Below are 61,668 nucleotides of genomic sequence, written 5' to 3' on the forward strand. Positions count from 1 at the left end.
TGTCTGGCGGCGTCGGTCCTTGAGAGAGGAATGGGGACGTAGCGGTCTTCTTGGTTACACTTCCGAGCTGCCTTATCTGCCTCATCATCCTTTCTATGTAACCTGGCCTCGATTGCCTCCGTGTTTACAATGGATGCCTATAACGTCGGTGTGATTTCGCAAGCCTCTGTTTCGGGAGATATCGTGGGCGGTCACTGGGTGGACGACACGAAACTTCGGCCACAGCTTAAACATGCAAAAGCGGTTTAGAAGCTGATTAAGATATGTCCGAACGGCTCGAGCACCGTATACGCTGCCTGTTCTAAAATCGGGGCTAAAGATGTATCACAAACTTGAATCAGGATTACTGTGTCTTGCTCTGCGTTCTTTATTTGGCAAATATTTTGAAATCGCAGCTTGTCACGTTTTTGACTCAGTAGAGTTCCTCGGTGCGGTCACTACCTGATTATTTCCTGCCTAATCTCTCGCGCGTGTGCTCGGTCCCGATAGATTTGATCCTGCTGCGCACAAGGCTTGGAACGTAGCTGTTTTGTATTTAGCTCTACAGACACCCATAGCAGTCACCGCGTTAGTGACGGAACTGTTCCGGGCGCAATCGTGGCAGGCGGTGGGCGTTTACTACGCATCTCGCTACCGGTGGGCATTAGTGGCCCCGGTTGGCTCGGTTGTCACGGCACGTTGGCCAATCAGGGCACGCGTTCAGCTTTCAGTCGGACATGCGGCGTTGTCGAAGCCGGTTGTTTCATGGCGCCGGCGGCCGACGACGAGGCTATTGCGTGGATTCGGCGGAATTTGCGCAGTAATCTTGGAAGCGGTTGTTGGCGCCGGCAATCCGACGATGAAGCTGTTGTCTGAAATCTGCGTCGTGTTTACGCCAGTCCGTTGCCATGGGCTCAGTAAAAGCCCGCGCGGAGTGGTGTATAGACGCGTCGTAGTGGTGTGCACCACAACGCAGGCCCACTTCTACAATAGGGATTTGGGCTAACCTGGAGATAAAGGCGGTCTAGGACAGCCACCTTCATCTTTTTTTAACTGTCGTTGCCTTTGAGTACGTTCCCAGTGTGTGCGCCACCAACTTCTCCGCCAACTTTGGTCCAAGTGGGTCTTTTCTATGCAAATGAGGGGGGAGGGTAATTTTACTAGTGCAAATGTGAATACTGCCCACCATTTGCCATAACGACGCGTAAACCCGTAAAAGAATTGAAATAACATGTATATCACAGGTACGCCTGTGAGATACATCTCTTCTTTGTTTGGCAAACAAAGAACCACATCAAATGAACTCGCGCATGAAAGATGTGCAGGAAGAACCTTGCCAAGAACAAGTTAACAAGCGAAAGTACAAAATAAAGATTTATAGTAGCGTTTTTTGAATTATCTCTGGAATAATTATAGAGAAATGTATATTTGGGGAACAGTCACAGTTCTTTTTGGATCCCTCCTTTACTACTCTACCGAGTGCCAAAACCGACTCGTGTTGTTATTTTGGAAGTTCCGTAAGGATGCGTGGTCACCAGTCCCGTACGACAGCGTTGAGCGCAGGACGCTGCGGTTCTAGACGTGCTGCTCCCTCCGCGGAAGGTTAGAAAAACACCCCCATTAGCACAGCATGGAAGTGGCTATACGTCAGGCGGCTTGATTGATAACTGCAGAAGCGTCATTCAACACACACGGAATTATTCTCCACTTCCGGTGGCGTTTCCTCTACTTTCTTTTTAAACAAAAAGGTATTGATCCGTAAATATTTTCACAAACAATTTTCGCTTTTCCTCCCTGTCTGACTGTTGCCTTGGCTTTCTCCTTGAGTAGATCGCTTAATTCCTCATCTCCTTGCGACTCTTGTTTCCAGTTGACAATTTTGCACGAAAAGTGCATATGCTCTATAATTATGGAAAAGCCAGACGAGGTAACGGGTGACAGTCATATTGCTTATTGGTTGAACTGTTATTGCAGAGTCTGATTATGGACGCTCTTTCACTTTATTTTATTTTTAACCTTATCTAACCCATACCGCGCACATATGGTTCCGAGGATCTGCCAGCGTCGGGCGAGCCCTCACTCGAGGAAATAATGAAGCAAAAGCAAAAGTGAGACGAAACTAGCGTTTTCTCCGCCCACAACTCGTCCCACGAGCATACGGACCAGCTGACTACGAACCTAATCCCTTTCCTGCCCCTGGATCAGTCTAAACGAAGAAGGTTGAAATAACGAAGTAACAGCAATGTGCGTGATGGTTGAATAGATGGTGATATAAAAATTGTGTTGGGCATTATACATAAAATAAAATAATATAATTAGAACAATAAACTACGCCCTGCCTGCTGCAATAGATGGTGACAACTGAACTCATCTTGAGTTAATCGCGCGGGCATCGAATCGATGAGAAAACTGGCCTCGACACCCCAAGAGATAACTACGGCCATCCAAAAGGAGTGAAAAAATTAACTACCATTCTACTCTGTGAAGATGGAATGGCAGCGAAAGCTGACGACGGACAGTCTAAGCTCTCAAACAAAAAGCACAGTGTTTCACCTCCACTGCGGGTCGGCCTGAAGATAGTGCAATATCAGGCCGACCCGCGGTGGAGGTGAAGCAGGCGTTAAGCACCTCCCATACGTAGGACGATCCCGAAGACACTATTACAATACCCCCCCCCCCCCCCCCCCGCGGTGGAGGTGAAACATGCAGGCTTTAAGCGCTCCCAATACGTGGGTTCATCCCGAAGGTAGTGCAATGCCGGGCCGACCCGCAGTGGAGGTGAAGCAGGCATTAAGAACTCCCCATACCTGGGTCCATCCCGAAGGTAGTGCAATGCCAGGCCGACCCACGGTGAAGGTGAAGCAGGCATTAAGAACTCCCCATACGTGGGCCCGTCCCGAAGATTCCGGAGGGCGCGTTATAGGTTCCCCAGTCCACAGGGGTATGTGTATTTGATCTTGGACCCTTTCTTCACTATCACCAGGATCGGTCCACATGATGATTTTTTTCTGTTAACGGACGCCGGTAAAAACTACGGAAGTTAGTCATATACTGCTTTCGCTGTAAAAGGAGCAAAATGTTGACTTCCAAGTAGATTGATTTGTCGGCGCTTTAGGAATGTGTGTGAGGAGTGTGAGGGGGGGGGGGGGGCTGGGTACGTGCCTGTGTTGCACATACGAATCACCATGTGACCGAAAGAGCATAAATTAGGGTAACGAAACTTGCAACACGGCACCCTTGATAGCCCATGTGTTGCTTTGAGACAATAAACCAAATCAAATTGAAATCACTGTACGGAGGGTGGATCATGTCACTTAGTATTCCTCTTTATGCGTGCTACTCGAACGCTTTGTGTCACATGTTCCCTCGTGTGCAACATTGCGTTTGTTGTATTCGGTGCATTCGTCAAGGAGCGACGAGCTAAAGCTGCAGTGTCATGTTTACAGTCTCTGGGCGATCCTACTATTTGCCACCCGCCGTGGTTGCTCAGTGGCTATGGTGTTGGGCTGCTGAGCACGAGGTCGCGGGATCGAATCCCGGCCACGGCGGCCGCATTTCGATGGGGGCGAAATGCGAAAGCACCCGTTTGCTTAGATTTAGGTGCACGTTAAAGAACCCCAGGTGGTCAAAATTTCCGGAGTCCTCCACTACGGCGTGCCTCATAATCAGAAAGTGGTTTTGGCACGTAAAACCCCAAATATTATTATTACTATTTGCCTGTAACGTCAACAAAAGAACGATTTTTTTTAATTATGGGGTTTTACGTGCCAAAACCACTTTCTGATTATGAGGCACGCCGTAGTGGAGTATTCCGGAAATTTCGACCAGCTGGGTTCTTTAACGTGCACCTAAATCTAAGTACGCGGGTGTTTTCGCATTTCACCCCCATCTAAATGCGGCCTCCGTGGCAGAACTAATTCTCTGCTACTAGCCCTAGGTTGATTTGGTTTGAACCGGCAAAAAGTAGTTGGGCAACCTTTGTGGCCATAAAGTTAGTAACATGTCAGAACCACCCCTGGTACAAACCTGAACATAGCACAGGGTAGCCAACTTAGACTTTCTATGGCTAAACTTTCTCACTTTCTTTTTCTTCGCTCTCCGCCTAGCTTGTAATGAACAATGACACGAGAAAAAAAAAAAGTGAGCAGACTTGTGGGACCTTGCAGAATCACAACCCAATTTACAGTGATGCTGTTTTTGTTCGAGCAGTAGTAAGAATTTCAGTAGTGTACATCACATACGATAAAACGTTGCACGTATATGACTAGTTTGTTTGAAACTGCGCGCGATATTTTTTGGCAGCACTTGGAAATCAGTCTTATATGCTCTGGAGCGCTTGAATACGTAATTTATTGCACAGACCTTAATTAACCGAAACACCTTAAAATTTTGCCTACTCATAACACATACCGTGCACCTCATTTTCGCTTAGTATAAACTTTGTGTAAGCTGCGGTTCCGTCGCATTACTGGGAAACATAGCGTTAATTGGCTGTATAACGCTTTTGAGCACTTCTTAAAGGGATTTTTGTTTTTTGCTGACAGCATTTAATTCACATACATTCAACATCGCACACGGATTTGCCGTAACTCTTTCTCTCTCTCTCTCTCGCCTCTCTCCTTTTTACTAAATTGGTCTCGGTGGCATTTGTAGTTATTCCAGATTAACGGACTAAATTTTGCGGCGCATGTAAAACACAGCAATAACGCTCCAGAGCGCTTTCACGCATAGTTTATTGCAAAGACTCCAATTAGACTCCATGCTTTGAACTTTACCTACACGTTACGCATAAAGGGCCCCTTAGAGAGAGAGAGAGGCAGAAGAAAGGGGAATGGCAGAGAGGTTAACCAGAGGGGAAGGTATGCTTTGCTACCCTACGCTGGGGAGAGAGAGTAGGAGGAGGTAAGTGACAGGAAAGAAAGTATAGAGAGAGGAACAAAGAGAGCACAGATACACAATCACAGAAGGTCATTGTCACCCCGTACTTTCACTGCACAGCACACTTGTGTGTCGCTCTTCAGCGAACTACTCTAATAGCCCTTTAATTTATCCAGAGTTTGACCCTTTTCGCGGAGCTGTTTGTTCTATACAAACGAGATGGTGCTTTTGGCGGCGTGCCGCACCTGGCCTCAGCGACAGCGCATGAATACGAAACCATCACCGCTTCTACCTTGCTTCTGTGCAATGAGCTGTCGGAAATGCAACTGAGTTTTCGCTAACACCCTGTGCTCCAATCATGCTGGATTGAATCATGTGGATCGAAGACGTGTGCAGTATAGTTGGCTGCAAAAATTATGACTGGCATATTAAGGAATTGAATAAATCTGTGTAGCCAAGTTCGCAGACCGCTGCTGCAAATGTATGTACGCGTATGAACCTTGGGCGCAGCAAGAGCAAATCCATCGTAACTAAACACGCCGGCAAGCGATTAGGCAGAAAATAATCAGATAGAGACCGCACCAATGAACTTTGCTGAGCCAGAAACGTGACAAGCATCTGCTTCAACATATTTGCCAAACAAAGAACGAAGAGCAAGACACACTAATCTTGATTCAATTCATGAGCGGACAGCTTTGATAGCTTGGAATACGTATTTAGCCACACTTTTAGAACAACCACCATGTACGCTGCTCACGCGGTTTGCACATTTAACCTGTTCCGAAACCGCTTTTGCATGGGCATGTCACCACATGATCAAACATGGCAGCGCCCACGGGATCGCCGCGAAAAGGGTAAGTACAGGAGGAAAATCCGATGAGCGGTGCGAACTCCAGGTGTCGCGACGTGTCACATGACGTTGTTCCGCGTGTGCATCAAGGTTTTGCACACGCGGGCGCAGTATTGGCATAAAACACGTTAGTTGTGGAGTATGCTACCGGCTACATTGGTCATGTGCGGTTATTCGATACCTTCGAATATCACAGCAGATCAAATATTCTTGAATATTCGATCGAATACTACGTTGTTCAATATTCCCTTCGGCTCGATTTTCCAAATTTGAATTATTCAAAACGAACGTAATATACGTTTTCTTCCGCATTTAAGCTTCACCCCCAATTACAACACCCGGGAGATAAAAATAAAATAAATTAAGCGTCCATAACTCACGGAGGTAGCTACATGCAACCCCCGATTGCAAAAAGTATATTCGCAGATGCATTGCCCACATCTATATCTTCGGCCAGCCGCTCTGTTGTTTCGACCAATTCGGCGACGCTACATGGTGGAGAGCTGCGTCCTAAAAGTGGCGAATATAACCTCGAGGTGTTCATGGCCCGTGCTGCCGTGAAGCAACAACTCAAGTCGGACCCATTTTAGTGTAATTATCTTTTTGTCAATTTTGCGCTTGAATAAGGAAACGGGCTAAGCTCTCATGCAGACGGAAAACATCAAGCTGAATCTACGCCACACAGCATAAACTCCCGGCATCTAAATATCTTTTTTTCAACCAATGCTACGAGAACGTCGGGACCACGTGGTGGGGACACCACAGAACACCGTTATTGTATCGCTGCCTTTCGTTGGAGCCACAGGGAAAGTTTTGTTATCGAACGATACTAAACGATGGAGCAAATCGCACACGTGCGCACCGGGATGCCCTGATACGCCGTTTGGTCTAATCATCGTAGCTCCAGGGAGCCCCACTACACACCGGCCCTATTTATCATGGATTTGTCGAATTAGCCAAAAGTTCCGTTTTTGCCAGTCGATAAATTAAGTTCAGTTTCGGTTTCGTTAATTGTTACTGTACGCAGGCGGATCGACATCGCGGCAACCTCAGCTTCCACATTGGCCAACATGGCGACCGACTGGGAAGAAGTAAAGCGACTTGCAGCTGATTTTCAGCGAGCCCAGCTGAGCACGAGTGTGCAAAGGTGCCGACTCCAATACAGCGATTCTGAGATCTTGAATATCTTAGTAAAACGCAGTTTCATTGAGTTTTCTTCGTGACACAGCTTCTTGTTCTCTGTTTCGGCAACGCGTGAGTGCCGCGCGACTCGTTCTCGGTTTGCATATCCTCCTTCCTTGCGATGTGGCAACTGCAGCTTCACTGCTACATCTACGCTAATTCTTGGTCGCTGCCTCTGTAGTCTGTTGTACCTGACTGGTGTGTATATCTGGAAATGCAGGCGTGGTTCGCATTCCTAAGGAGCTTCGTTTCGCAGGAACGAAGCAGCAGACATATGGTTCACTGAGCTGATAGCCTAATCGGCGCTGTCAACGCAATATTGACGCAGGCACACGTATGCACCGCCCCACTGCGCTCGCGCCGTTGACTTGTCTGTTCATTCACGCAGGCTGTCAGAGAGGAACTGCATCGAAATAGTGAGGAAACTGATTGAGCTGAAGCTGATTGACGTCGTCTTCACCAACGATGGCAAAGAGTACATCACCCCCAAGCACCTTCAGAAGGAGATTCTCGACGAGCTTACAGTGGCAGGAGGTGAGCGATGCATGAATGATATCCCTCCCACGTGATCGTTCTCGAGTGTGTTTGCTTCAATCGTGATCGAACAGGATGCAATTCGAGTGTTGCTGTACATGGTCATGTTCAGGCACGCTCGACTTCGAATCTGCTCTGCTGCAGTCCCGCTTTGTCACTCATGATCTAAATTTTCCAACGCGACCGAAAGGATGCCGCTGGCACGCTCATTGAAGTAGCAGACGGAAACGAAAAAAAAAAATGATTATCCAAAGCTAACCTAGAAAAATAAGCATCGTCAATGTTTTACATTAATACATTCGCTAATTCGATATACCTCTCACGAATTTGCAATTGCATGCTTGCGATCAGTAGCACAATTTGAATTAGTGAAGCATTCCGCCTACAACTGAATGTTTAAGCTAGGTTTTCGTTGAAAAAAAAAATTATGCGGATCCAATGCACCTCTTTGAATCTATATGAAACAAACCTTTCATGAAGCAGTAATTCAATTGCAATAAGTTTGCCCATTTCATTCCTCTGTTTTTGGTGTAAAGGAAACTGGCATGCGCACGTGTGCTGTAATGCACCCGTTCTTGCAGTGTAACACATGCAGCGATCATCTCAAAAGAGCTAGTTGGTGTTGGCACGATAGAGGTAAACATACAATCATGCTTAGGATCGGGCCACTGTGCTAGAATCCTGCCAGCACATAAATAAATTATTAGAGTACTGTCCTTCCAGTAGGTATGTGTAAAGGTGCATTGATTACATGGTCTTCATGACGTGTGACCAAGAGGTGAAAACCAGGGCAACATTAAAAACAACTGACAGGCTCAGTGCATATGTCCACATTGAGCCAGAGGACAGGGGCAACCAGTCAAATGTACCAGTAGTCTCCTCACATGATGTTCTTGCCAATGTATGAAGCATGGTGTGTGAATTGAAAAAGATGAAATGCAATTTCTGCTATTGGATAGGTTACAGAAGTGTGAAAGGCTCTTTCCAAAGAGAAAGAAATCTCACAAAGGTTGTATCTAAAGTGCAAGAAAAATAGGGGAACCAAAAGGCTTGATGAGCAAACTCCCAGGGCTACTTTTAGTCAGCACCACCCAGGTCCGTGGCGGCAGATGAGGAACATCCATCGCCATGATCGTGAGCAGTGCTGGCTAACACTCCCAGGGCTACTCTTGTATACATACACAAATTCCCAATAAAGTGTATGGGAGGATAGCCACATGCGCTATCTCAACGGTAGAGCCCCGCATGTGTAATGTGGAAAATGTGGGTTCAGCTCCCACCTGTGGCAAGCTATATTTTGGCCTGCTTTCATTTCTTTTTTACTTACCCCTGGCGACATTTCATTTCAAAAGAACAGTTTATTTTCTCTGTGCTTCCTTTGGCCTCATTGTTTGTTGGCCTGCATGTGGTCAAATCTAAAAGACCTGTTGAAATCCACGTTGACCTTTATTACTTTCAGGCACAGTCAAACAGAGATAAAAGTCAAAGCAATGGAAGAAATTGCTGTGTGCATAATGGCATACATGGAGAATTAATGTGGCAACAGGCAGGGTTTATGTAGTTTGCACTTTGGACATAATTTTTCTTCCCAAATTTGATGCACTCATGTTTCTTCTGCAGGCCGTATCAACATGGTTGACCTGGCCCACATTCTCAATGTGGACCTCTGTCACGTTGAGGCAAGGTGTGCCGACCTGGTTCGGACTGAGCACAGCCTTCAGATTGTTCTGGGCCAGCTGATTGACAGGTGAGCCACTACAGTAACAATAGCCGTAGCAACAGATCCCAGCTGTCAAGTCTTGTGGTGCACAATTCCCTAGAGGACACCTGCATAAAGAAGTTTCCACAGCTGCTTTTGAAATGTAAGCACTTCAATATGGCAGTATGCTACAGGTGGTACTGTCACTTAGTGTGGCAATGGAGTGCATTTAGCAAAAAGAACTGTTACGGATTAGTTCAGGGTCCTCATTCCATTCTGCAAATTTTGTTAATGTGGTACTAGTGTTAAATCAAACTAACAGAGTTTAAGGGTGTCCTTCGTGTTCTTAAACAGTTCTCACTATAATGTACCTAAGCCCTGTGCCTACTATTAAATATGCAGTGGAACTGCGAAAATTTCGTTGCTGTGTAAATTATTCTTTAAAAAAGCTAACAAGAATCGTTCACTCTTTCACAAAGTAAACCTGGAGCATACTGGGCATTTTCGTTTTCGCAGTACTTGTTTCTCATCGGCTCAGAAAGCAGTGGAGACACTTTTGTGATTCCTGAGGGCGTTTGGTTTGTGCAAGCGCCTTTGACTTTATTGTACTACCTGTGCATCCTCTCTATACCCCCCTCTCTCTCCCTTCTCCCAACGTAGGGTAGCCAACCGGACTCTTGACTGGTTAACATCCCTGCCATCCTTAGATCCCTCTCGCTCTCTTGTTGGTCTTGTGAGATCCAAATTAAGAACTTTTACATATCTTTACATTGCTTCCACTTAATAGTAAAAAAAAAAAGCAACTACAACTAACTGTTGGTGCATCGGTGCAGAAGGTCAGTGCTATGAGTACCAAATAGTTAAAGAGTCCTAACTTCCAGAGCTTTGCGCAGAACTGAGCTGGATCACCAGCAGTGCTGTGTTCTCTGTGAAAGTAGAGTAAATTTAATTACGAAGCTTCTGTGAAAGTCATCTCCAGAACAGCCTGTAGCTGTCTGATGTTTGCTTACTGATTAAACATGTGATAGTAAACACCTAGCTTCCTCCGTGGCGTAACTGGTAACCGAAAAATTACTGCACTCATCTTCATTTTGTTGACATGCACATTTGCTATGCATGTTCGGAAAGTACAGTAAAGCAAGCCAACTTACCATAGGTAACATGGTAACATAACTTACCATAGGGTTATATGCAACAGCCTCATTGTTGTCTTTTTCTTGCTGCTTTGCTAATCTCATGACTTGTAAATGCAAATAGCATTGCAGTGTCATGGCTTTTGAGTGCCAAGAGGTTATCAGAAAGCCAGAAGGCAAAATTAAAAGAGCAGAAAGCTCCAAATTTAGTTAGGGCATCTTTTCGTGATGGCCTGCTGAAACATGTTTTTCATTAGACCTGGAGATCCCTGAAATGGGGGGCCGTTTAAATAATGGCATTGAATATACACCGGCTTTTGCTTGCCGAAGCGAGATGACATGAAGTAAAAGCCAGTGCCACTATTATTTGGAATGTGCAAGTCGGTCAAGGCTGTAAATTGTTACTGAACAAACACCCGTTGCTTCAAAGGGTGTCACAGTGTTTTCCTCACTAAGCCCTCTTTGCGTGTTATTGCACGATAAATTTACAAAATAGCAAACTTCCGCTTCCCACAAGGCACTTGCTTCGAATTCTACACGTGCTCAGTGTGGCCTTACTATTTCTTTTCCTTGCGTGTTGCAACTTTCAGCTTTATTATCAATTGTCTTCAACTGCTGTGATATCGCAGGTCCTACCTTGACTCGCTCGCCGAAGACATCAATGAGAAGCTTCAGCAAGCAGGCCACATCACCTTTGGGGAGATTACCAAGCAGTACGACTTACCACCAGACTTCCTCGAAAACGTATGTCAATTTTCACCTTGTGTCTTGATTTTGAGTTATACACAGAGTACACACATAGAAGTTGTGGTGCTTTCCTGTGTACTCTGCATTTTGGTCTTTAGCCAACACTCGGTAAATAGTCTGCAGGGCTGAACGATGCTTGAATTGTTACCTACCCTGAATTAAGGCCTTTTAAGAGCTTGGTGTGTTCACTTATTGTTTTGCCATGGTAAAAAAAGTATTGGGTAATTTGGACATTGTTTTTCTCCGCAAAGCCCAGACTAGAAGAGAGAATTTCCAATGACTACTTCGAGCCTTTTCAGAAAATTTGCCTTAGGTACTTAGTCTGCAGCCACGGAAATCTGCACTATATGAAATTTTAACCCTTAAGCAAGTGTAATTTGCAAAATATAGACCAAGAATGTGCGGCATACATGCAATCAAGCCTTTATCTTCCGAACCTTAGTTGTACACAATACTAAATTTTACAAATTTTTTATGCACCCCTAGACCACTTTCATAGCCACGCATTTCTCCCCTCAAAACTACAACGCTACACAAGGAGCATGATTCACTTTTGTACCGTGACACGATACAAACTAAACTTTGTTGTTTTGCACTGACATCTCCTCTTGCGTGGTAACAGAAAGTAATAAAAGGGCTGCTAGGTTAGTGTCCTACACTCTGACATCCACCAGTTGTTGCAGTTATTGCAGAATCCAAAACTAAGTCGTGCGTTCCGCCACCAGAGCAAATGTGGAAGTATAAAAGTGCAGTGCTAAACAAGAAGAATATATTTTTGTGCACGTTAATATGTCCAACCTATCGTTATGATTTAGATGTGGCACACATCTATCCAGAACTTCTAGCACACCCCACCCGATCTGTCTCCATGGGTCTTTTGTCATCTTACTAGTGCACCAGTGTTCTCTGTCTCACTGATATTGTAAGCACTGCAGCTGATTGATTGCAGTTACGGCCACGTTTTGTCGTCGGCCTACTGTGAAATTCATAGCGCAGAAAGGAGAACGCAAGGCAGAGTGTTGTCACCGGGGTCAGCGACACCTGACGTGGTGGCCCACGACGCCGCCCCCCCCCCCCTTCTGTCCTCTCGTTTTAAGCAACAAATCACAATTTTATCCTCGTGGCTTGCTTCGTCATGGAGTTTGTTCTGTAGCTAATGACTAGTTATATTAATTTCTTTTTAGGGCAGAGTAATATACCCACAACTCCCAATTCAGCACATCATCACATCTAATGGCTTTTAGTGCAAAGAAACCCACGACACGAGAGAAGGCACACAGGGCACCGCGCTGTGTCCTGTGCCTTCTCTCGTGTTGTGCGTTTCTTTGTGCTAACAACTATTAACATGCAATACCAACTAGCCCACCAGTCTGTTTTACTGATCACATCTAAAACGCATATTTACTTGTTTATTTTGTAATAACGAGCAGAAAAACAGAATTCTGCCATTTTTTTACATTAAGAAAAGAACACTCCTCAAGAAATAAACAGAGCAAATAGTTTTCGTCAGATCAATGCCAAGATTAACATTCAAAAAACAAATCTGCATATAAAACCCAGGAAATACGATGTTAGAGCATTTAGAAAGACCTGTGGCAATGTGTGTATGTATAGCCACATGTACTGCGCATTGCATACATAGCCTAATATGTATAGACATACAAGAAAATAGATTATCCACATTTTTTAAGTGAAGCTAAAGCAAGCACGTCGGAGGGAGAAAATTTGAAAGTAAGGGAAAATTAAGATGAGCCAGAAAATCTAGTAGGTGAAGAATAATACAGTCCCAGTAGAACATGTGGTATATTAAGGAACCTTTCGTAAAAAAATTAAAGCACAAATTTATGCTAATATCGCACTATTCGCTAGTGTAGTCAGCCTAAATGGGGAAGTATGGTGTATTTCTACAGCAGTTGCAGCAAGCGGGATATATCTGTGAAACATTTTAGGCAACTCTCAGATGCGGCATCTCTTATGCATATTTCATTTTACGTTCACATTCTAAAGCATGCTAAGCCATTAAGCTTTTCTAAGGGCACCCTCCTACAAATTTCCATCATTTTTTTGTTTTTTATAGTTGGCGCATAGTACCACTGTCTCACTCCGCGTTTTTGGCAAATATTCCTTTGCTGTTTCAACGCCCTTTCTCTAGTGATGCCACTGGCAAGACAGTATTTCACAAGGCATTTGTGGGACATTGAAGCTCGTCTCTGTGTCATACGAACACCGACCTTAGCAGAGCTAGAGAGTCTCACATTTGCCAAGGGGCGAACCCAAACACTTCCCGAGTTGGAAGTCAGGTTCTTTGAAAATCATGATGATCATGCACTGCTAGTTTTATAAAAAAACAATACTCTTTTTCCTCCTGCCGTGTCATGCCTTAGTGCTGCAGTTAGAGAACAGAAGAGATCGATTATTTTTCACTGTGTCTCTGAGTAGAAAGCTCGCAAAGCAATTAAATCACATTGCACAACACATTTCACATTGGTCAATAGCCGAGTTTATGCCTGCGTTCCCTCGGGATTACTATTAATGCGACATGAATAAAGCTCAGTGCACCACTCTGGGCAGAATAAAAGTGCTTGTCATTGCCCTTTACAGCAGGCAAGACAGCAGGAACTCTGGGGCAGGGCTCGAGAAATCGAGACGTTGCCTCATATCCACATCTGGCATTGGTGATGATGGTTTCTTACGCTGTTCAGGTGATTCACTCACGGCTGGGAACGGTGATTCGAGGCCAGGCTGATCCACACGACAGCCGGCACATCTTCACCGACGCCTACCTCACCAGGCACAAGTACCGAGTCCGAGGCGCGCTCTCAGCGGCCATCAGGTGAGCACTTCTTGTTGGCCGATCCACGTTATCACCGAAGATATCATGAGGTCGACCCTTAATATAATAACAAACGGATTTAACAATGTGTATAAAAAGGCAAATAAAAAAATATTTCTTGCCAACTTCAGAATGTAATGAATATATGCTTCCGACGAATATCAGATATCATGAAAGTATTTTCGTGTGAAATGCGACTTCAATATAACTATATCCCTCTGTAGTAGGTGTGTCAGGGAAGATTTTCAATGAGCAGATCGTCAAATACAGCAGAGATGACTGAGAGAATATCGTTATTTTTGTCAGTTGCTCGTTCGCACTGACAGGCATGAGGATTCATGTAATACAGTCGAACCGAGTTATAACAATATTCAAACACCTAGAAAATCCCATTATTATGACATATAATTGCTATACTAACTGGATTACAGAAAAAGGCAGAAGGGACAAGCATTCAAACATTTTATTTGAACAGAAAGAACCACAGTCGAACCCACTCACAGCATTAGCCCTTAACAATACTCGAATGTAACAATGAGAATGTAACAATGAGCTGCCCCATCCCAAACTATTGTGTGTGTTCTATGGTAAAATAAACGGCCTACTACAATGCTCCCATGTTGTGTTATTGGTTTTATTAATTAAATCGGGCTGCTGGGTGTCTGCGCTGGAAAGAATAGTAGCACGAAATCCAGGAAAAAGAAAAAAAGAAGTAAAGCCAGTTCCATTCAGTGAAAGCTGCCAAAAAAAAAAAAAAAAAAGCTGGGGCTGGGCATTGCAAGGATTTTGTGTTCTCTTTCCTTCTGGAGCACACATCCCGCAGCTAGATTTAATTGCTACAACCAATAATGCAGTATCGGATTAATGCAGTAAGCTGTTTATTTTACCATAGACCATATATGGAAGTTGACGGTGCATTGGCTGCTCCTTGTTGTATCCAATATATTGTTAAAGCGGTATTGTTATGAGTGAGTTTGACTGTAATACCTAGTACTAACTTGATAGCTTCATTAAGTATAATTATCTAATAAACTTCATTATTACAACAATGGAGTACCTGTGATTATGCCACTAATGCCAGCCAGCTTGCAAAGCATTCGTATTTGCTAGAAATCCTGTGGCTAGCACCAGTTGAGGCAATTGTGTGCCCAGTTAAATGTCTTGCAGCTAATAATAGTTTTCTGCATTACAATTACCTGCTGCAGTTCTTTCTGCAGTAATTTGGAGCCATTCCATTTGCTTTTGTGTGCATGTGTGTGTGTGTGTGCAGGCGGTCAGAACTGGAGGACAACATATTTTTTTAGTAATTACAGTGACCTTGACATAGAAAAAAGTTTTACTGTATTAAAGCATGTTAAAAGGATAAAAATAACAGGACATTAAGCAATTTGGCGTTGAATCAGTGAGTGGTGCCATTCATGGCGAACACTGAAAGTAAATAAATAACCACTGCCTCTTCACGTGATTCAAAATATATGACGTTGTGAGTATTTTATGCTATAGTGATTTGTTCATAATTTGGTCTCCGGCAAACGCTTCACTCATAAGCCGCACAACCCATGCTGGAAGCAAACTTAGGAATTGCATGTGAGTAGTGTAGTCGAATTTCGTTAATTCGAGCATTCGGTTTATTCGAACTGACGCCGTCGTCCCGTCAAATCTGTGCGTATAAGAATGGGCGAAAACGCCCGGTAATTGGAACGTACTGCACTCCGACAATGCTCTCAGCAGCGCGCCAAATCACATGGCGGCGCCTCCGACCAGCATTCCTCTGACCTCTCCATAGAGGAAGAGCTTAGGAGAGACTCTTCAACGTCGCGCGCGAAGAAAAAAGAAAACCGTGGTGGAAATTTGTGTGCAGGCGTGCGCAGGCGCGCATCACCGATTACTTCTGTTAGTGATGGGTTAATGACTTGTCTTAGTGTTGCGGAACCGCCATATACCCCATAGGTTCAATGTAAAAGAACGTCTGAAATTTCGGACGCAAAAACCGCGGTGCGATTTTCCGGACTTTTTGCCATGTCCGCATGTCCGAAACGGCATTAATTGAAGCCACCGCCGCCGCCATTTTGATTATCGCACCGCCTCGAGCCGGCGCTCACGCACGCAGATTCGCTGGCAGCCGTAGCCATACCGCGGCAACGCTAGGCCTAGCTACTTCGACGTTCGATACCAAGCTTCTTGCTGTTCAGTGCCGTGTTTTTCATTGCAACACTTCGCTGCTGTTAGCAATGGCGCTGACTCCGCCTTTGTAATCCTCGCCAATGGCTTCGGAGCGCGGAAAGCATGGCGCGTTGCGTAATGTCGGTTCCTGAAAGTCAACTTTGCTCCAAGCATACCAAAAGTTTGAAGGGGCAATTGTCACGGGACAAGGTGCGTTTTCTTTAATTATACACGCGTGCACCCGCCGTCTCCTATCGCAGTACAAGCACCGATCCGCCGAATAACTGACTGTAATTTGTAAATACGTGTGAATAAATTTTGTGGAACTTCCCACTCATGTCTTTGCTCAGTGCACATGGGCCACTGCAGGTAAGTCCTCCATTCAATTAGCTTCCTTTAATTCAAACTTTTTTTATTTCGAACAGATTTTCGGGCCCCCTTCGAGTTCGGATTATCGAGATTCGACTATACAATGAATTGTGCCTCTTCGCAGCTCAGGGCCATTGTTTTGCCCTGCTTGCAGTAGATGCCACAATACGCACTGTGAGCTATATAAGTTTATTATGCCAGTCTGCTATGAAGCTATTATACTTTACAGTAAACTTCCATTAATTTGACTCAGGTTAATTTTATATTTTTGTTAATTCGATCCCAACTGAATGTTCCGGCCAAGGCCCATACATTTCTATGGGCTCATACTTTTGTTATTTCAATTCTAAAATTGGCCTTGGTTGAATGATTAAAACTTACCAGTCGGCATGCACGGGCCTGACCCCTATGGTGACCCGAACATTGACCCCTTTAGTGGCAGCATGTCTCGCTGGATCGTTGGGAACAGTGAATGCATTGAACGCATGTCATCTCCTGTAGAAAAAAAACTCTTTTCGGCCTGCCCTAGGAAGATTTTCCAAGTAATAACGGTAACTCGCACTGTTGGATTATGGCACTTACCAGATTCTAACTCTCTGCTTTCTTTTCTTTCTTTTTTTACCCAAGAAAATCGGCCCAGAATTGCCTGCGCGATGCAATAAAATGCAAAACTGCGATCAGAACATTTGTACGCTTTGTTGCATAACACGGCTGTATTGCGGCGAAGCTGAGTTAAAAAAAAGTGGCTGCCTTTGTGTAATGCATATTAAACCCTTGCCCAGTTTTCTTCTCAAAAATCGAGTCCGCATTAGATTTCTGCTTTGTTTAGGAGCTCTAATGACATTTCTGTGTTAGTTTCGTACTTTAGGCACGCAAAAAGCGGTTGCACCTTTGATTTGAGGGTGTGTTAGAAGTGGGCAAATACTGCCAAACGATTCAGGGTTGTGTTTTGGCTTTTTTTTTCTGCATCTTGTTTAATTTGACCTGCTGGATAATCTGATCAATTTTGGGGGTCCCATCAGTATCGAATAAATGAAGTTGACTGCATTCTATAGTGCACAAATTACAAATCCCACTTTACAGATTTCTTGTTCTGTAGAGCCACCCACACAAGTAGCTACTGTCTTCTTCCAAAAGGAAATGACAGTTTCACTGTCACAATTTCAAGAAGCAGACAGAGTTTCATCATCTGAGCTTGTTCTTAGGAGATTACTCTTCTTTCCTTTCTGCTCATGCACCTTACAGGCCTGTAACCCTGAGCAGCCTAGTGAGTGCATTCAACTTTCCAGACAAGTTGCTGTACGGTGAGTGTACCTTTTGATTTTCTTGACGTTATTTTATGCGCTGTAGCCGGAATGGCAGACGAAATGCTGCACTCTGTTCCACACATACCAGGCAACACTGTGTAAGGTATGCAAGTATACTTGTGCAGTCATAAAAGCCTGACTCTGTGCGTTTCCCTGTACAATTGTTTTTGCTCTGCAACACTATCCACGAGACAGCTACTGATTCGGATATCACAACTACAACTTGGGAACGCAAGGCTGCATCAAATCTCGCATTATTGCTGCACCTTTATTCTTTCAGTACTACATCCTGATCATGAGCGTAAGCAGCGCATTGTGGCCACAGCTCGCAGAAACGTGTCGCTTCACTTGTTCGGTGTTAATTAGATTGAGGCCTGCGACATCTGTCTCGTAATGGTTATGTCCTTTTTTCTGACATAAAAGTGTGAGACCTGCCTTACATTCAGTTGCATGGTGCTTACCTATATGTTCCTTTCGTATGTGGCACACTACCTTTTAGTCGTTAATTTGAGCAGTGAGGCAAGTCTCTCCAGCCTTCATAACGCAGCCTGCTATGTGTGAGACGGATTATAGTGTGGTGATTACGACTGGCTGAAGCAGTTGGAATATCAGCATGGACCATGCCTGTATCACATAGATAGGATAAAAGCAAGAGAAATAGGTAAAAATGACACAAATGCAAGGAAGGTGACAGGAATGACACGTCTGTTGGTTGCAAGCTTCTCTCTCTCTCTCTCTCTGTCTCCTTTTCTGGCAATTGCATGATGACCACTTCAGTAATTAGCACTGGTGCTGCTTTGCATGTTTGACATTCATTGTGACATTCATTCAAGAGAAATGCACTTTACCACGCTGTCGCTGTACCTCGTATGCATGCTGCTCTTCAAGAGTCCTCACTATACGTGGCCTTTCCATAGCAGTGTCACAACACAAATCGGTTGCTAGGCAGGTTGTTCTAGTATTATGTACGTATAAAAGTCTAGTTCCTGCTTCGTATGCTACACTTGCCGCTTCCCGGCTACTGCAGCTTATGCAACCGTATTCTTTACTGGGAAATGCTTGCAGCAAGTGCTATGCTCAAAGCCAAGCTTTCTTGTTCCTTTTTTTCTTCCCCTGCTCGACCTGCGCTGCGGATGTGCAGAGGCAAGCGCTATCTGGTGGGGCTTCAAGGAACCCAGCAGAGCATGCGGCGCATGTCTCCCGCTGATTGGTTGAGTTTCTGCCTGTGGACACAACAAATGCATTGGGGGGTAGAGGTATACAGCTTCACCGTAAAATAAAGGTATCAGTGCTTTTGACGCTGTGGGAGGACGTTATGCTTTAATTGTAGAAATTTTAATTACTAAAGATTTGAAATTGGTAGAAAGTAACAGATTCATTGTCGGCTGACTCCCGCCTAATTCTCATGAAATACTCTTTCAAGGTGTGTCAGTTGGTTGAAGGGCCATTTCTGAGATTTGTCCCCATTGCTTGTGCCGCAGGCATGATTGAGGAGCTGCTGAAGGAAGGTCGTCTGGCGGGCACTCTGGTGGGAGGCCGGTCAGAGCGTGCCTCATACGTCCCGGACCTGTACTCTCGCTCGCAGGGCAACTGGGTGGACGCCTGCTACCGACAGAACGGGTTTCTTGGTGAGGAAGATTCCTCCGTGCAATTTTAAGTACAGAGTGTGCTTCTAACAGCACTTTCAACTCGTTGCATCATTGTACTTTTTTAGCACTGTGGAGGTCTCGTTACGGTAGCAACTCAGCATAGTTCCGGCCTCCTATATCACCTCACCTGTCAAAGGAAGGCATTGCTCCAAAGAGTTTACAAAGAGGGTGGATGTCACACTCATTGTCCATCATCAGAGTGGAGATGTAACAGACAGATTTAGCTTCTTTCTATCACTATTGCAGTTTACGAAATACCAGAACACCTATGAAATGGATTGCAGCAACAGTGCTGGTAGCAACATTCTCTGGCAGTTTCTTCAACTGCAACACACCTGAAATATTTTTACATTTCGTTCTCTTCCCAGCAAGCAAGAAAGCAGCATGCATACATTCGTGATTACGCTGCTTCCAACGCCTTTTTCACGAACAGCAACTAGCACAGAGTTCATCAGAGCAGTAGCAGTTTTGTGCACTATTAACATCACAAGATGGCACGACCAGCATGACTACTCATGTCCATGTTTCTGGAACTAACAAGCATCGCAAGCGAAATTGGCAGGGGACTTGGAAAATGTTTGGCAGAAATTTGTTGTCATGAAGTTTAAATATAGCCATGAAACATGTGATTTTGTGACACAAAAAGAAATGTAATTTCAGGAGTCTGTAAACAGGCAGGGATGTGACATGGCTTTTGCATTCTTTCGGGTGAGCTGGCACTTGGCAACTATGTCATTGCCAAGTGCCAGCTTACGGGGATGCCGGTATAGCAGTCACATGCCGACAGTGAATTTCACATGATGTGGTTCTGATGCTCCTAGCTTAGCATGTAAAATAATGCGTCTTCTGAATGACTTTTTGTACCCACTTGTAAAGAAAGCGAGGTGTCTCGGTAGTATAGTTGTTGCAAACTAGGTGGCAAGTTCGGTGTCGTCTTGTATTGACAGCAGCAATGGCACTGGCCCGTACAGCAAGTCGTTGCCAATGTTGTTTTGAGGGGCATTCAAAGACAGTGGATGTTTTAACTTTATTTGGTTGCCAATATTTTCTCTCTATCAGGACTTGCAAGAGTGGCCCTCAAGTATTCTCACCTCTCTTTTGGGAGTGGTAGTGTTGAGGCATGCTCCACAAAAACTTCATTGAAGTGAAAAAGCAGTAATTTTGATGCATTAAGTTCTGTGCTACACTGATGGGGAATAAAGGAAACTTCATTGCGTGAGAAAGTTTGTCGAGTTGGTATTCATTATGCAAGGATTTCACCGTATCGTCTTCCTTCGCATCATTCATTTCATGTTCCTCAGTTTCCTCTCAGGTTGGTTTGTTATCTTCCACGTTCTGACTCCATGTGTCATAGTACTGGCAGGATGTATATATATATATATATATATATATATATATATATATATATATATATATATATATATATATATATATATATATATATATATATATATATATATATATATATATATATATATATATACTTTTCTTGTTTTTTTCTCAAATATTATAGGTCAAGAAAAAACAGCATGCACGCCGACAGATGAAGTTCATTATGATTGCGGTAATAGGTTGGCTGTCCTCTTGTGTGCAGAGTATGATGCCATGACGAGGCTGGGAATCCCAGACCCCAAGGCTTACATCCGTCGGCATTTCAAGGACGAGCCGCTTGTGTTCCTCAAGACATTCTGCATCGGCCAGATGCTGCTGGCACAGGTTGAAGCTGCTATTGACGAGGCTGCCGCCACAGGGTCCTGGGTGGATGTCGCAGTGAGTGCTTGCATGTTCCTGCTTAATTTAAAGCCTTGTGCATTGTTGTCAGCATCAGCCTTGCAGCCTATCACAGGGTAAAGGCATCACTCAAAGTTTCACGCAAAGGCATTGCTGCACGCGTCAGCACTGACTACAAGCAGGTCGTTCACCGAATATACCGAGGACATTCGAACCTCGATTTCGCGAAGTGGTACTTGCAGCGAAAAACATTAATTTCGTTCATTTGAGGTTTAAATGTTTCAGCAGTGACAGTGACAAGAACTTTATTAGAGTGTCCTGAGGAACTTGATTGGGGGGATCCAAAGGCTCCCCAATCAAGTTCGTGGCTCTGCCCACGATGGGACAGGGAGGTGGTGACTCTCCGCAATGTCGCGGGCCCTCTGGACAGCCTGCAGTTGGTTCGTGAAATCCGAGCTTGTAGGCAAGGCGTCCCACTTGCACTTGTATTGGAGGTCAGAGCCCGCGTTGTACGTTGCACAGCCAGAGCATGTGGTCGAAGGAGCAGCATGCGTGACCACATTTGGAGCATAACTGCGGGAAGTTCGGGTCTATCCAATTAAGCGCTCTGGGGGAGAGGTAGGACCTGGTCTGTAGGAGCCTGAAAGTAACGGCCTGAGCCCTGTTAAGTTTCGGGCTGGGGGAGCGAACTTCCTCCTGCTGTGTCTGTAATGCGACGTAATTGTGAAAGGTGGTGAGACAATCTTTGAAGGGGCAATCCTGTGGGAGAGCCGGACCGTTATTTTATTAAGTTTCAGCAGCAAAAATTATTTCGTAAATCCCCAGAACATTCCTGGTATATAGTATCCTGTCAGTAACCACTTATAAACAAATTGCAAGATGGTTGAGCCAGTGATTGCAAGGTTATGAGTGCCGGTGCATGTGGTGCTGAGAGCAATGCATCAGCACGGCTCACGGAACCCGAAATTAGTGTTTTCCATCATACGGTGCTGTAAATCTTAGATACTATGGCTGACCGCACTTAGTTCCCGCAGCTGACATCGAATAGCATCCTCGAATTAAAGACAAAAGTACAAAAGGATATTTGTTCAGAGAAAAAAAAGATCATACTTTCGCCAGTAAAGTGGAGCATTGATGGCAGTACAACTACACGAAGTAACGTTCATAGTTTTATCACTGTCACGTGTGTTCAAGCAAAATTCACTCGATGACCAAGAATGCTTGCTGTCACAATGCGAGCAAACGCAACAGCCAACACTAGACGGGCGGGAACAAAATTCGCATGAAGACACCAACCACCTCACCTCAGTCTTTGCACTTGCTGAAGATTACCTCCAAGATACAGTGGACGGCCCGCATATGGACAGCTATGCGCAGCTACAGCAAAGGCGGAAGAGAGGGGACACGCGCACTTCAGGGAGAAGTCGAATAGGGCGCATCTCCTTCCCACCTCTAGCGCGTACTTGATCATGTTACCACACACTTGTCCCTTTCCCACCTCCCTTGTGCTGCAGGAATCGTTAGCTCTGGCGTTTCCTTGAGGGCTCCGAGCTGGCACATTGCCATTGCCTGCATGCTGTGTTCCGGCACGCGCGCCTCAGTGGCGTTTTTGCTGCTCTAACTTTTCATGCAGAAGGACGTGTGCAAATAACATTTCCCTCGGCAAACTTTTCATGCAGAAGGACGTGTGCAAATAACATTTTCCTCTGCAAACTTTTCATGCAGAAGGACGTGTGCAAATGACTTTTTCGTCGGCCGACATATTAATAGCCTTTTGCTGGATTTACCAGAAATACAGGCTCCAATTACATGCTTGAAATAGTCAAAAACTTAGTTAAATCGAAACCATGTCATAAAAGTACTTGGCTAAATCGCAAAAGACATGCACGGATTTTGGTGGAGCTAAGATTGGGAAATAAAAATAGTTTGTTACATCACGAATTTCGTTGATCGAGGTTCATTGTATTGGGGCTTGACCGTATTCAAAAAACCAAATCATTGAGAAGTTGAATTCTAGATTCATTCGATTTACAAATTGAACTATTCAAACTCTCACTATTCAATCCAAAATCTGATATTCAGGTATTCACATATGCCTACTTTAAACCCCCCCCCCCCCCCCCAAAAAATACAAGCAGGCCTCAGCACACCCTGAATCATTAGCTGTTAAAGTTTTTCTACGAACCAGTTTCAGTATCAGTTCCCAGCAGCTGTATATGTCACGACACAGAAGGACGTCACGTGGGAGCAGGACATAGCGACATTCTGGCACTCGCTGCAGTTTGCTCACTCATCTGTCATGCTGCTTCATTGGGCCACATAAGAAGCAGCAGCATCACAGAGAACCAAGAAAGTCAGGACAAGTGTCAAAATGTCTACATGTCCTGCTTTAACTTGGCAATACTGTTCTTGAGAACCAAAACCAAAACTAGTTTGTAGAAAAAATATTATAGTAATTTATTCAGTGTGCTCTGACACTCGCCGGTGTTTTTCCTAGCAGTTTATATGTGCAGGACCTTCATTTAACACAAAAAATGACAAGTAAGCAATGCCGTGTCACTACTCCCTTAAACGCCACCATCAAAAGTGAAGAATCAAAATCTAAAGTATATTGTGAGCCTGCATACAGGCCTCCAAACTCTGAACAGCTGTGTTGAAGTGTATTGCTTGGAACAGGTTTGAACCTAGTATGCTGCTTTCGTGATTCAGCCGCCTAGCCTGTGATGCTGAACAGTGCCTCCCCGCCCATCTCGGTCAGCCCCGTGAATTAGTGTACAACATCTCTTGCTCCCTTTCAAAGCATCGACAGGAATTTGCGTTGTGATGCATTCGAAGACGCTGTCAGCGCCTGCTCACCTTACTTCCACAGCCCCTGCTGCCTTCAGTGTTCAGCGCGGAGGACGTGTCGGGCATTGTTCAGTCGGTGCTCAAGTCGCGACCACGGAATGTCAGCCAGTCAGTGCAGCAGTTGCTGGACACCATCATCGTCAGTGATGCCTTTGTCGACAGCTGCGTCCACTCCTTCGACCCACTCTTGACCGCCAAGGCCGAACTGGTAAGGGGATGCTGCACGCAACTGCTGTCCGTTTCACATGGCTGCCATGAACTCTGCTGTAGACAATTTTAAGTGAGAACTGCTTGGAAATAAACTCATATGACGAAAGTTAATTAGGTAATTGTTCTGTGGACTACCTGTACATTGTGGTTTGTTGTGCAAATAATGCCTGCTCGAACTCACCGAATTATGCTACATATACGCTGCATGCGGTTATTTAAAGTCTTTGAATTTTAATAAAGCACCTGGCATATGTACCTGCACATTCTGGGGCATGAACTATAAGACGAGGCCCATGAGCAAGGACTTGTGTAACTGGGACAAGAAAAAAGCACTGAAAAACAAACATGCTAGATCCCTCGAAGAAACCAAAGGTCATTGCTGACAACCACTTAAAATGTGCTCCAGACTGTTAACACGAACAACAAGTTCTACATCAACAAATGTTCATAGAATTTTAATGTTATGGCTCAAAAGAAGCAGGGTTTTTTCAATAGGCATGAAGATGAGCAAAAAAAATGGGTGGTGATCATTTTTCTTCATTTCTGCCCGATTCAATCTGTCCATTACTTTTCCATTGCTGATGCAGGCACATGTACTGTATTAATAGTATCAGTGTCAAAAAATATAATATGGCAATCAGTTACTGAAGCTCTGCAATCACATGCATCTCCGAAAGAAGGATCGCTCCTTTATTTCCATGTAGCATTAGTGGACATCCATTAGAGAATACCTGCCTGTTTAACTGTTTAGGAATTACATTAACCCTTTAAGGCAATATGTACACAATTATGTACAAGATTGTGCATCATCAGCAAAAGCATTGATGAAAGTAATGATATTTAAAATGTGTCACATACGTCTTGAAACACTTCTGACTAAAATTATGCAGCAAGCTTGAATAAAATGTGCAAAATGTTGTAGTAAAACGAGTCGGAAGTTAGCAGCTGGGTACTTTTGCTCATGTGAGTACAGCCGAACCTCGATATATCGAACAGCATGGCGATCACGGAATAGTTCTATATAGCCAGAATTTGATATATAAGATCACATAAAAAACGCGTCAAATACTTGTACAAATCAATCCATGAAGCGATCGGGGATCGTTGTTCAGAGCGTTCATTCGGTTGCGCCGCACCAACTTCGTCAGCCGCGCGAAGTCAGCGCGGCCTAGGCCAATTGTGCATTGTGCAACCGAACGTGTGCTCCGAACAACGATCCCCAATCGTGCCCCAATTGCGGCAGAGTAAGTACTCACTTAAAGCTTCACACAAAGTATTTATTTCTTTGGCTGAAAGTAGTACTGCAGCAGTGTAGTCTGCTTCTTATCGGCAGCCACGTGCTTTACCACGGAGTCCTCAACATAGTCTAAACGATCCACAAGTAATAGGCTGGTCCCTTCTAATGTGCCACAGTAGTGACGAAGAAGGGCCAACGCAGCTACAGCCTCAGTTAAGTCAGGAGCGGGACAACATCAGCGCTTGCGAGCTCAACCTCGGCAGTGTCTTCGTTTGGCCACTACTTCAGCTGCAATTTCCTCATCTGTCGATAGAAGCATTTTGAAATGCTGTCAGTAACAAAATATGAAGTGGCGTCTGCCACGGGGTCTGTGAGTGAGCCCAGTGAGGGCGTATTGTCGCGCATCTTTGTGGAAGCAGACTGCCATTCCTCGCCATTCCACCGAGGAGGAGTCAATGCGGCAAATGCCATCGTTGACGTGAAATTAGCCAAGCCGTCGCTTACGTACACCGTTACGTTCAAATGGTGCCCTCGTCGCAGTCTATGTGTGCAGCTATAGTGTGCAGCTATAGTGCGCAGCAGTCCGGAACACCGATCGCGCCACCGCTATCTTCGGAAGTGTTGTGGGAAAGCTCGCCGCATGTCAACAGCGCATACGTGGTATGGGATGGCGGTGTTGGATATATCCATTTTACCTCCGACCGCGTTCAAAATAAAAATTAAAAAATGCATGTGATTTTCCAGGTGATATAGAAAATGTTCGATATACACAATAATTTGATATATCCACGTTCAGTATATCAAGGTTTGACTGTATGCCGTTGTAGGTAGCGGGCTAACTTCTTTAATTGTTTTGCACAATGTGTTTGCACCAGGGAAAGTTGCTGGGTACCGTAGGTGTTTTTTAAGCCTGCTAGACAGGAAATAGTTGATTTTCTCATATCTGATGTTCTCCTAGTGAGTTCAGTTGAAGTCCAGATTCTGTAAACTTGACAAAACTCACAAAAGATTTGAAAATTCTTGTTCTCCTCTGTAGCTGTACATGTTTTATGATTGTGAATATGTAAGAAATGCGGTGAAATTAAGTTTTGTGTGAACAGAATTAATTGCACCTGATAGGGCTAATATAGAACAAGTATGCTTATATAATTAACTATAGTCGCCGCCGGATTTTTCGGACTCCGAAAATTCAGACTTGATGGATATTCCAGACTTCATAAATGCACTGTCAGGGTTCCCGTAGCAATAATGCATTTTCGTGACAGATTTTCCAGATGAATTTAGGTCCCAAAGTTGTATTTTCCAGTCTATAAATCACTTGTTCCGAGCCACGCTACCCAATCTTGGAAGCCGCCATGTTGGATGTTCCGCTGACTTGGGCAGGCTTGGCTTCCAGTGGCTCGCTCTATAGCCTCCAAGATTGGGATGTGCACACTTTATATAGAGAGCGCACAACTTTCTCCAGTCTTGGAGGCCATGCCCGCTCTTCCTTGGCTGACAAAATGACTGAGGGGACCGCGCGTTTTCTTGTTTATTTCTTTTTTCAGTCAGCACTATCATCATAACTGCTTAAAGCAAGATACATCTTTATTCATTTATTCAAGTTTAAAGTTTCGGTTGCTATTTGCATGTAGTGTGTCCACAGAGAAGGTGTGTCTCGGCGATGGTGCCGCATGTTTGTGTGTACTTGTGCAGCTTTGCATTTGTGTGATCAACACGACATCATGTGCCTTCACAAGAGCCGAGTGGTGCTAACAAACATGGCTCATTTCTTCGCTCTGCGGCAATCTCTAGCAACGGAGATCACAAATCGCCAATACGGTGACGCTCTCGTCAGACTATACGGAGACGACGTCACTCTTGTGCAAATCCAAGCAAATGTGATCACCTCCAAGCGTAGCATGAGGCAGGGCGTTATTAGAGATTTTTGAAGTCGCTCTAAGCCTAATAAATTTTGTATTTTTGCCTGAACTTGTTTTTCAGATGATTTTTCGGTCCCCACGAGGTCCGGAACATTGGTCGGTCACTGTACTACCTGATGATGACTGCCTATCATGACTGCCTATCAGAAGTTGTAATTGTTTAGAAAGAAAAAACATGGAGGATGCATCTCTAAATGTAAAGCTTATAGCATACAGAACATTTGTTAAGACAGTGCTAGAATGCGCTTTAATTTTTTTTTAGTCCTATCAGACATCGCTAAAAAGCAAGTTAGAACAAATTTAAAGACTCATGGCATGTTTTTTTGTGCCGGGTAGGGGAAGACAGAATTGTTGGTGGAGCAGTTACAGTCTTGTCTCAGCCTTTTAGTAATATGCAGAGATTATGCATTAGACATACCTAGGGGTGTACGAAAATAAAAATTTTCTAATACGAATTGAGTACGAACACTTAGCTTCGAATATTGAATCAAATATCACATAATGATATACACATGCATTTATTAGCCGGTTTGGTTATTTTACCAGGTCGAAACATCGCAATTATGCATTGTCAATGGTAAAAAATTGGGCTAGTAAGCCGTTATACTAACATATTGTATATTTGCCATCCTGTGCCTTATTATGCAACACCAAATGCCCATAAACTCAGAGGAATTTCACTCTGTGCCAGCCACCACTCATCGCATTTGCTGTTAAACAATAAGCTCAGGATTGGGGTGGTGCTGCAAAAGTAACAAATGAGCAAGGCAAAAGCTGGGCTCACACATAACGACAACATAGTGGTGCTCTTCTGTTTGATGTTATCATCGCTTAAAAAAGAAACACAAGAGCATTTTTTTCTATATTTTATGCCACATGCAAGCAGGACTTCTGAAGCACAGCTTGTACAGCAAGTCCCCTTTGTTGTTCTCCTTCAGTGTGAAACACTTGACCGACTCAGTGTTTTCGAGGTATGGTATTTGCAGAATGCAGTTGTCGAGGTACTACATCTGTTTGTAGTTGAAGAATGTAACGCAACCACCAATATAATGTGAGGTATACTATAGGAAGAAGGGAGAGGGTACCTTCGATTGGCATGAAAAAAAAAAACTTTTCTGATTAGAACTCAAGTTAACATGTGTAATACATTCGCAGTCATTTACAATAGCACCTTTTATCATACCGCAGTGCACAGGCATTGCACCCATCGCGGAATGCCCATCGCCTGTGAGATCTGTACAAGTCCCGTGTTTCCCTCGGGCACGTATTGCAGTGACGGATCAGCCATTGCTCTATCCTGAAATGTTGTAACGGGCATGCGATACGCTGCATGGAGGCGTGACATGAGCATGCAGTTGGCAGCTGGTATATTTGCATAGTGAGGACGCATGAACGGGCATCGCTGGTGAGGATCGGCCCATTGTACCTGTACTCCCGGAAAGTGCATCCTTATTGCAGTTGGATTATTTTGCGCAGTCGCCCCCATCCCCTTTCGTCGCACTCCAAGCGCACCCTCGTGTGCAAATCCGTGCCCCTTGCTACTGAGAGACTGGCTTTCCCGCAAAGCTTGGACGTTCAGTGTGTGAGCGCGCTTTACAGGTGAAATTTTGCCAGCAGCACGAAATTGTTGAAAAATTCAGCACTTGAGGCACACACCTTTAGATTAAATAGAAACAAACGCTAACGACCATGCTTTCACCTGCACAGCCACCAATATATTCGATATGTCTCGAATATTTGTATTCAGCAGAATATTAAAAAAAAATATTGCAATGCATAGTTTTCAAATCAAATGTGAATATTAAAAGTATATTATTTGGAAATATTCGAAATTTTCGAATATTCGCACACCCCTAGGCATATCCTTTCAAATGTGTGCAATAGGATCAATGCATCTCACCTTACGAAAAAAGGTCATTGTGATTGTCAAGGCTCCCAGTGAACCCCATTTCCTTCAGCTGTCTTGTTTTCTGCATGTTCTGTCATAGCCACATGCGTGGATCAAAGTACTGTAGCGAAATTTCACACTCAGTGCAAATTTCGTGCAATTTCAGGGCGAGTACTTTAGAAGAAGAAAGTGCCAAGCAAGTATTTGCCTCACGTACCAGGTTATGACCTGTCCACCTCGTTTGTTTTATTCATTCTTTGTTTATCTTTAAGAAGAAAAGGTTGGTATATACACATAATAACGAGGCAGACAGGCTGGACATTTCATGTTCATAGAACCCTCTGGCAAAGGACGCCCATAACACCAACTGTGAAGTGATACGTTGGTTCCGAACATATTCAAGTTATGCAAGCACTGTTAAAGTCATTTTAATGATAAAAAAAAAATTGGGGTGCCTAAATAGATGTGTAAAAATGGCAGCGACATTGGGCACATCTCGTGCTGTTCTGGTTTAATTGTGAACTTCCTGTGCACACATTTCACTTCATTCTTTTGTTATGTACCGGCAATGTGGCACTTGCTAAGCGTTTCTAATTGTCTACAAGTTTCTGAATTCTAGCTATGCTTTTGTACTTCGTGAATGTGACCTGTGTCCTGCAAAAAATTGGCCTATTGCATGCTATGAGCTTGGCATCCAACATTTTTTTTTTTCAAGGTGTTCGCCTTTTGCAAAACAACTACACCACAATCAAAAGTGCTTCATCTGTAGTTTCTGCAACACTGCCAGTGTATGCACTGTTTTATGCACTGCATAAATGCAAACGCAAATGTATGCACTGTTTTAAATATTGCAGGCTTTCAATATACTGCAAGAGATGCAGTATATCCTTATTATTCATCTTACTAATTTAACCTCTGACCTGTGCTCTGGCTTCATTGCAGGATAGAGATTAAATGAAATTTTAGGTTTAGTGAGTCCAAAATTGCCAATGAACTGCTGTAGTATCAAGCAGTTCTGTTGTGGAAAGGTGTTTAGCATTCAGCAAAAATGTTCACTTTCTCCAAACCAAAAAGAAAACAGACACACGCATTCTTGACGTCACACATTGCAATCTCTATAGTATCACCACAGAGAAGGTGAACAGGAAAGATGTCACGCAGTTCGCAATCGCTTCAGCGTGTTCTGTGGCACCACCAAGACTGGTGCGACAGTTCATAGAAGTTCTTGTGGGTAGAAGCGACTCTGCCTGTCCCCGACCCCTCGGTTGTTCTCCCTATTTTAATATGGTCACGTTGGCAGACATTCAGAAATTTCTCATGTCGTGCAGAACTCGAATAAGGCCCCGCATGTATTGGCAACAGCTGTCACTGATTTCCATGTTCTTTTCCCCATCTTGCGGCAACGTGACAGGACTCTCAGAAGGGCGTGGTGTTCCTTGAGGCTACACCAACGGCACCGCCATCACACCACCGCCAACCAGCCACTCCCACTCCCACCCCAACTGCAGCCGAGGACAGGCAGGACAAGAAGGACGAGCGCCGCAAGAAAGCAACAGGTACTGGTCTTACACAAATTTGCAAACAGTGAACACTCAAGTTTGAGCTGAGAAATCCAAGTAATGGCAGATCTGCACGGTCTGCTCGCATAACTACCCACCTTTCTCCATTTTTTGTCAAGCCATTGCGAGATTGGTATGGCTTTACCCCGGACTTTGTGCTCCATTCAAGTAGTTCAGGTGTCGGCGAATTCATAGTGGCAATTGAGTAACTGTGCAACATTTAATGCTGCTGTGGTAGCCTGCCCCTTGTGTAAAATCCCTTCACTGAGGGCTTTGAGGTATTGTCCATGGATAAATAATTAAGTGTAGTGATTAGCTGTCTTACATGCTTGGTGGTCCTCGTAAACGTGTAGCCACATTTTTGAGACCATGCAGGTTTTATTGATGATACAAATCCAGTCTAGAGGCCATATTTGGTAAGGATCCATTCTGTTTTTTATCTTCTTTTTTGAAGTCATTCTTGAACATTTTCTGGCTCTGCGATTCCAGGGTGTGCTGCGGAAATGAAAGTGTTTGAGTTGCTTCAAGGTATGCTCATATGAGCTGCCGAAGGTACAATCAGTGTCCGAATTTTTTTACCCTTTAGGGGCCAGGAAAACGTCTGAAAAATCAGGCAGTCTAAAAAAATGAATGCATGTCTTTTACTGCCCCCAAGGGCTAAAATTGCCACAGGAACGTCAAAGATAGCTTTGAAGGCCTGCCAGTACACTTATTAGCCGTATCGGCGCTCGTAGTATAACAGGAGATGGCAGGTGTGCGCGTCTATAATTAATAGAGCGTCCCGTGACAATGACGTCCTTCCATTCTTGGTATGCTTCAGCGCAATATATCGCATGTGATTCGCCGCATAACGTTGCTGTATTGCTGCGAACTTGACTTTTAGGAACTAGCACTTTTCAACGCTTGACCGTTGCTGTGCTTTCCGCACTTCAAAGCCATTCATGAAGATGACAAAAGCAGACTTGGCATCATTGCTGATAGAGGCAAATTCTTTCAATGAAAAACACGGCACCCAACAGCAGGAACCTTGGCAGCGAATGTCGCAGCAGCTAGGCCTAGCGTTGCCGCGGTGGTGGCTACAGCTGCCAGCGGATTGGCGTGTGTGATAATCAAAATGGCGGCGGTGGTGACTTCAATGCTGTTTCAGACCTGCGGTCATGGAAAAGTTCCAAAAAATCGTATGGCAAAGGATTTCAACATACAAAATTTCACTTTTTATTTATTTATTCATTTATTGTCATACTCTCAAGGCCCGGGGGCATTACAGAGAAGAGTGGTGATTATTACAAACAAATTCGTTAACAATATTCTTGAAGTTTGTGGCGTCAGAAATGGCAGTGATGGAGGCAGGGAGGAGTTTCCAGTCATTCATCGTTCTTGGTAAAAAAGAATAAAAAAAAACGTTGGTGCGACAAGTTGGAACTTCAACCTTAAAACGATGATCCGTGCGTGACGATATGTATGATGGCGGGGAGATTAGTTCATCCTTAAGTGTTTCGTTAGAGTAATAAATCTTGTGAAAAAGGCATAGTCGAAAGTATTTACGACGTAACTCTAGTTTAGGCAAGTCAAGGGTTAGTTTCATTGATGAGACACTTGCATGATGAGAATAATTTGAAAGAATAAAACGAGCAGCTCGGTTTTGAATGGATTCGATGGTGTTTTTTAGCTTTAGAGTAGAAGGGTCAAAAATAGAGCATGCATATTCAAGTTTAGGCCTCACTAAGGATTTGTACAGAAATAACTTGACAGCTGCAGTTGCCGATGAAAAATTACGCCGTAAAAACCCAAGCATGCGATTAGCGTTACTGTAAATGTAATTTATATGAATGTTCCATGTAAGATTGTGTGTCATGTAGATACCAAGATATTTGTATGATGATACATTTTCTACAGGTATGTTGTTAATATTGTACGTAGGAAGGGTGGTATTTCTTACAACACGGGACACACGCATCGCCTTACATTTATTAGAATTGAGCTTCATTTGGGATCTAGCACACCATGATGTTACTATGCCAATGTCTGATTGAAGAGTATGGCAGTCGCCAGCAGTGGCGTAGCTAGGTCGTCTGGCACCCGGGGCCCTTAGCTCTTGTGTGTTCGAGGAAGGCGAGGATATCGACAATTTTCGGGTGTCTGTCTTCAGACGTATATAACACCCCCCCCCCCCCTTACTGGCCCCGTGCACCCGGGGCCCACGGCCCCACGGCCCCCCGGCCCCCCCTGTTGCTACGCCACTGGTCGCCAGAGTTAGAAATGACACGATAGAGAACACAGTCATCGGCGAATAACTTAATTGATGATTAAATTTGGTCTGGGTGATTTAATTTGGTCTTTTCTTGTACATTGGCTCTCTGGAACATGCGGCAGTGCCTCAAAGGCATCCGAATTATCTGGTATGTCAAAAGAAATCGGGCATCTGAAAAATCAGTCATTAAGAGTACTTCGTAGTGCGCTTGTGATTACACAGGGTCACTATACAGAAACAACTGACATGTGTCAGTTCCCTGTCAACTTCAATAGCGATGACAATGTGGATGGCGTCTTAGGAGTGGCCTTTTCTCGGTCCATTTCAGTTTTCTTGCTCTTGAAGTTGCCTTTTCAATAATGTGATAGCATTAATGTGGATACTGGAGGCGCATTTCTGCCTTCGCCGTCACCATGATGTTGTCTATAAAGTCCAAGGGCAATGACACCGTCACCGTGCATCCTACGGTGTATGTGCAAGCTAAAATGTGTGAGGGGAGCCAACAACCATGGCTCTATCTTGCCCGCACGAAAGGGAGGAAAGCAGGGAGGAAGGACGCTGTCTTCCATCGCCCATAAGGCACCCAAGGTTGCAAGGCACCAGGCGGAGGGGAGGGAAGGGGGGGGGGCATTCTACATCGGCTGCAACTACATGTGGGGTGGCTGCACGCGGTTGCGTGTCCGTATCTTCAGAGTAATCTGCGTTGGGGGCAGAGTCTAGGCGCGTCGAGAGATCCATAGCTTTGTGCTTGCTGTGTTTTCTTGGCTCTCAGTTTGTGTTGAAGTGACAGACAGCATGAAGACAGCAGGCTTAGCTCGCTGCTGCTGCCGCCCTTCCTCACGCTAATGTTCTGACAGCGAGTGTCCGTGCTCATCGAGTGTGATGTGTTCATGTTTGCTATGTACATTGACACCATGCTTGCTAATTTAGTTAGCAGGCAAATGTTTATAAGTTGATTCAGCCGTTAAAAGGACAATCCTTGCTTCGTATGGCTGTCTGCTAATTTGCTAATGCGATCGGTGCTTCGCTAGGGTCTGAATCGAAGCTAGTTGGTGTAGCGACATTTTTAGGCAAGTAAAGCATAAAAAACATGGACAGTGAAAAGAATGAGGACATAAGTGCTCTGTATGCCCTGATTCTTTTCACTACCTGTGTTTTTTGCGCTTTGCCTGCCTAAAGATGGTGCTTCGCCTTTCGGACGAAACTGCGACATACTGTAATCGAACAGAGCTGTCTCTTTGACACTGTTTAGCAAGATTTTCTAGGACAATACAAAGGGGTCACAGAAAAATGAAGATGTCATGTCTGGCATCCAAGAACTGGGCGGCGTAGACGTAGCGTCGAAAGAACGTTTATTCCTGCTACTTGGCAGGCAGCCAACAGGTTACATACTGCGCGCGGTGGGCCCGTGCGAGCGGTCTTTTAAAACCAGCACGGGCTACCCGATAAGAGATAGCCGGGCAGAGAGCATGCGCAGACAGCACGCGATAACACGCGTGCTTGGTTTCGCGCGCACACAACATCTCCTTCCTCCTAATGAGCACAAAGTCCTTTTGCCACATTATACAATGCAACTAATGCTATGGCTGATATCTGTCAGGAGGTCGCCGGTCCCTCTGTGGATAGCGTCGCTCCCCTGGAGGGTCGGTCGTTGCCGCAGGGGCCGCAGCTGGAAATGGCTCGTTGGCGCTCTCAGGATCCCTGAAATCTGGAATAAAATCTTCCGTGATGCTCTGCTTTGAGCTGTCGATGCTGAGCAGTAGCTGGTCTTGATGACGACGCCAAATGAGCACCCCATGATTCGTTCTAACGCGAACCTTGTATGAAACGGGGCCAGTCTGCTGAATGATAGTGCCAGGGACCCATTTCTCAGGACCTCTGTAATTCCTCACGAGGACCTCATCATTGATGTTGAAAAGTCGCTCACGTGCCTTGCGTCGCACCATATCGGAGAGCTGTTGCTGAGCCACTCTTCCCCCGACAGAAGGCTTGACTGCGTCGAGTCTCGTGCGCAGTCGTCTACCTATGAAAAGGTTTGCTGGAGTTTCTCTTGTAGTCGCATGCGGCGTGTTGCGGTACGTCACCAGGAACGTCTGTAAGGTTGCCTGCAAGGAGTCTTGGGGTCGTCCTTTCCGCAACGCAGATTTCATTGTCTGTACAAATCTCTCCGCAAGGCCATTCGTGCTTGGATGGTACGCTGCACTCACGATATGACGACCACCGAAGCCTTTGACGAAGCTCTTGAATTCTTCGGAAACGAACTGTGGTCCGTTGTCGGTCACGATGGTCTCGGGTACGCCAAAACGCGAGAACAGGTCTTGGAGACACTGAATTGTGTGGTACGCCGTAGTCCTCTGCATGACATAAACTTCCGGCCATTTTGAGTGTGCGTCCACAGCAACAAGGAACATTTTGTCTTTCATGGGTCCAGCAAAATCCAAGTGAACTCTTTGCCACGGCGAAGTCGGCCATGACCATGGATGAAGCGGAGCCGGTGCTGGTTCGTTCCGTTGCTGTTGACACTCTTCACATTTCTTCACGTGTTGCTCTAGGTCCGCGTCGATACCAGGCCACCAGACGTAGCTCCTCGCGAGTTCTTTGCATCTTACGATACCGGGATGACCCTGATGAAGTTCCTCAAGCAAGAAGGCTCGGTGTTTTGAAGGCACAACTACTCTCATGCCGTACATTAAACACCCTTGATGAACTGTGAGCTCCAAACGCTTGTCGAAGAAATGTTTCAACTCCTTCTCAGCGACATGCGACGGCCAGCCAGCACTTGTGAAGTTCAGTACCTTGCTTAGTAATGGATCACGCCTCGTTTCACGAGCGATGTCTTGGCCTGTGACAGGCAGCGTTTCCAAACGAAGCGAATAAAAAATTTCGCTTTCTTCTTCTGATTGCTTTTCGCTGCTGTCGAGCGGCAAGCGCGATAAACAGTCTGCTTCCGCATTATCGGAAGATTTCTTGAATTCAAGAGCATAGTTGTAGGCTGACAGCGGCAGCGCCCAACGCTGCATGCGGGCAGCTGCCATCGCGGGAATGCCTGTTTTCGGGCCGAGAATTGTTTGCAGTGGTTTATGGTCAGTCACAAGCGTGAAGAACCTACCGTAGACGTAGAAGTGAAACTTCTTTACGCCGAATACGAGGGCAAGGGCTTCTTTCTCGATCTGACTGTAGTTCTTTTCGGCACTTGACAAGGTGCGGGATGCGTAGGCAACCGGTCGAACTGATCCATTTATCATTTTCTGCGAAAGAACTGCGCCTATACCGTACTGAGATGCGTCGCAGGCAAGTTGAAGCGGTCGCTTCGGATCATAATGGGCAAGAACTGGAGGGGAAGCCATAGCTGCTTTTATCTCCGTGAAAGCAAGCTGGCATGACGCATCCCACGTCCACTCCGTTGTTTGCTTTAGCAGCCTGTACAACGGCTGTGCCAAAGTCGAGAGACGCTGAACAAACTTGCCGTAATAATTGACCATCCCAAGGAATGACTGCAGTTGCTGCTTGTCTTTTGGAGCAGGCGCATTTAGTAGTGCTAGTACCTTTTCAGGCGATGCGCAAACACCCTCGGCGTTGATGACGTGGCCCAGATAACGGAGCTCTCGTTGAAAGAACGAGCACTTATCGCGCCGGATGCGCACACCGCGTTCCTGCAATCTTGACAAGACGGCTTCCAAGTTACGGAAGTGCTCTCGCTTGGTCTTGCCTGTGACCAGGATGTCGTCAAGGTAGCAACTGACTCCTTCCAACCCTTTCAGCATGTTGTCCATAATTCTTTGAAATATGCTTGGGGCGGACGAAATGCCGAAAGCCAGACGGTTCATAGTATACAAGCCCTTATGCGTGTTTATCGTCAGTAGTTTCCGGGAGCCTTCCGCCATAACTACCTGCTGGTAGGCCCTACTCAGGTCAATCTTCGAAAATTCCTCCCCTCCTGCAAGCGCTGCGAGAAGGTCATCTATCCGAGGTAGCGGGTAGCGGTCTACTTCTAGACAGGGATTGACGGTGGTTTTATAATCGCCACACAGTCGGAGGCTTCCATCCCTCTTCACTACCGGTACCAAGGGCGTTGCGTATTCGCTTGTAGCAACAGGCGTTATGATGCCAAGCTTCTCCATTTTCACAAGTTCCGCTTCTACTGCACGTTGCAGAGCAAAGGGAACGCTTCTTGCCTTTACAAACTTCGGCTGTGACCCTTCGCGAAGGACAAGCTCGGCCTGCTCTTCCGTGATGGTACCTAGCTCATCCTTGAAAAGTTCGGAATGGCTTTCTAGCATGGCTTCCAGCTTTTCTTGCCAGTGCTTTGATATTTCTCGAGAGAGACCAAGGTGATTAAAAAAAACTAGGTTCTTCCAATCCAAACGAATATCTTGCAACCATTCTCTGCCGAGGAGTGCCGGTCCTGTAGAGTCCACGACGTACAGGGGAAGCTCCACGCACTGGTCGTTGTGGCGCACGACGACTTTCGCCAGACCCTTCGGTTTTACTATGGCCCCAGTATACGTGCGCAGCTTTAACGATGCTGGCTGAAGTCGCTTACGTGGAAACAACCTCTGGAATTCGCGCCATGATATGACGGATACGGCTGCGCCGGTGTCAAGCTCCATCGTCAGTAGGACACCGTCAACGTTCACGGGTACAGTAAATGGGTCTGCGTTGAATGATTTAAGTGAGACAGACGACTCGTTTCGGACGGACGTGAGCATCTTCACACGTTTCCGGAGCTTTGCCTCCCTAGCTTTCTTTCCTTTCCTGCAGGCGCGTTGAATATGCCCTTTTCGGTTACAATTGTAACATGTATCGCCGATATGAGGGCATGCTTCGCTAGAGTGATTGGGTGACCCGCAACGGAAGCAGCTTGCCGACATCACAGACTGCTTTTCGCCTCGAACCTTATTCACTTCGTACGCCGGGGATGCGCTGTTATGCGTGAACGCCGCGCTAATCGTTGCAGTTTCCATGGCAAGAGCTCTATCTACGGCCTTTTGGAAGGTTAGCTTTTTGTCTTCCGTGAACAACACACGCTGAATGTCCTCGCGGAGCAGGCCGCGAACGAAACAGTCCCGGAGCGCTTCATCCAAGAAACTTCCAAATTCGCAACTCTGCACCAGCCTTCGAAGTTCCGCGACAAATTCGGTAATGGACTCACCGCTTCGCTGTGACCGCTTGTAAAATTTAGCACGCTCTGCGATGACAGACGACTGCGGTGCCAGGTGATCGCTCAGGAGTTTCAGGAGACTGTCAAACTCTCGTGACGACGGTGCGTCAGGTGCCGTCAGCGACTTGAGCAGCGCGTAGGTCTTCGCGCCGATGAGACTCAGGAACGCAGGAACCTTCTTTGCTACTGGAACATCGTTGACCAAAAGATAGGCTTTCAACCTTTCCTCGTACGAGCGCCAGTCACTCGTGGTCTCGTCGAAAGGTTCAATGTGGCCGATGTGACTCATGACTCACTTGGAAGTTTCGGCTGCCGTGATGCCAGTTTCAGGAATTTCACCGCAGGGAAATCTTCGTGGCGGGAAGCTTTTACACAGAGGCCAGGTTCTTCACACTGCGAATTCCGTACGGCGGTCATCCCATCTTCGTCGCCAATATGTCATGTCTGGCATCCAAGAACTGGGCGGCGTAGACGTAGCGTCGAAAGAACGTTTATTCCTGCTACTTGGCAGGCAGCCAACAGGTTACATACTGCGCGCGGTGGGCCCGTGCGAGCGGTCTTTTAAAACCAGCACGGGCTACCCGATAAGAGATAGCCGGGCAGAGAGCATGCGCAGACAGCACGCGATAACACGCGTGCTTGGTTTCGCGCGCACACAACAGAAGACTACTAATTAAAGTGTATAGGATTAGAAGCCTCAGCCCACTGCCTATGTTTTATAATGGAGACTCGTTGAAAGTCTTGTCAAACTCAAAAGTTTCATCGAAATGTTGGTTCTGTGCTGAGGCTGTTCTGTGCTGCACTTAATACAACAGAATGTCCCTCCACTTCTGTTGCATTTTTTATTGAAATGGAAGTAGGAGAAAGAGATTGAGTCACCTTATAATGTTGATAGCTATTCCTTTTCACATAATAGCAATTCAAGAAAGCTGTACAGTAGACTTCCGTTAATTCAGCTCTGGTTAATCTGATTTTCCAGTTAATTCGATCCGGACCTGAAGGTCCCTCCCGTCCACCACCCATACATTTCTATGGAACAAGCTTTTGTTATTCTTATTCTGAAATTAGCTTTCCCTGGATAATTCGAACTTAGCTGATCAACATGCACGTGCTCGACCCAATGGGGACTACAGTTGGTGATTCCCTTAGTGGCAGCATCTCTCTCAGCGTTGCTTAGGATGCAGCGAATGTGTCAAACACATGTCAATGTCTCGTTGAAAACGCCTATTTTTAGCATATCCTAGGATGATTTTCAAGTAAAAATGGTAACTTCCAAAGGATTACTACAGTATTTACCCTTCTAGCACCATCCTTCTTTTCCAAGAAAATTCGTCTGTAAATTGCTTGGGTGGTGCAATCCGATAGGAAACCAAAACTGCATTCACGGGGTTCAACCGTCAAAGCCAGCCCAGCCAACGTCATCACCATTGCCATCACATGATGGCGACCATGGATGGCAACAAAACAAATTTTCTCTCTTAGCATGATGATAAAGACAATGATGTGCCGCTTTCAGTCTGATTACGAAATCACATCCAAATGATACATTATTTAACTTGTTTTACATGTTAAGCTAACAGCAACAAGTTGTGTCACATTCTCTTGGCATTACGGAGAATTGTATACATCGCAGGCTGAACTAGCGAAATGGTTAGTCTAGGTGTGGGCCCCACTCACTTTTGCAATTGTTGCAGAGTCATGGATAATACAGACTATCAAACACACTATGGACCGTGTGATGGACAACATGTAGTGGCTTTTAATAGGCAGCGATAAAGTGCTGTCCAATAATGATGACAATGGTCATTAAATAAATAAATTTCCATTCTGTAAAGTATAAGTCTGCTCGTTGCAACTTTTTTGTAATGCTGCTATTGGAGGCATGCTGCTTTCTTTTTCCTCTCTCCTTCTCTTTCCAAAGTATCAAGTGCATGTTCGATTTATACTTTCTTTATGAGCTCTAATGTCATTCATTCGTTAGTTTTCTACTTCGAACCAGTAAAAAAGTTGTGCGCATCATATTGGGGGGCATGTTATAATTGGGGCTAATACTGCCGATGATCCAGCGGTGTTTTTCAGTGTTTTTTCCGCCTTCTGTTTAATTCGACCTGCTGGATAATTCGACCAATTTTGCCGGTTCCATCAGGGTCGAATTAGCAGAAGTCAAGTGTGTTATAATATATGGAAAAACATCACAAGCTCAGGAAATCAACAGTGGAGAGAATAAATTTGGTCCCAACATAGTGGTTCGAAATACACAGCAGCATATAGACATAAGAGGCAAAGACAAGTTGCCGCCAAGCTCTATACTCAGTCCTGAGCAAGCATGTGCTGTGCTATGCAGTCAAAATGAGCAGGTCCACAGATGAGGAAAACACAGACAAAGTAGGCTGATGTGGGCAGCATCACATGAGACTGATACAAGCACGCATGGTCTCATCTTGGGCGAGTTGGTTGATACAATGCGCTAGTTGATACAATACAATACTTTGCGCTACAATGGCTTCAGCGCATATGGTGAGAATGGGTCACGCTTACAAAACTAACTATGTCTTCACGCAGTGTCATGAAGCATGAAAGGGAACAATTGTCAGCCAGCTGACAGTAGCATGAATCTACAAAGGAGATTCATGCTATTGTTTTTCTCTTTTTTCTTTCTCTCCTTTTCATGAAACTTCCTCCACCTTGCAGATTTCTACATAACTGCTTTGCCATATTCACAGTCCCTGTGCTTCAAGTTGCAGATTAATTCGCCCTCTCTCTGCGATCTGCTAGCCTGATGATGAGAGAGCAATGACTCTGGAAGGGTCTTGACCTTGGTTCAATCCCTAGGCCAGGACGACCTCTTCTTCATCTTTGGAGAGCTTTCTTTATGAGAAACCCATATGGGATTTCATTGTAGCTTCTTGCTACTTTAGGGTGGATGTCAATTTTCTCCTTTTATGAAACTCCATGTTGTATATTCCCACAAAACTGATCTGCTATATTCAGTGTCATAGAGCACTTTCTCATGTTGCTTAGTACATAGTCTGAAATGATGTGGGAGTACATGTTTACTGTGCCTGCTTCCTCAAAGAAATGTTCTAGCGCATTCAGTGTTCTTCCCTGGGCTGTATCCAATTAGAGCTACTGTTCTCGTACACCAGGCAGGAAACTCCTTTATTTTTGTTATTTTGTGAGCTAACTATCATTTCTCTGTTCCTATACACTTGCAGGTGGCAAGTCAGGTGGTGGGACGCAGGGTCGTGAGACCAAGACGAAAGCTGTCAAGCCCAAGAAGCAGCAGCGGCGCGGCCGCGGGGGAGGTGACTCAGACTCGGAAGATGATGCTGGAGATGGACCGGGTCGTTCCCACCGCTCCCAGCAGCAGCAGGAGCTGGAGTTCATGACAGTGGACGAGATGAGGGCTCAACTGGAACAGCTTCCGCTGCTCCGTGACTGCCCGCCGGAGCTGAGTCAGAGCATTGCTGAGAAAATCCACAGGTGAGGCAGGCTGTTGGCTTCCTGGTAAAACTTGGAAGTTTCAGTTAACTTGGGAAGCAGTGACAGCAGTAGCATGCTTCTGTCCGTCATCAACCACATGCTGAAACGTACAGTTGAATCTCACTAATTCGAACTCCGAGAGGACCGGAAATTTATTCAAATAAAACATAGTTCAAACTAAAGAGAGCCCCTCTAACTGTAGCTCCCAATCAATTGTGCAGCACAGTGTGCAAAACCAAAACACTCACTAGGCTCATATTGAAAAAGTCTTTTCTTCCCTCCATCAGCTTACGACATCTGTCGGAATAAGCCGTAGTTTCATTTAAAGTCTGAGTATATGTTGTGGGTGCACTGAGCATGGCTGTCTGTACAGCTACCATGCGTCAGGCACGGCCATGCACCATATCTTGGGCGTAATCTGCAGTGGGTGCAAAGCTGGACTAGCCGAGATGGTGGGTTACTTCACATGTGCTGTCGTCCCGTGCGTGTGGTATTGGAGGTCGTGTAATCTGAAGTGTCGGACATGCCTTGAAGCTACAGCCAGCCTAAAGCATTCGCTCTGCAAGGCCCGCGCTCTTCTTCATGCTAGCATTGCCGCAGCGAGTGTTCCTGGTCATCGAGTGAGATCCATTCATGTTTGCCTGTGTGCATGTGACACCATGCTTGTTAATTTAATTAGTAAGTGAATGGCTACTGCAACTTATACAGGCAATAAAACTACAAAAATTACTTTGTTAAGTTGTTTAAGGCTTTGCTGTCCCTATCAATGTCTCGCCTTTTTGACACAACTGCAACTTCTTTTTTTCTTTCCTGCTCCTTTTAAGCTGGATGGGAAAGAGCATGCAGGCTGCTCTGCTTGCTCCAGTTCGGTGTCTGTTCCCAACATGTCTCCTTATCATTTTTATGAGGCATGCAACACTACGGTCGCTAGCAACACATCAAACCTTTGGCTCGAGTTTGTCTGAAAGGTGTTCCATGGAAGCGACAAATTTCCCTGGAAATATCAGCACCAACTGTTATTGCTACAGCGAAAGGTGTCTTCATAGCAATGACAGACGGCCCCACCATTTCAATTCGTAATAAAAGCAGCAAGTTTCCATTGCCTGCTGCCATCTCATAATGACCGTGGCAATGATGCTAATGGTAGGCTGTTGTAAATGCCGCAAGCGGGGCTTTGGTTTCATGTCCGATTGTCTCAGAAATGAGAACATGCATTAGAACTGGGTAGATGTGTTAAGTGTTTCTTAGAGGCCTGTTCAGCTAACATTATGTTACACTTTTAATGACCGGTCCCAGCCGACATGGCATTGTGCACTTCGCCGTGCTTCACATGCCCTCCCTCGCACATGCAGGCCACTGACGCGCAAGTACCAGGAAGTGGCACGGTCAGTGTTCCTGGCATCGTCCAGTGCGTCTGGTGCGGCCCGACGCAAGACATTTGCCGAGCTGCAGGAGAAGGTCTCATCCCTCCTGCTGAGCATCCAGCAGTTTGACCGGGGAATCAAGGCTGTGCCGGCAGGTCAGTGACCTCTCCTCATATGGACTCACAAATCTGCCTGCAAAGTATGTCACAAAGAAATCTAGCGCAAATTTCAGCAGGGCAGGTCAAGAAGGATCCTCTCCAGGCACTCCATGTACCAGTCATGCAGTATTTACACAATTGTAAGTCGACAGCCCCATATCACATGTTGGGGAAAATCTAGAAGGGTGTACCCAAGGGTGCATTCCCCCTATTAGTCACTGCGCTGCTCGCCCTCACTAGTGCTGCTGTCATCATGGCTGCTGTGGTCCCACAGCATGTCGTCGTTCAGTGAAATCCCACACTTCGCTAATGACCACACCACGACTTCGCACGGTACAACCACACATGCCGAAAGCGCCCAGCTGCACACAGCCACCAGAGAAGCTCTATTCAAACACCTAGCTAGCGTAAGTTTGTGGCCTCAAAAAAAAAAAAATAATTATAATAATAATAATAATAATGGGTCGGCTTACAACCAGGTAAATATGGTACTTGCAAGGATAATGCCTCGAAATTGCAAACACCAACAAAACATTTCCTCAGACTCGTACATTTAACGAGCTGTAAATCTTGGGCAGAGAAAATTCGTGTTCTTACATTTTTTTGTTTCATTATCCCTTTACTTGATCTGTCACTTTCTAAAGACCACTCTAAAGTGTCTGTTTCTAAAAGACCCCCTCCCCTTCTTTTTCAATCAAGTTGAAAATCTGCTTGAAAGTGACGACTGATGACAGCATTGAGGCCACTGAGAGAGGGAAGGAGGCAGTGGTACATGAAGACAGCAGTGGTGACGAACCTACGTACTAACCAAGAATATCGATCAGACAGGCAACAGCAGCATTTAATGCTCTCCAGTTAGTATACCTTGCATCACTGCTGTAGTTTCTCCTCTGAGTATGCTGCAGACGTCGTCGTCATGGCACCGGCCACAGTTGCTCATTCCATCAAATGAAGTGTGCAGAAAAAAAATTGACTAATTAAGGGAATATGTGGGTCTTTAACCAAAAATTTGTTAAGTCTTTATTCTTCAAGGTATGGTGCTGGAAACTTCTAGATATATATAATATTATGTGTTTATTTCATATATGAGGTCCATTTTTTGTTTATCTCCTTTGGTTCTAATTTTATGCAAACATCCTTTAAATATTTTCTACAGAGATCTGCAAGATATCATCTCCTTGAATTTCACTACATAGGATATCAATGGTTTCTGTATTATGTAAGGAATGCCATCAGATCAACATTATTGCTCTGCCTCACCTAGAACATGAGTTGCGAGGTTTCGAAGCTGAAACTTGAAACAGTGTTTTTCCGGAGCTTAAATTTGAAGCTTTATGTTTAGTTGTTCTGTTTGTTGCTTCCAGCGGAGGAACTACAGGCCCAGCTGGCCAAGCACCTCCTGCGGACACTGTGCTCGGACTTGGTCAACTTGGTCGTCGGCTACCTGGCTGCGGAACACGCCAAGGAAGCAGAAACGCCAGCCAACATGGCCCCTGAGGTATGAGTCCCGATTGCGAAGGACAATTTGAGCGCGCGGAGCATAGCGATGTCAACAGTGCGTAAAGCCACCAAAGGAGGCCAATAACACTTCGAAAAGCATGAGTGAAGCAAAGAATAGGTTAAAACCTTTTAAAAGGTGTTAAGTCTTAGACCAAAAAAATATAAATTTTTATTTTTCTTGTTATGGTGCTAAAAACTTGTAGGTATAAGTAATTTTATCAGCTTGTTTCAAATAATGGGACAATTTTGCTTTTTCTCATTTTGCCCTACGTTTATGGAAGCATCCTTTATTTCACTTGCGGGAAACATTTAAAAAAAATTGGTTTCTCAGGTTTCGCTAAGCAGGGTATCAACAACACCTTCTGCATGACTCAAGAAATTTAATAAAATCGACTGTATTGCTCTGTTGACCCTAGAGCGAGACTTGCTACATCTTGAATAAGACTTCTAAAATTACACTCTTCGGAACTCCCAACATTAAAGTCTAACAAAATTTGGTGAAGAGTGTTTAAAATTACTAAGTTGGCCTTTATGTTCAACCAGTTTGTGAAAGCTTGCAGTAAATTTCATCCGAAAGGTGTCTGAAGTGAACATGAGTCCAGCTTGCATTTGTAATTGAAGCACTGTGCTTCACTACACAGTCAAAAGGCTGTATATGTCATTACAAGTCATTGCTTGTTGAAGAATGGGTTGTCAAATGCATCCGTTGTTTGCATCAGACATGCAAATTGCATTTTATCACAGCTGTCGCACTGCAGTACGAGCAAAAGCGCGACGATGCTTGTTGTACACAACTCAAAGTAACGAGCTCATGCACATCCGAACAGGTGCGGCAAAAGCTGATCCAGAAGCTACCGGGCGACGTCAGGGGTCCTGTGCTCAAGCTGCACCAGTCGCTGTCGGCCAAGGTAGGCAACACTAAACCTTTTGACGATCAGCCCGGCCACTGTAACCCAGTGGCTCTGGTGCTATGCTGCTTATCTCAAGGTCATCCTGACCATAACGATTGCATTTTGATGGCGGTTAAATGCAAAGGCGCTTGTTTACTTAGATGTAGGGGCACATTAAAGAAGCCGAGGTGGTCGTAATTAAGGCGGTGTCCCTCCCACTCGTAATCAATTGCACCTCATAATATCTGGGTTCTGGCATGTAAAGTCCTGTAGTTGAATAAAATTATTTTAAGACATATTCGAAGTTGTAGAAACTCTACTGCATGTTTCTTGCACGTAAAAGGATGGCACCTAGCAAGTGTGAAGGTCAGGAAATGCTTTAATTTGGTACTAAAGTTGTTTCGAAGTGCCAGACGTGGCATTATTAATATTATCATGATGGCATGGAGCAAAATTTGCCGATGTCATGTGGTAATAAGTATGATGTTATGACTCATAAAAAATAAACGAGAGTGCTGCATGCTCTTTTTCTCTCTGTGCTTTCATGCAGCGGCTGCAGAGATCACAGGAACGGAGTGGGCGGGCTAGTATGTCACAACAATGTGATACATCTGTCTCGTGGATGCCGAAACTGCTTCGCAGAATCAAGTATTATAGTGAATTATTGAAAGTGCTCCCACGCTTTTCAGTATTTTTGTTAGGGCTTAGAGGGCTCGGATTTTCGTTTATAGCAAAAAAAAAATGTAATGGCCTATCAGTACTGTTTTAAGTACAGAGCAGAGCAGCATGCTGCATGACAGGGGCGTTTAAAGGTCACGAGACAGTTCTTGGGCTGTATCTTTGTTGTGGGTAAAAGGCAACAGCAACGAAATTTTGCAGGGCCTTATTTTCGGTGGTGTCACTATAGTTTTTTATTTGAACACACAGGTTTTGTGTCTGCATTTTGCCACAACATACTGCATTTGTTTATTTTTGTCTTGGTGTCTCATGAAACAACCAGATGCTGCATATTCACCATGTATTCTTTGCTGACACAGAATGTTGGGTCTTATTATTTGAGGCAGAAAGCTGAGTAGTTTACGAGGGGCAGTCAAAAAGTTCCAGGAATTGCTTCGCCGAAGCTGAATGAGCGATAGGGTAACGTGCACACACTTGGGTATGGGGCTAGGTATGTTTGCACGTGGGCAGAGCAGGTGTGGGCAGGTTTCAGTGTGCAGTGGTGTCACTGTGCTGTGTGACGTGCACATGAACGTTGGGCAGGCGGTGCAACGTCGCAGTTCGAACAGCGTGCGAACATTAAGTTCATGTGCAAATTGGGAAAATCAGCTTGAGAGACGCTATCAGCCCTGCTGCAAGTGTACGGTGCTAATGCATTAGAGAAAACCGCAGTTTACGACTGTTTGCGTAGCTTTAAGAAAGGCCAGGAGACGTTAGAGGACGATGAGCTCAAGGGGAGACCGTCGACATCTCGAAACGATGAAACGATTGCCAAAGTGCAACAACTGATTCGCTGTGATCAAAGAATGACAATCAAGGAGTTAAAGCAAGAAGTGGACATCTCACACGGACCAATCCATGCTATATTACGCAATGATTTGAAAATGAGATGCATCAGTGCGAAGTTTGTTCCAAGACAGCTGAACACGGATCAGATGGAATCTCGCATGACAATCGCTGCTGAACTGTTTGAGACAGGTGCGCAGGACCCAACGTTGCTCCAACAGATAGTTACTGGTGATGAGTCTTGGGTGTTCGCCTACAACCCGGCAACGAAACAACAGTCATCAGGGTGACACACACTAGCGTCTCCCAGACAAAAAAATCACAGATCGGCAGATCCAAAGTTAAAGACATCGATGGTGTGGTGCACCATGAGTTCGTACCCCTAGAAAATCTGTTACTGGCCATTTCTATGTGCAAGCTTTGCAGAGGGTGCGTGATGTGGTTCGAATGACATGACGGGACAAGTGGCAAGGCAAGTGGTGTTTGCATCTCGATAACACGCCAAGCCACGCATTGCTTGTTGTGGAGCAATTCCTCACTGAGAATAACATTCCGGTCGTCCCTCAACTACCGTACTCTCCGGATCTCGCTCCAAGTGACTTTTAGCTGTTGCCTACTCTGCAAATTGGCCTCAAGGGGACACGTCTTGCAACCGTGGAGGACATCAAAGCAAATACAGCGGCTAAGCTCCGACAGATTCCGAAAAAAGCCTTTAACGACCGTTTCCAACAATGGCAGCAGCAATGGAGCAAGTGTGTGTGTGCATAAAGGTCCGACTTCGAAGTTGATTAGGTAAGCATTCCCATAGGTCGTAATATTAGCACGCTGAACCACCATTTCGGGAACTTTTTGACTGTCCCTCATATATCTTGCTTGTATGCATAAAGGCTTACATGCTGTCATGATGACGGGTGGCTTATTAGAGTAATAGACTGCCAAGCGATAGGAAATGCTATTGATGGTGGTGTGATGGTGATGGTAAGCCAATTATGCGATGAGATCGAGGAACTTGCAGGCATAGGATGGAGTAAAGTGATGCAAGATAGGGATTACTAGATTTGTGGCGGAGTCCTTCATCATGCAGTGGAAATGAATGAATGATGGGAATGATGAATCGTGTTTTGTACGCAAAAGTGTTTGAAAATTTGAATCAGGAGGTGACTGGAGCGTTTTGTTACATGCCAGACGCTGGAAGACTTCCTGACCGATGTGGATGCGGTGTTGGGATCGGGCGTGTGCGATATGATCATCCGCTCCGACAAGAAGAAAGAGAGGCAAGTTATTCTTCTCCATCCATCTTCTTCCGTGTGTGTACTAAACCAGCTAATTTCTAGCAGCAGACGATCATTTCAAGCGAGGGCGTTTTTGGCACTTTGTTACAACAGCATGCTTGGTATTGTGCCAGAAACACTGTCACCTGTAGACACTAATGCATCTGGAACTAATCTCGGGAAAATGAAAGTATCATCCAAAATATATGCCTGAGAATACCGACCCCAGAGAACCAAACATCTCAGCATGCTGAAAATTGAAGGTAATGGTGGGGACAGTAAGGCTAATGCATAGGCAAAACTGCAAATGCTTATTGGGAAGTTGTGATAGTTTCAGCAATTATTAGCCTTAGCACATTTCGATGCCTTACAGAAAAGCTCTGAGTAAACAGCTGGCTATGTCAGGTAGAAACCTTGTGTGAGTGCATTTCATCCCCTTCAGGCACCAATTAAAACTATCCATTTAATTTAGTTTCACAACGTTTTTTGCATCTTCAGCCTTGTGAAAAGCGTACAGCTACAGAATGGATTAAGAATTTTCATTTCTTTAGCGAGCATAGTCAAGTGTACGGAATGCGGACTACATGCAATAACTCTGTACAGCAACTTTAGATATGAGAATGTAAGCCCTAAACCTAATCCAGTCACTTGTAAAATATGTCTGATATCAAATATTGCAAAAGAAGTTGCAGTTTTGCCCGAAAGGCAAAGCATCCATTGCGACAGCAAATTAGTAGACAGCCATACGAAGTAAGGATAACAGTCTTATTGGCCATATGAAGCATGGTGTCAGGTGCACACAAGCAAGCATGAGCACATCTCACTCGACGACCGCAGACGCTCGCTGTCAAAATGTTGGAGTGATGAAGCACAGCAGCAGCAGCGAGAGGATTGACCTTTGTGCTGCCTCACACTTCAACACCAACTGAACGGCGAAAACACAGTGCACACGAAGCTATCAGCACTCGGCGTGCTTTGACCCCATCACAGATCACTTTCAAAATAGGGCCCACGCAGCCGTACCATATGCAGCAGCCACTAGATTGGAACGCTCCCGCAGTGCCTTGTGCGTGATGGAAGACAATGTACTTCTTCCACGCTTTCACTCGCACATACAGCATACAGCGTGCAGCAATGACATTATCGCCCTTGGACTTTATATGGAACATCATGGCGACTGCGGAAATGTGCCTGTAGTGTCCATATAATTGCTATCGCAATAAAACAGTGAAATAAGTGAACTGGCATCATCAGTACATGACAGTGTACTGACGGCGAGCCCAAACATCCAGTCGTTTACAATGTAACTCATTCTTCTAAAACAGTGCAAGTGGCTCAAGATGTATGCGACTTATATTAAAAATAATCAATTTTCTTGGTGCTTTTTATTTTGATGCACTATTTTGGCATGCATAATTGCAGTGCCTGAAGGGCATGTCAAGAACATGCTGTCGAAATTTTAAGGTTGTAGGGCAAATGAGGAAAAGTTACAATTTAATGGCAAACCCATACTAATGATGCTGAGGCTTGCCAGGATTCCAAAACGCTTGCCATAAAAGAACAATTCACTGTAACAGGTTGACAATTTGTAGGGACAGTGTGCGTGGTTGGGTAAACATGTTGGCAAGATCTCAAATTTGCGGAGCAATTAGTTCTGGCACAACAAAGCAACAAAGTGTTGCACAAGTTGTGGGAATGCCCTTTTGCACAGTGAATGAATTTCAAAATTTTTTGTGTAAGGGAATGTACAGTCGGTGTCACCCTTTTGTAGAGTGCAGTAATGGCAGCACCCGGCAGCACCCGCCCGAGTATGCGCGGGCAAATGATTTTTAAAAAATGCCTTCAATCTTGCCTTGATTTTCTTTGACGCCTGAGGGTGCGCAGGTATATAAATATGAAGTATGTGTTCTGAGATAAAATAGTTGCGAGTGCAGCGAGTGTTGTCTTTTCCTGTTTGTCTTCACTATGTCCGTGTCAGTGCGCTGCTTCACCAACAAGGTATGATGATCATTCACCAACTAGCCCAACTTTCCACTTTACTGAACTTCATTTCCATTACAACGGGCCCTTTTATATGTTCGAACAACTTCAAGCAATATGACCCTAGCACCCTGGCTACAGTTATGGCGATATGCGTCTACAAGGCAAGAGTGGCATCTTGGCATGTAAGGTACAACGTGTGCCCCCAGGAACTCGAAACCATGTGCGGTTTCCTTCAGCCATCTTCAACACACTCAAAACGAATTTGTAGGATTGTGAAAGCTGAATTATGGAGTCAAGCAAGACATTTCAAGGATTCCCTGAGAGTAACGTGCGCCTTGCTTCACGGTCGAGAGCACAACAGACGCTTCAGGGAATGGTGTAGGACGTCCGACAGTTTGGCGGAATGGTTATGGGCGACCACGAAACCACACCTACCTAGACCAAAGAAGCACAGACCACCGGAAGCCAGGGTGGTCACCTTGGGAGACACCACCGTTCCTGAGAACTACAAAAGGATTCTTGGACTCGGTCCGAAGTTCTGCTTCGAGCCGGCCTTCACTCCACCAGAAAAAGTAGCACTGACCAAGACCATGGCGCGTCGCGTGGCCGAAGAAGAGCGTCCACGTTTCATCACAGAGTGTATGGATGTGCTTTCCAGGACAATGACCGCCGACAGAAAAGAGCAACACGTAAGGAATCTAGTGAACTTTGGCGTGAAGAATGATTTACGGTTTCTGACTTCTGATAAGGAAGGTTTGTTTTGTAGTCGTGCCTGAAGGTCTCTTCCAGGAGAAAGCGATGACAGCGGTCAGAAAGAATTTTGTACGTGTCGACGTAAAAGCTAAAAAGGGGAGGGAAAAAGCAGTCACATTACTGGCAAGCAACAATTTTGAGCGACTTGCTTCAGCAGTTAAGCGCTCGTGCAACCTACATCTCGAATTGTTTTTCGTGGCAAAAACACATAAGGTTGACATTCCGTTCAGCACCATAGTATCAGAAAGGGACTCGTGGCAGTTGGTTGTCTCTCCATTTCTTAAAAACCACCTTAATGGCTTGATAGTTACCGATCCGTTCATTTTACCAAACTCTGAAACGTTAGTAACACACTTAAGCACGTCTAACCCTGGACGATGTGAATTCTTCAGCATAGATGTACAGGATCTGTATTACAATATTCCGCACGGTCCCTTATTATCGAGTGTTAGGCATTGTATAACGGAAGACAACGACGAGATGGAATTTGTCAGCAATGGTGGCGTATCAGTTAATACATTTCTTGAACTATTAACCTTTTACCTTGAGTCCACCTTTGTAATGTGGAATAATGTTATGTACAGACAAAAGTCCGGTATATGTATAGACTCAAAAGTAGCTCCGGTACTTAGCACAATTTTTTTAGGTAGCATAGACAAAGCGATAGATGCAAACCTTAAAGACCTAGCGGTAAAAGTGTTCCGCTTTGTGGACGATTTTTTGGTTATAGTCGAACATGGTCTTTTGGACGTAAGAGTGAATGAAGTCTTAAAAGTGTTTAAGGACAACAGCCAAGGACTGGCTTTCACTGTTGAGTTGCTGAAGATTGGCAAGCTACAGTTTTTAGATTTGGCATTAACTTCCACACCGGACCCCGTTTGCTGGTCATACAATCCACGATCAGAAAAACCCTTGCTTAGCTATAATTCGGGACACTCTAAAATTGTAAAAAGTGGCATAGCTTTCTCGTGCCTGAGGGCGGCCTTAACTAAGTCTTGCCCGGAAAAAATAAAAAAAACTTTCAGCCAACAGGTTATCAGACTAAAGAATGCTGGATATGAGAAACATGTACTATGTACATCTGCTTATAAGTTGATTCGTTATGTGTGCAATGGCTATCAAAAAGAGTGCAGCAGAAAAGAGATTGACTGCAAAAAAATTGTGTCACTACCATATGCACACAAAATTGCGCATAACTTAAAAAACGTAGGTGGCAGATATGGTCTACGAGTAGTTTTTTCAGCGCCTAACAAACTCGGAAAAATATGTGCCGGACTGGATCGTAGAGTTTCAACAAAAGTAAAATTAAATGGTCGTAAGTGCACAGTCAATCAAAGAAAAACTTGTTGAGTGCAGGTCATCTGTATTCTACAGTTTGCCCATATCGTGTGGAAAAGTATACATCAGCCAAACGGGTCGGTGTGTAAACACGAGACTTTTGGAGCACAAAAGGTCACTGGGGGGAAACATTCATTGCCACATTAAGGGGCACTGCTCACAACATGGGTGCTGGCCGCTTTACAATGATACCACAGTTTTATCACACCATAAGGATCAGCTAACCAGGGAAACAATCGAAGCCTTTCATATTCACAAGAGGGGAGAGGGTTGTATCAGTCAGCCATCTGTACATCTAAGCCATGGTGAGGTTGCCTTTTTGGAAGTACACTAAAGAGAAGAGAAAAAAAATTGTGTAATAAAAATGGTTGTTAGGGTTGCAACAAATTACGATAGGATTGCGCACCATGATAGATAGGTGCCATATCTTTGTCGCCCGAGTATGCACGGGCAAATGATTTTTAAAAAATGCCTTCAATCTTGCCTTGATTTTCTTTGACGCCTGAGGGTGCGCAGGTATATAAATATGAAGTATGTGTTCTGAAATCAAATAGTTGCGAGTGCAGCGAGTGTCGTCTTTTCCTGTTTGTCTTCACTGTGTCCGTGTCAGTGTGCTGCTTCACCAGCAAGGTATGATGATAACGGCAGCCTCTGGGGCGCTCAGGAGCCAGCCAGCAATGTGTAACGGAAGTTCACAAGGGTGACGCCGACTGCACATAGATTTCAAGATGAAACATTGCACGCATATAAGTTCAGACCTTCCGCACATTGGAACATGCATTAAAGGCTTTCTTTTGAAGTTTGAAAATGTTACTTTATAAGCGTTTATTGCAAGAGGTGTCGGCAAAACTTTAAGAGACAGAAAGAGAACGGTTTGGATCAGAGAACAAATGGGTTTAGACGATATTCTAATTGACATTAAGAGGAAAAAAATGGCACTGGGCAGGTCATGTAGTGCGCAGATTAGATAACAGTTGGACCATTAGGGTGACACAATGGGTACCAAGAGAAGGGAAGTGCAGTAGAAGACGGCAGAAGACTAGGTGGTGCGACGAAATTAGAAAATTTGCTGGTGCTAGTTGGAATCGGTTGGTGCAGGACAGGGGTAATTGGAGATCACAGGAAGAGGCCTTCGTCCTGCAGTACACATAAATTAGGCAGATGATGATGATGATTGCAAGCGGGTGCACTTTCAAGGACACAGCCACCGGAAAAGCACCAACGGTGCACCAAGGGAGAATCGCATTTGCAGTGTTCGCTGGAATCGCACACTAATATTTAACACTTAACAGTCTACAGTTAAATAGCAGCACATGTGCATGACCAGTCACAGTACCAGCTTTGCTGGATGTTGGGCTGCATGCAATTCTGCAGCGCGACTCACTTCTGATGGCTTTTTTACCTGTTATGGCTAAAGAACTTTAACTTGTGCAGTAAATGCAATGCGTCGTTGACGTTGTCATACTAGCCAAGCCGCCGCGTGCGTACGCCGCTACGTTCAAATGGCGCCCTCGGCACGATCGATGTGTGCAGCTCGATGTGTGCGCAGCAATCAGGGGAACGCCCATCGTGCCACCGCTGTCTTGAGGGCGTTGTGGGAAATCTCGCCAGCTGTCAACAGCTCACGCATGGTCTGAGGTGGCAGAGTTTGAGATGTCCATTTTACATCCGACACCATTCGAAATAAAAAATAAAAAATGCTTGAGATTTTCCAGGTGATGTAGAAAATATTCAATATACACAATAATTCGATGTATCCGTGTTCTATATATCGAGGTTGGACTGTATTCTTTTCTCATTTACTTTTTTAGTGGTTTTTGTTTCCAAGTCCTGCAGGATACTGGCCTATAGCTTAAATTGAAGTACCGTGCAACTTTGTCATGTGAAACCGTTTCTTATAGACATCATTTTTGTTGTTAAAATTATGCGACGCCTGAATTACACAATGTTTGCGCATGGTCCTGAGAAAGTAGTAAAATTGGGATTCCACTGTATCATGCTGGCTTGTCCGTTGTGCAGGCAGTGGCTGCTGAGTCACCGTCAGGCCCTGCTGTCGCAACTGTCGGACGCTGAGGATGCTGCACTTTGCCTGCACCTGTCCGTGCTTCTCGTGGCCCAGGCTCAAACCCAGAAAGCGCTGCACGCCTCGGGGCGCTTCGTGCCCCAGATTCTGTCCGCACTGCGGACACAGTTGCCGCCGGACACATTCGCCGTACTGCACCAAGCGCAGGGTGAGTACGGTTATGCATCACTCATTACAGAGACAGCTTTACAGGAGCACTGAAGCTGAACATTGAATCAATTAGGAATGTTAGACTACCATATTAGAAGTCTTGTTTCATTTATTTTGTCAGGAGGTCACTAGGTTGCATAAATAATTGCAACACTGGGGTGCTACTTGATTTCTTTCCACAATTCAAATTGCCTACAACAAATGGGACCACATAGATGGCTGTGCGGGTAGACTCCAAGATCGCGCTCGTGCAAGCGCCACAGCCTGCTTTTAGTCAAAGGCTCGCACAGAAATGGCATCACACTCTTGATTTCTCACGGACGCATACGTTTACGCATGCGTGCATACACACCCCTCTCCGTAGCCGAGGCTAGAAGGGGTCAGGGGAGGGCAAACACCTGAACTATACTGCTGCAGGAGAGGAGCCATCGGTACCTGGCATTGCCACCTAACGCCTGACCAGGCATGATACTACCTAGCTTCACTGATGCGACATGGGTTAATGATTGATCAGAAGACAAGTGTACGTTAACCCTCTCTTTCTATCTGCGCACTCTTGCAGAGCTCGTCATGAGGCACCTGACACTCGACGACTCGTCCAACGAGAAGGAATCGGTCGCTTCAGCCCTCAAGGAGCTGGTTCCAAAGCTTAAGGAGATTGGCACCACCTTCAAGAAGCAGGGCCCAACTGAGGATTGAAACTGCTGTATGTCTTGTGCTACTGTTCCAGTGCCTTGGGTTAACAGAAAGAGCTCGCTGTATTCAAGTTGGTCAGCAGCTTGAAAAAATATTGCATCGACATTAAAGAAGGGTCTGAAAGAATGTGCATGAAGTTTCAGAGTCTGAAATTTCGTGCTGTTGTGGCCTTTTCCTGCCATAAATAGAATTCACATTATGAAACCGGTTTGAAATAAAGGAGGAAGCTTGCAGAAACGTACCAGAGTGTTTTAATTCTTTTCCTGCGTGCGTGATTATATGCAGGGACAGTGCCCAAAGTACATGAGGTGTGCATCGGCCAGTTTTATTAAAGCATTTGTACGACAGTCAAACTTTGTTATTTCAACCGTTATTAATTAGGAAAATCAGATATTTCACGTTTGTCCTTTGGTCCTGGCATACGTATGGATTACTTAATGCCATCAAACTCTCGTTAATTCGGACTTGTATTTGTCCGCACACCGGTTAATTCAGGCAACCCTCAGAGTGCAGCAGCACCGCATACAGTAGTTTCGTTTTGACTCGGTGCAATGCGTGCGCAATGTCAAACACGGTGGCAGCTGTCAAGGATGCAGAGCTGCTCTGCCGCGGCCTAAATGTTGGCATCAAACCTGCCAGCTACGATGTGATGCTGTTGCCATCCAGCGCTATGGCCAAAAAATAATTGGGATGTGCGCGCAGTAGTGAAAAGAATGTATTGGATGAAGACGTGGGTCTTGCGCCACAACCGCACTGTGGAGGACATCGCGAGGCTTTCGCCGCTGCAGGTGCTAATCACTCGCAAGATTATGAGAATTGTAGCTTCTGCACTGCTTTTGTGCTAAATAGAAACAGGATTTGCTGATTCACTCAGTAAATAAAAGTGTGTTGACATACCAAGTGTTTATTGTTCTCTCGATACTCTTAATAATTCGACATTCATTTTGTTAGGACATTCTTTTTTTTTTTGGCCCATGAAACCGAAATTAACAAGATCTTACTGCATTTCTATGTAATGCATAGTAAGCGTGTTCACATTACACAATAATGTAAAGGCACCAGTCTTTAGTGAAAGAAAAGCGGGAGCTCTTGTCCTCAAATATTTGGACCTCGAATATTTGGAACAATGCTTGAGCTTAAGCAATACTTCTTTTTCCTGTCTTGTAAGTCATATTGCAGCAACCTTACATGACTTAACAGACAAGTCAGTTGTGCGTGGAAGCCACACTCAATTTCCAGAGGGAATACAGATGCGCACACGTATAAAGTGGCGCATTTCGGCAAGGAGTGAGATCTCAACAAAGTTTGTAAAGTGGACAACAGAAACGACAGTCGCGATTGGTCCAATGGCTGTATGCTTTAGTGCAATCTGCTACTAGACCATAACTCACATTTGTCGATGCATCATCTATCGCACCATGACGTACTGCCCTGACGAACAAAATGTATGCGTCACGCAACTGTACTTGCACCATATGAAACCTAATCAAGATTAATGGATTTGACCTGCCAAAACCACAATCTGATAATGAGGCAAGCCGTAGGGGCTCTGAATTAATTTTGATCACCTTGAGTGCTCTAACATGCACCCAGTTCACGGTACATGCACGTTTCTACCCTTTGTCCCCTTCGAAATGTGGCAGCCATGGCTGGGAGTCTAACCCACAATTCATGCTTAGCAGCACAATGCTAAATGCATAGCCACTAGGCCATTGCATCGGTGCATGTATGCTTTAGTCTACCGGGATGGGCAAGGCTGAGGGATCATGTGCACATGAGCACATGAATGTTCTCATGTATGATCATGTGATCATGTATGAGTTGGGTGCACATGCATGTGCACCCAACTCATACATAGCACTGCATGGACAGACTGATGGTGCTGTAAGGAATGAACTGGACTAATTAGAGCAAGCAGTAATAAGTATTAAAGTTGACATAAGTGCCCAGCTGGCTGCCCTTTATAGCACACAAGTGGGTTTGCTATTCATAAACACTTACTGTAAATGGTGGAAGAATGGTATTGCTACACACTGAAACATCAAACACCCTGTTGAATCCCTCTACATTCTTATTCATGGCTTGGAAAGTGCCCCGTACAATAGGGAGTAATTAGAACTGAAGTTCAGCGAGGTACGTGATGGCAGCTGGTCCTCGTGGTGGAAAAGTCATCGAGGTAGAAAAGTACACAGTTGTTGAAGCTACATTTCGACTGACGTGCGGCTAGGGTGGCACAACAAGAAAAACTGGAGAGCCGAGTTGGAATTTTTAGCCATGATGAGACATGCAATATGCAAGAAATTTGCACAATAGTGGCATCACCAATTCTTGTATGTGATCATCTCTAAGGATATTTCTTGACCAGGCTGGTGATCAACTGTGTGAGTTGAAACCATAATGGAGGGGTTTTGGGGCAGGTTATCCCATTTTACTATACCACAGGGTTAAACTTAATGAAAACAGCTATTAAGCTTAATTTTTGTTTTCGCTGCAGTACACTTAATTATTGACAGCATACTGAAAAGCATGGGCTCCGCTCAACCTCAGTGAACAAGTACCTGAACTTGATGTGACCACTGAGTTCATATTGCCAGATCATGCTGCCACTTTTTTTTTTTCTGGAAGTGACCTATTGTCCTAGATGTGGCATTCTGTAATGCATATAGGCCAACAACACTGCTTGTTCAGTAAGCAGGCGCGGGTAAGACAACTGCTATTTGCAAAAAAAAAAAAGAAGATTTAGATAGAATAAGCTAATTCTTTTTATGGAAAGGTATTTCTGCAGGAAAGAGCAGTGCTGAACATTGCATAGAAACTAAATAAGGATGAAACAATGAAGGCTCTTTGGCAAAGAACAGGACACGGAAACAAGGAGGAAAATAAAGCACCTGCCAAGTCAGCTGTTAGCATATATTGTTGTATGAGGGCTGATCTTGCACAATATTTATAAATCACAGTACACATCATCAAAAATGGTTAGTGGATGTTTCTTATTAAGTGAATTTGAATGTACTTTTTGACCTTCAAGAGCAGTGAGAGGGCACACGTGTTTGCTTCCCCACCCCCCCATTCTGTGCAGGTTTATCTGAACATGCACTAGTGCTTTTTGTAGAAGTAAGCTGCTTTCCTAAATAAATGTTCAACTGCAGACTCCATCCATTCAGCAAGCCAAATGTAAATCTGGTGGTTGTCTCTTTCGTCTGAGCGGTTTAGTATAAAGGAAAATAATCCTAGGCAAGGAAGCTGCTACACGTTTAATGTAGCAAGTGTAGCCACAAATCCCACGCACCAGTGGATGTACCCTTGAGAGATATTCCAGTGCCTATCAGAGAAGCTGCCAATCATTAGGACTTCCTCTGTGGGATGTCACTTTGAATGCATACTGATCAGCTGAGCCTGCGAACAGAATGCCTGTCGCTCCATCGAGGTGTCTTGCTGGATGGCATGTCACGCAAGTTTAATGCATCCCCAAAGTGATATAGTATGGAGAATACAGCCCCATAACTCGCTTGACCCTCTGACCACCTGCCAACTACAACAGACACCACTTGAACGGAACTCAGATGGACAGAAAGATGTGTTCAATTTATATTCTAAGTTTCCGTTAAGCGATGTATGCAAAAATTACTACTATCTTTTTATTCTACAATTGTCCGATTCTACAATTGTCTAACATTGTATCTTATTTTGCGCAAGCTTGTGTTCATGACTAAAAGGATTCACAATAATTCTGCACAGTCGTCGCATTCAAAGTTCAAAGTGCAGTGACATGCACTTTGAATTTGTCTGGTCTGAAATAGTAATGCACACAAGAACAGTAATACCTGTCTTCATCAATAGAATCATACTTTGCCACGAACTTCACTGATAATATTTTCAACTGTCACCTCGGGGCAGGTAACAAGGGCATCATCAGAGATCCCCTATTCTTACCGGTGTGAAAAAAGCAGTAGTGGCAGCCTGAGTGCAAGATCCTATATACTCTATCTCTCTTGCTCCTGAGGGATAACTACTTGTCTAACGAAGCCCTTAAGATGAAAATGCAGTTACAATATTAACATTTAATTTGTGTTAACTTTGCCTCAAATGCCTGATGGCATGCACTTTCTTTCCTATAGTTATGGCATCACCATTTGACGTGTTTGTCAGACATTTCTCGTTCCATGCACTGACAAGGTAGGCGGCAGTTTCAGATAAAGTTATGTTTAACCGGAGTTCACAAAAGGATGGGTCCTGTTTAATCCAAGTTTGTTAACATTAGAATGATAGAAAGTTGAGCTAGTTGGTAGGAATTCATGTTAGAAATAAGTTAGGCATGCAGACACGGACACCAGAAGAAAACGGACAATACAAACTCCATTTTCTATGTCCGCTTCTCTCTTTTTTGTGTCCATGTCTGAACGGCTAACTTTTCTAACTTGTTAACATTGTGCCCATCTTGGCCAACCAACATCAATATCATATTGTTCGGTATATCCTGAATTTTTATTTAAGTGACTTTCATTTATCCAGAGTCCACCGCATGTCCCTCCCATCAAAGGAAACTTTCGTCACATTAGCTGGAAATGTAGCCTAATAACCTACTTCTATTTTTTTGTACAAATTCAAATTGCATTTCTATTAATGTGTCTACATTTTTTTGTACTTTATGACTTGTACCCACTCCTGCAATAGCCCTTCCTAGGCTGCAGTATGCTCAAATAAATAAAGACAAGAGTGGATAAGACCAATGAGAGAAGAAAGTTTTCCTGCATGCTATTCTGCATCGGGAAAGTGGCAGGAAAGCTCCTGAAAGAGGAGGGTGGGAAAGGACAAACAATGCTCAAACAGTATCTGCACTATGGCCTCTCTAGATAAGAGATCCACGAGTCTTCGGTTATTTGCTCAAAACTGTGGCACGAAAAGGCTCTGGCATTCAGTGCAGTTCCTCTGTAGTGCTTTTTGTAAAATTATGTGTGGAAAGCCAATATATTTCTGCATGCATTTTGTGGCTGTAGTTCAAAAGTGGTGCTCATCTCTAGATTGCTCCAAAATGCAAATCTTCATAACGAGGCAGGCACAGAACACAGACACAAGTAGAACAAGCACAACATCAGCGCCTCCACATTCTACTTGTGTCTGTGTTTCTTATGACTGCCTTTCCTTAGCGTGAATCCATATCTCACTTATTCAAATTTCAGTTGTCCTACAACATGAGAAAGCCCCGATTACCGGCTTCAGTTATGTGTGCAAGTCCTGTCATGTCCACTAATTTGAAATCAGCACCAGTACGTCAACGATGATTCTGTATACGCACGTAGAATTCATGCTCACATGTACCACTGTTATTCTCTTCATATAAACCACTCTTCGAAGATTAGCATTAAATCTGACCCAAATAACTAAAAGAAAGGTTCTCATGAACACTGTAACGACTGCTTAATTCTTTAAGGTTTAGCAGTGCTGTACTGTCTGCCACTCGCAATATGCAGAAAACGCAGTTCAAAATTCTTGACACCGCATGCAGTATTTGTCACATTTCCAAGATAAAAAACAGCAAAGGTGTGCAACTTTGCAGAATTACAGCCCAATTTCCAGTACTGTAAATGTTGCTCATGTATAACTCACCTTGTTTAAAGATGTTGCTCCATATAATGCTTTCAAGCACTTGACTAGGGAATTTTTCAGCACATACCACACCTCATTCCCATCTGCCACAATTAATATACTCCCCCATTTTCACCAAATGTGATGATGGCTGCTGTTATAGCTCTCTGAGGACAGTAAGCAAAATTGTATGCCTTTTATAAAACACACCTAATGGTCTGGAGTGTTGTGCACATAAGAGTGTAGACTCTTAAGCAAAATTACACCCTTTGGGTCATATCTTGCCACACAACGATAGTCGTCATCTGTCTTGTCCGAATTTACTTTCTTTAACACTCCAAGACCGCGGTCCTTGCAAGTCACGAACGGCATGCGCGTTATCGGCATGACAGAGCATTCTCGACAGGAAACTATAGCGAGTGCAGCGTTTTCAAGAAGGCAAACGCAAGCAAGACAGCTAGATTATTATTTTTGTGTGGCAAGATACGACCCAGAAGGTGTACATTTGTTTCAGAGTGTATGCAGAGAGTATGTGCACTGTTAAAAAGTTTGCACCCTTTGCAGCTTTCCCCGCGATAATCGTCATCTGCCTTGCTTGAGTTTCCTTTCTGGAAAATAACGCGCTTGCTACTTCCCTTTTGAGAATGCTATGCCACGCACGCGCATGCCGTTAACGAAGTACCTGGCTCGCAAAAATGCGGGCAAGAACAAATGACGATTATACTCTCAGACAAAGGTACACCCTTTGGGGTGTTTATCTGCCACACAGCGATAATCGTCA

The 61,668-nt window shown here is 44.7% G+C and overlaps 1 protein-coding gene across 1 annotated transcript; it reads left to right on the forward strand.

Moving 5' to 3' along the window:
* The first annotated feature begins 6,740 nt into the window (after positions 1 to 6,740).
* Positions 6,741 to 56,197, forward strand: Ufl1 (UFM1 specific ligase 1). The gene is made up of 17 exons (XM_075695311.1): positions 6,741 to 6,854; positions 7,278 to 7,423; positions 9,044 to 9,170; positions 10,885 to 10,999; positions 13,705 to 13,835; positions 17,613 to 17,671; positions 19,156 to 19,302; positions 20,918 to 21,093; positions 23,924 to 24,109; positions 30,570 to 30,714; positions 41,345 to 41,612; positions 42,965 to 43,131; positions 44,499 to 44,632; positions 45,462 to 45,542; positions 48,213 to 48,305; positions 54,396 to 54,603; positions 55,168 to 56,197. Exons 1-17 carry the CDS (start codon positions 6,778 to 6,780, stop codon positions 55,302 to 55,304), a joined length of 2,397 nt encoding a protein of 798 aa, XP_075551426.1. The 5' UTR covers positions 6,741 to 6,777; the 3' UTR covers positions 55,305 to 56,197.
* Positions 56,198 to 61,668: the final 5,471 nt, after the last annotated feature.

Source organism: Dermacentor variabilis, chromosome 6, assembly GCF_050947875.1.
Source record: "Dermacentor variabilis isolate Ectoservices chromosome 6, ASM5094787v1, whole genome shotgun sequence".
NCBI classification, from domain to species: Eukaryota; Metazoa; Arthropoda; class Arachnida; order Ixodida; family Ixodidae; genus Dermacentor; species Dermacentor variabilis.

Coding starts and splice junctions, on each gene's coding strand:
- Ufl1 (XM_075695311.1), top strand. CDS start 6,778: ATGGCGACCGACTGGGAAGAAGTAAAGCGACTTGCAGCTGATTTTCAG. Junction 24,110..30,569: donor TGACCGCCAAGGCCGAACTG/GTAAGGGGATGC, acceptor GCAACGTGACAG/GACTCTCAGAAGGGCGTGGT. Junction 44,633..45,461: donor CAGCCAACATGGCCCCTGAG/GTATGAGTCCCG, acceptor ACATCCGAACAG/GTGCGGCAAAAGCTGATCCA.